At 42.6% G+C, this 71,767-nt stretch overlaps 5 protein-coding genes across 5 annotated transcripts in view; all 5 read left to right on the top strand.

Moving 5' to 3' along the window:
- The first annotated feature begins 695 nt into the window (after positions 1-695).
- On the top strand, positions 696-18,377 carry LOC131193535 (zinc finger protein 84-like). The gene is made up of 3 exons (XM_058173790.1): positions 696-781; positions 13,693-15,416; positions 15,832-18,377. Exons 2-3 carry the CDS (start codon positions 14,933-14,935, stop codon positions 16,833-16,835), a joined length of 1,488 nt encoding a protein of 495 aa, XP_058029773.1. The 5' UTR covers positions 696-781; positions 13,693-14,932; the 3' UTR covers positions 16,836-18,377.
- Positions 18,378-23,956: 5,579 nt separating this feature from the next.
- On the top strand, positions 23,957-33,207 carry LOC131189648 (zinc finger protein OZF-like). The gene is made up of 4 exons (XM_058165895.1): positions 23,957-24,354; positions 28,451-30,289; positions 30,334-30,586; positions 33,179-33,207. Exons 2-4 carry the CDS (start codon positions 29,069-29,071, stop codon positions 33,205-33,207), a joined length of 1,503 nt encoding a protein of 500 aa, XP_058021878.1. The 5' UTR covers positions 23,957-24,354; positions 28,451-29,068.
- An 8,379-nt stretch (positions 33,208-41,586) lies between these two features.
- LOC131189652 (zinc finger protein OZF-like) lies at positions 41,587-42,639 on the top strand. The gene has a single exon (XM_058165920.1). The coding sequence runs from the start codon at positions 41,629-41,631 to the stop codon at positions 42,637-42,639; it is 1,011 nt and encodes a 336-aa protein (XP_058021903.1). The 5' UTR covers positions 41,587-41,628.
- A 9,846-nt stretch (positions 42,640-52,485) lies between these two features.
- The window catches only part of LOC131193534 (zinc finger protein 850-like), a 37,123-nt gene continuing 17,841 nt past the window's right edge, over positions 52,486-71,767 (top strand). Inside the window, exons 1-2 of the mRNA XM_058173789.1 lie at positions 52,486-52,697; positions 60,979-63,905. Of these exons, the coding sequence (XP_058029772.1) occupies positions 61,738-63,905 (2,168 nt within the window). The 5' untranslated portion in view covers positions 52,486-52,697; positions 60,979-61,737. The remainder of the gene's footprint in view (positions 52,698-60,978; positions 63,906-71,767) is intronic.
- LOC131193522 (zinc finger protein 850-like) overlaps positions 52,706-71,767 on the top strand; it is a 71,482-nt gene continuing 52,420 nt past the window's right edge. The window contains exon 1 of the mRNA XM_058173780.1: positions 52,706-54,049. The gene's annotated coding sequence lies outside the window, so the exon portion shown is untranslated. The remainder of the gene's footprint in view (positions 54,050-71,767) is intronic.

Here is a 71,767-nt window from a genome sequence, read left to right on the forward strand (position 1 = left end):
TTGTGTGTCCAATCACACTTGGCCAATAAAATTCTATTCTATTCTATTCTATTCTATTCTATTCTATTCTATTCTATTCTATTCTATTTCACTATTTTGCTTGGATCAGTTGCAAATGTCAGTTGCCAGAAGTCAAACTTAATGTTAACCGCTTCAATCTTGATTGCAGAAAATATGACTTTTGTAGCAGAATTGTTAACGCTTGGAACACACTACCTGACTCTATGGTCTCTTCTTAAACTCCCAAAAGCTTTAACCAAAAACTGTCTACTATTGACCTCACCCCATTCCTAAGAGGACTATAAGGGGCGTGCATAAGAGCACAAAAGTGCCTACCGTTCCTGTCCTATTGTTTCCTTTCATTATATATACGCTTATATGTTGTATAATTGTTTCATGCTTATGCTTATATATACTGTTGTGACAAAATAAAAATAAATAAATAAATAAAATAAGTCAAAAAACGACGATCGCATTTAATCAGTGAAAACATCTTTCAAACGCTTTAGAATAGCTAGAGATTGGACAAGCGTGTTTTTCTGCCTCCTATCTGGAGATGGCGCTCAAACATGCAACACCTGTGCCTAGAAAGCGGACAGTACAGCAGGCGGCGTCTGTGGTTGTGTTTAAGGAGTTAAAATCATCAAGTACTGTATTGCTAGAAAGGATGGGAGGAAAGGAGACATCAGAGGAACTTCCTCTTCCGGATGACTTCATGGGAGGAAGATGGTGTGCAGAGCGGCTTTTGTGCTCTTTCGAGGATCGAAGCAGCAGCTGGCAGGTGAGTTGAGGGCAGCAGGTGGGAGGAGAGTCCGGGAGCAAGTCGGGCTGTTCGGTTCCCTCCACGGCCTGGAAGCAGAGAAGCAACTGGGCTGAAGCAGGTCAGCTGCTGCTGCTGCAGGTTCCTTCCCCCCCCAAATGGAAGCCCACTGGGGCTGCAGGCTGTGAAACTGGTGGCTGGAATTTTCTGCTGGTGGGAAGATTGAAAAAGTCTCTTTTAAATTAAAGTTGATTCTTTGGGAATGTCTTCCCTCCAGAGGTTGTGGCTGCTCCGTCACTGGAGTTTTGTAACAGAGCTGGAAAAAACCTTAATTCTCCTTGATTAGTTTCCATCCATTGCTTCTTGTCTTGCCTTCTTGTGCTTTGGAAAATAAGTTGACCCTTCAAGTATTGGAACACGGCTATCATGTCACCCCTAGTCCTTCCTTTCATTAGACTAGACATACCCAATTGCTGCAACCCACTAATTATCCCTATTGCTCTTCTCTGCGCTTTGGTGATGAAAACTGGTTTCAGTAATCCAAGTGGGATCTTATCCAAAGCATTATAAATTGGTACTAATGCTTCATGTGATCTTGATTCTATATCCCTCTGTTTAGGCAGCCAGAGTTTCTCAGGCTTCTTGAGTTGTTTTCCCCTTTAAGATTTTCATCCAGGGAATCCTTTCCAAGCTGTCTCTTGGTTTGTTAAAATCATTAGGAACCTTTAAGACAGGGGTGTGAAACTGGCGGCCCAGGGGTGTGAAACTGGAGGGCTTAATATCATTTCAGACAAATGGCTTTCCAGTCTCTGTTTAAAAGCCAGCAGCGATGGAGCACCCACAACCTCTGGAGGGAAGCCATTCCCAAAGAATCAACCTTAACTTGAAAGTTAAATCTTCCAGGCTGCAGAAAATTGCGACCATTCCATTCCATTGGCTAATTGTTCTCACTGTTGGGATTCCTCCTTAATTCCAGGAGAATTCCTTAATTCTCCTTGATTAGTTTCCATCCATTGCTTCTTGTCTTGCCTTCTTGTGCTTTGGAAAATAAGTTGACCCTTCAAGTATTGGAACACGGCTATCATGTCACCCCTAGTCCTTCCTTTCATTAGACTAGACATACCCAATTGCTGCAACCCACTAATTATCCCTATTGCTCTTCTCTGCGCTTTTTATAGAGTCTTAACACTTTTTTTATATTGTGGTGATGAAAACTGGTTTCAGTAATCCAAGTGGGATCTTATCCAAAGCATTATAAATTGGTACTAATGCTTCATGTGATCTTGATTCTATCCCTCTGTTTAGGCAGCCAGAGTTTCTCAGGCTTCTTGAGTTGTTTTCCCCTTTAAGATTTTAAGATTTTTCATCCAGGGAATCCTTCCCAATCTGTCTCTTGGTTTGTTAAAATCAACTGCTTTAAAGTCTTAAGACATTAGTTTGATTTTGTTCTATTGCTTGTATCTGCATTATATTGAATTCCAGCATGACATGGTCACTCCCCCAAATTAGCTGCAACTTCAGACACCTCCCCCCCCATAATTTCCTCTTGCTAGTAAGAATTTAGATCACTATAGGAGACCCTTAGTTCCCTTTTCTACCATTTGGATGACAAGTTGTCGTCTAGATTCATTAGGAACCTTTAAGACAGGGGTGTGAAACTGGCGGCCCATGGGCCAGATGCGACACATGCAGGCCACACCCACTCCAGCTCAGCAAAGGGGTAAAACATCACAAAATATCACTGACGGCAACATGACATGGCAAGTTTGACACCCGTGCTTTAAGACAAGATTGGCCAGCCATTTGTCTGGAATGATATAGGGTCTCCTGCCTGAGAAGGAGCTTGGACTAGAAGACCTCCAAGATTCTTTCCAACTCATAACTTATTCTGTTGCGGACTTTTTAATCTCTTGGCAACCAAATTGCACTGATTCTGCCACTAGTCTTTTTCTGGGATTTTTGTTTTTTAAATTCCATGTCTTGCTAATAAGCACAGTATTTCCTATTGGTGCCGCATCCGGGTATTAACCAGGTTCAACTGTACTTCAACTGACACACCTAAATTTAAAAGAGGAAAACAACAAAATAAAGTTTTTGGGCTACCTTTTTTTTCCGGGTCTTTCCAGTCTTTTTTTCAGTCTGTTTCTGGGGCTTTTTTCAGCCCATTTTTGAGGCTTTTTTGGACTGTTTGTGGGGCTTTTATGGCCCATTTTTTGAGGCTTTTATGGCCTATTTTTGAGGCATTTTAAGCCCATTTTTATGAAAAAAACAAGCCAAAAAAGCCTCAAAAACAGGCCAAAATAGCCCTGAAAACAGGCTGAGAAAAGCCTCAAAAACGGGCCCCAAAAACCAAAAAAACGGGCCAAAAAAGCCTCAAAAATGGGCTGAAAAAAGGCCCGAAAACGGCATGCAGAGGCCAAAAAAAAAATAAATGGCTGGTGGGTGGGCGGGGCATTGGCAGTATTCAGTCTATAAGACACACAGACTCTTTTGGCCCACTTTCAAGGCTTTTTGGGGTCATTTTCAAGGCTTTTTTTGGCCCATTTTTGAAGCTTTTTTGGCCCATTTTTGAGGCTTTTATGGCCTGTTTTTGAGGCTTTTTTTGGCCCATTTTTCTGAAAAAACAAGCCAAAAAAGTCTCAAAAACAGACCAAAAAAAGCCTCAAAAACTGGCCGAAAAGCCAAAAAAACAGGCCAAAAAAGCCTGGAAAATGGGCAAAAAAGGGCCTGAAAATAGGGCATGCAGAGGCCAAAAAATGGCTGGTGGGTGGTTGGGGCATTGGCAGTATTCAGTCTATAAGACACACAGACATTTTGCCTCCTTTTGGGAGACAAAAAAGTGTGTTTTATAGTGTGAAAAATACGGTAATCCAGCACTTTTTTAAAAAATAGCTATTGAGGACCTTTGGGATGTTCAGTTGTATAGGTAGTCCTCACCATTTGTTCCCTGAGCCTTCAAAGTTACAGTGACACTATAAAAGCAGATGGACGCCTGGTCCCAAAATCTGTGTCCATCGTAGCGCTTGTTCAGTGACCTGAACAAGTCAGCAGTTCCTGTGGTTATGAAGGTGCAGGAAAAAGAGAGACACCAACTTGGGTTCTGCCAACCTTTGCACATTTATGATGGCTACAGCATCCCACACTCATTATCCCCGTTTGTGACCTTCTCAGCTAGATTCTGACAAGCAAAATTAGTAGGGATGCTGGCAGGAAATTGCAAGTTGCAGTTTGTGAAATTGCCTTTAACAGCCCACAGGGATTTGCTTAACTGCAGAGGAACAGATGTAAGTTGGCACTGTCATGTGACATCCTGCTTCATGACCGGCTGCTTAATGACACTGAAGCCAGTCCCAATTGCACTCAGTAAGTCAAGACTGCTTGAATTGAGATGTCACCCGAAGGGGTTGTAGACGGTAGCTTCTTTTCTTATTTGCAGCTGAGGACTTTCATGAGCAAAACTGGTGCTTCAAACCTTACAGAGACTTTCGGCATAATTTCCTCAGTTAAAGCCCCCGCATCTCTAAATTTAGCTCAGAAGGTTTGACTGTAACCATTTTGGGACATTTTTCAGGTTGAAAACTCATGGAACTTTCACTTATATTCATTATGGGGTGTTTGTATCTATATTTCTTTCTGTATGCATATATCTGCAATTATATAATCTATCCTCAGTACATCCAGATATATTTGATGATAACCCTTTGCAGTGCTACGAATTTCTGATTGACCCAAGTCAACAACATAATTTCATGGTTGAATAGATATCTTAGTAGTCTTCCATGTCTCAAATGAACCATAATTAATGTAAGAGATTATTCTAGCATTGTGGCATGTTTGCTTTTTCTTTGTAATGTATACCTTTTTCACATCTTCTACAACCATTTTATACACAGTTAAAGTTTCACTTTTCTTTGAAACTTATAGACAAAGAGGATGGCAATAAGGATACTTTGGACACCTGAGAATAACAAGCAACGTTGAAAAAGAAATAAAATTGAGCCAGAAATAAAAATATATTCCATTTCCTTCAGAAAACCACACAATTCTCCTTTTCCAGCAGCTATTAGACAAAAGAGAGAAAATTAACATGAGATTTTGAGCTGGAAAAAGTAGAGGATACGAAACTCAAGGATACATTGCATGAAAGATCAAGAAAAATTATTTTTCATTCAGAAAAAGATGGAAATATCTGGAAGTTAGGGGGAAGGAAAAGTTCTTATTGGGCAGAGCATATAGGACAGACAATGATACAGGCCTTGCTCTGGGAAGAAGGTTCCTCCTTGTTAGTCTTCGATGTCTGGGAGGTGTGAGCAGAACCAAGGGATTGATACTTTTGTGGTTCCCCCCCCCCACCTTGGTAGGGAAATGTGAGAAAAAATGTACAATAGATAATGTTTCATTTCTAAAACAGGATTGCATAAGAATCATGAATAGATTTTGAGATCTATTCATTGAGATCTATTCATTGAGATTTATTTATTTATTTATTTATTCGATTTGTATACCGCCCTTCTGCCGAAGGACTCAGGGCAGTTCACAGCCAATAAAAATGCATATAATACAAGTTAAAAAACAATATAAAAAACTGATTTAATATATGGCCTAAAAATTGAAATAAGATTAAAAACCCTATTTAAAAACTGCATTTAAGCTAACCCTGCGTGACGGAACAAAAGCGTCTTCAGCTTGCAGTGAAAGGTCCAGAGGCCGGGGAGTTGACGAAGCCCCGGAGGCAGCTCATTCCAGAGGGCAGGAGCCCCGACAGAAAAGGCCCTCCCCCTGGTGGTCACCAGCCGACATTTTTTGGCCGACGGCACCCGGAGGAGGCCCTCCCCGTGGGAGTGCACAGGTCGATGGGAGGCTACTAGTGGCAGTAGGCGGTCCCATAAGTAACCCGGTCCTATGCCATGGAGCACTTTAAAGGTGGTGACCAACATCTTGAATTGGACCCGGAAGACCACCGGGAGCCAGTGCAGACCGTGCAGGAGAGGTGTCACATGGGAGCCATGGGGTGCTCCCTCTATCACCCGCGCAGCCGCATTCTGGACCAGTTGGAGCTTCCGGGTGCCCTTCAGGGGGAGCCCCATGTAGAGAGCATTGCAGTAGTCCAGGCGGGATGTAACAAGGGCATGAGTGACCGTGCAGAGGGAAACCCGGTCTAGAAAGGGACGCAACTGACGTATCAGGCGAACCTGATAAAAAGCTTCCCTGGCGACGGGCGTCATATGTTCTTCTAAAGACAGCCGTGCATCCAGGAGGACGCCTAGATTGCGGACCCTCTCCGTGGGGGCCAAACGACTTGCCCCCAACAGTCAGCGATGGAATCAGCTGGTTGTACCGGGCTGCCGGCATCCACAGCCACTCGGTCTTGGAGGGATTGAGCTGGAGCCTGTTTCTCCCCATCCAGTCCCGTACGGCCTCCAGATACTGGGACATCACTTCGATGGCCTCGTTGGGGTGGTTAGGGGTGGAGATGTACAGCTGAGTGTTATCAGCGTACAGATGACAGCTCACCCCAAAACCACGGATGATCTCACCCAGCGGCTTCATATAGATGTTGAACAGAAGAGGCGAGAGAACCGACCCTTGCGGCACCCCACACAAGAGGCGCCTCGGGGCCGATCTCTGCCCTCCTGCCAACACTGTCTGCGATCGGTCAGAGAGGTAGGAGGAGAACCACCGATAAATGGTGCTCCCCATTCCAAGTCCCCCGAGCCACCGCAGCAGGATACCATGGTCGATGGTATCAAAAGCCGCTGAGAGATCTAATAGGACTAGGACAGAGGAGCAACCTCTGTCCCGAGCCCTCCAGAGATCATCTACCAACGCAACCAAGGCCGTTTCCGTGCTGTAACCAGACCGGAAGCCGGACTGGAACGGGTCCAGATAGACAGTTTCATCCAGGTACTGGGGGAACTGTCGTGCAACCACACTCTCAACAACCTTCGCCATAAAACGAAGGTTGGAGACAGGATGATAATTTGCTAAAACAGCTGGATCCAGGGAGGGCTTCTTGAGGAGAGGCCTCACCACCGCCTCTTTCAGGGCGGTAGGGAAGACACCCTCCACCAAGGAAGTGTTGACAATTCCGTGGAGCCAGCCTCATGTAACCTCCCGGGTGGCCAGTACCAGCTAGGAGGGACACGGGTCCAATAAACATGTGGTCGCATTCAGTCTCCCCAGTATTCTGTCCATGTCCTCAGGAGTCACAGTATCAAACTCCTCCCAGGTAGCAACCTCAAGACCTGCCTCTTCCACCCCACCCGGCTCTACCCAATCTGAGTCCAGACCTTCCTGAATCTGAATGATTTTATCGTGCAGATATTGTCCAAACTCCTCAGCACGCCCATGTAAGGGGTCCTCCACTGCTCCCTGATGAAGGAGCGAGCGGGTCACCTCAAACAGGGTGACTGGGCGGTTATTGCCGATGCAATGAGAGTGGAAAAATACTCCCATTTTGCCACTCTCATCGCCACTAGATAGGTCTGAATTTGAGACCTTACTAGTGTCCGGTCAGCTTCGGAACGGTTGGCCCTCCAGTTACTCTCTAGGCGTCTTCTCCGGCGTGTCATCTCTCTCAGCTCCTCGGAGTTCCAAGGCGCTAGTCGAGATCGGCACCGGGTCAGATGCCGCAAAGGCACGACGTGATCTAGAGCCCCAGCAGCCGCCCTATCCCAGGCGACGACTAGATCTCCAGTCGAGCCGTGGGCTGAATCCTCAGGGAATGGCCCAAGCTCCATTTGGAACCTCTCTGGGTCCATCAGGCGCCTGGGACGGAACCAGCGAGTCGGCTCCGTCTCCCTGCTGTGAGGGTTGGCGGTTCGAAAGTCGAGCTGAAGGAGCGAATGGACTGACCATGACAGGGGTCTAATAACTAAATCCCCTAACTCCAGATCATTCAACCACTGTCCAGAGACAAAAATCAAGTCCAGAGTGTTTCCCCCGATGTGCGTGGGACCATTCACTAACTGGGTCAGGTCCAAGGCCGTCATGGAAGCCATGAACTCCCGAGCTGACGCGGATGCCCCGACAACCGACGGCAGGTTGAAGTCCCCCATGACCATAAGTCTGGGGCTTTCAACTGCCGTCCTGGCGATCACATCCAGCAGCTCGGGCAGGGTTTCTGTCACGCAGCAAGGAGCCAGGTATGTGATCAGAAAACCCACCTGCTTCCCCAGGCCCCACTTCATAAGGAGGGACTCACATCCGGCTATCTGTGGCTCAGTGATCTCCCTCGGCTCAAAACTCTCGTTAATAATAACCGCCACCCCTACCCTGGGCCCTCGGCCGATGGAATGCACGGAAACCCGGTGGGCACATTTCTACCAGGGGAACCTGGTAGACCCAACCAGGTCTCCGAGATGCCCATCAGGTCCGCGCCCCCCTCTTGTATAAGATCAAAAATGAGGGGGGCTTTATTTACCACGGACCTGGCATTGCACCACATCAGCTGAAGGCCCAGCCTGTGGGGGAACGGGAAAAATCCAGGGGACTGGAGTGCGTGATCGCTCACAAACAGCAAACACACACTCCCCGAACATGATACGGGCCCCCGCTTCCGCCATATCTGCCTCTTCCAATTACCCTGCAGATGGAACAGCCCTCATGGTATCGAGCTCTAGCCTCCTCTTCTACCTCCGAACCAATAGTGTCCATTCCGCGAGCCTTCACAGGGTCTAGCAACGGCCTTGATAGGTTTTCCCCAAGACCCATCTTAGCCTTCCCACCCCTCCCTATACTTAAATTATTTAAAAGATTCTTATAAGACAAATTTAAAAAGCCCTTAAGCCTCTTCTTGGACGCATGCCATCTCTCGGGATTCCAAAATCCGTCATCGAGGTAGGCCCTCGATAGAGTGGAGGGCCATATCTGCGAGAGGGGGGAATCTCGCAGATCAAGGAGTTGCGTTAGCGAGTACATCACGGAGTTTATGAAGAATGGCGAAAGACCTTAACCCAGCCAGTCAAGATGGTAATCATAATATTGTGGCAGGACTCCGGCCAGAAAGCAGGGGTTTAACTGCCCAGGTGGAAAATGATGACACCGGATGACAGTGATGACGCAGGATGGCAGGTCATCACCACCGTCGCCATTGTCCTAGACAACGCCAACACCGTTGGGAAACACCACCACCATCATCAGTGTTAACATTTCTGTAACCATTGGGACAATGTAATGCAAAGCTTTCTTCCCAACACATGGGAGACTTTCCCTGTTCTTTCACCTCTCTCCCAGGACTCCTTAATTTGTTTCAAAAATTCCTTCAGTTAAAGAGGAACATTATTTGTAGCAGCAAAAGTTTTTTAGCTATGCAGATGGATTTTGCTGGGATTGGAAGACACCAAAGAATTCCAAGATTGTTTATTTCATCAACAAGATCCAAAAAGACAGGTTACAATGTTTTTTAGTAGGTCACATTGCATCTGATCCCTTTGAAGGATACTCAGTGACCAGGAGAAGATCAGACCCGTGTGGAGAAACCAAGATGTAACTCAGTGGTCTGTCTGGATAATCACTGGGGATTTTCCATGACTGAGAATAGAATAGAATAGAATAGAATAGAATAGAATAGAATAGAATAGAATAGAATAGAATAGAATAGAATAGAATCCAATCCAAATCCAAATCCAAATCCAAATCCAAATCCAAATCCAAATCCAAATCCAAATCCAAATCCAAATCCAAATCCAAATCCAAATCCAAATCCAATCCAATCCACCATACCATTTCTATGGTTTTGAGCGTGTTCAGTTCCAGATTGTTCCGGTCGCACCACGAGGCTAGTTGTTCAACTTCCCATCTGTATTGGATTCATCGTTGTCTCGAATAGGACCAGTCGCTGTTGTATCATCTGCAAACTTCAGTAGTTTAACAGATGGATGGTTTGAGATGCAGTCATTGGTATAGAGAGAGAAGAGAAGTGGAGAGAGCCCACATCCTTGGGGGGGTCCCTGTGCTAATTGTACAGGTATCTGATGTGATTCTGCTTAGCTTCACCCGCTGCTTCCTATCTGTTAGGATGCTTATGATCCACTAACACGTGTGTTCAGGTACTGCTAGCTGGTTGTCGTGTCCCACTCCCCCTCCGACAACCGGGTCAAGGAAGTCCGTATCAAACGTGGTAACGAAGCCTCTGCAGCTTTGCCAAATTCCTTCGAGGTTTCTCAGGGCAGGCAGGAGTCCAAGTTGTGACTTTATTTTTATTTTATTTATTTTTATTTTATTAAATTTCTATACCGCCCTTCTCCCGAAGGACTCAGGGCGGTGTACAGCCAAAATAAAACTCAGAATATATACAATTAAAAGAATTTAAAATGAACTATTACTATGCGGCCGATAATTAAAACATTTAAAAATTTAAAATATTATTAAAACCCCAATTTAAAAACAACTATTTATGCCAGTCCTGCTTGAATGAATAAATATTAAGCTCACGACGAAAGGTCCGAAGATCAGACACTTGACGTAAGCCAGGGGGGAGTTCGTTCCAGAGTGTTGGTGCTCCCACAGAGAAGGCCCTACTCCTGGGGGCCACCAGCCGACATTGTTTGGTGGACGGCACCCTGAGAAGGCCCTCTCTGTGAGAGCGTACGGGTCGGTGGGAGGCATAAGGTAGCAGCAGGCGGTCTCGTAAGTACCCGGGTCCTAAGCCATGGAGCGCTTTAAAGGTGGTAACCAGAATCTTGAAGCGCACCCGAAAGACTACAGGAAGCCAGTGCAGACTACAGAGCAGTGGTGTTACGTGGGAGCCACGAACGGCTCCCGTTACCACTCGCGCAGCTGCATTCTGGACTAACTGCAGCCTCCGGGTGCACCTCAAGGGCAGCCCCATGTAGAGAGCATTGCAATAATCCAGCTGAGACGTAACCAGAGCGTGAGTGACCATGCATAAGGCATCCCGGTCAAGGAAGGGACGCAACTGGCGAACCAAGCGAACTTGGTAAAAGGCCCTCCTGGTGACGGCCGCCAGAAGTTCATCAAAGGACAGCCGACCATCCAGGAGGACGCCCAAGTTGCGAACCACCTCCTTTGGGGCCACTAACTCGCCCCCAACCGGGGTGCCGGCATCCACAGCCACTCCGTCTTGGAGGGATTGAGCTTGAGTCTGTTTCTCCCCATCCAGACCCGTACGGCTTCCAGGCACCGGGACAGCACTTTGACCGCTTCGTTGGGGTGGTCCGGGGTGGAAAAGTACAGCTGAGTATCATCAGCGTACAGATGATAACTCACCCCGAAACCACTTCAGCAACCTAGATGAGACTTTGCTTGACTCAAGGTTGGAATGCCAAAAGCAGGTCCTTTATATAGGCTGTGGGGTGTGGCTCCATGACTCAGCATTTATCCAGGCGTGCCCCACCCTTCCTTCTGCTGGCGTCGCCTCTCAAACCTCCAGAAGCGAGGATCCTCCCACTCTGAATTGTCTTCAGCTGTCTCTACTGTCAGCATTTGGGAAAGGGAGGGGTCAGAGGGAGCAGGTCCGGGTAATTGCACCACTTGGCTGACTTCCTGCTCTGACGGCTGCGTCGAAGGAACACACACAGTATAATTCTTGGGCCGCTGGCAACTTCAAGGGCTCTGGATTCACTGGGATTCTGAGGCTTCTCCCCGAGCCATTTCCCCACTGCTGAAGTCCCTGGGTGGACGGCCAGGGCACATACTCCTTGGGCTGGGCACCCAGTTGGCGCTCAATCTCTGCTGTTGCGGCTTCCACTTGCTTCACCACAGTAGGGTATCCAAGGCTTCCGGAGCTGTCCCCGCAGTCTTCTCCAGTCCCCGCAGCTCTGCTGGTACCGGTGGACTTCTCCATCTTCCCTGAGTCTTCCCACTGCTAAGTTTCCTGGGTAAGCGTCCAGAGCTTAGGACCCCGGAGAGCTGCCCTGCAAGTGCAGAGAGCTTCTTTATTGTTTTTATTTGGAGAGTCGGGTTAGTGTCAGGATTACAAATAACACACCCAACAAAATCAAAACTCTGAGGCCTGAAGTTTCCTCCAAGTAAAAATTTATTAGGCATGCCATATTGACACAGCTGGTAAAAAACCGACTCTGAAGGACCCGAGGTTTTTGCCACCCAAATCAAATCCCAAAATTCTTGCCACTGGGTCACACACCCATCGCATGGTCCAATCAGGTCACAGTCCTCCTTCGGTTGTCTTTGGTCCACACCTTCCAAATACCTGGTGGGGACATCCTTGGCTCCCATGGGAAAGAATGTTATTTTGGCTACAATTCCCACAGTTATCACTACCTCCCCCCTCATGTTCCCACAGCAGCAACTGGCCTTGCTGTGGCAGCCCTGAAGATTTTCCAAATGGTTTCAGGGCTGACAGTATGTTTTAGTTACCCTAGAGGAGAAATGTGCATTCACCCAGAATTAAATAAGCTTGTGTGAAACTGAGGGAAGACCAAGGGAAAGAGGGGGAGGGTGAAAAGTGTAGGCAGCACGTGCATACGCGTGTGCCACCTGTCTCTCTGGAGCAGTGGCTCTTGTGAGCGACATTTAAAGAAAAGGATGTTTTTGGTGCACAGAGGTGCAACCCCATGAGATGCGAGAGGCAGGCGACCCCGGCCTCCAAATAAAGTTCCTTTTAAATTGAAGTCCCTTTTCCTCAACCGTTGCTTCCCATGTGTTTTGCCTCGCCTGCCCTCCTCTCCTCAGCCGGACCCCTCCCATCTCCTGCTATCTGAGCCAGAGACTGATAGTGAAGAAGAATGGCCTGGCATGCCTCCAGCCCCCAGCCCTGGCACCATGCCCGGACAGACTGAGCAAACAAACCTCCCTACAGCGTGTGAGCACGAAGCCAGCCACGAGCTAGAATTGCCGGCAGCTGAGCAGGAGGACGAAAAGTGGACAGATCCCTGCTTCTGGAGAATGGAGAGGCGACATCAGCAAAAGGAAGGGAGGGGCAGGCCTGGATAAGTGCTGAGTCATGGAGCCACACCCCATGGCCTATATAAAGGATCTGCTTTTTGGCATTTCTTGAGTCAGACAAAGTTTCGTGGTTGCTGAAGTCACACCTTGGATTCCTGCCTGCCCTGAGAACTCTGACAGGAATTTGGCAAAGCTGCAGAGGCTTCGTGGCCACGCTTGATACAGACTTCCCAGACCCGGCCGTCAGAGGAGGAGTGGGACACGACACCATGCTTGTCCTTCCTACAACCCGGCCCACCTCTCAGGTTCACTCACATTCAAGTGCCCATTGCTCCCAGTACTGCTATCAGAGGTTCCTGCTTCTTGGTCTCCGGTGGCATGCTCCATGGTGCTCCAAAGTCTACCGCCATTGCCTCATCCCTCGCAGAGAGGCTGAGATGCAGTGAGCAGAGGGCTGAGGGGGACATTGTGCGCCTTTTCTCACCACTGCCATGGGTAGACCCTGAAGTCGTTGAAGCCAGAGTTGGTAGGGATGTGTGGTGGTCATTCTGCTCACTGTGACTGCCTTCAAAAATAAGACTGTCAGCGGGAGAAGGAGACCCACCGTGAACCCGCCATGCTCGGCTGAAAGGTGCAGGCTGCCTCAAGGGAGAGGGGAAGGCTTGACCACCTTTCAGGCCCAGCTTTTGCCTTCCGCGGGACCTCTGGGTAGCTGCCGCCCACTAGCCCCCCCCTCTGCCTCGGGTCTCTTAACCAGCCCACAACGGGGTTGCACTGCTTCCAGCCCAGCCTAGCCAGCGGGTAGGGAAGCAGGTGGAAGCGCTGGGGCTAAGTCCGCTGCAGTGCGGTGAGGTACGCATGTGCAGCCCTGAGACATTCGCCTGCCTGCCAGGAGCGCTGACGCCAGGCACTGTTGGGATCTGAAGGTCAGGGTGCTCAGCCTGACAGAAGCTGATATTTATATATTGTAATATTTATATTATGTAATATACTTTTTATTTTTTCACATCATCTCTAACCACTTCATAAACAATTAAAGTTCCACTTTTCATTGAATCTTACAGACAAAGAAGATGGCAATAAGAGCACTCGGAACAACTGAGCATAACAAGCAATGTTGAAAAGGGAAGAAAATCAAGCCAGAAATCAAAATATTTTCCATTTCCTTCAGAAAACCACACAATTCTCCTCCTCCTCCTTTTGTTAAATGAAAGAGAGAAAACCAAGAAAGAATAAGCAGATTATGCAGAACTCAATGATATATTACATGAAAAGTGAAGGGAGATTATTTTTCAAACAGCAAAAACGAGAAGTATCTAGAAGTCAGTGGGGAGGAAAAGGTCAATAAGGAAAGTCACTTAGAGCAGACAATAATTCAAGCCTCTCCCTGTGAGGAAGAAAACGGCTTGAATGAAAGCACCACTAAACAAAGCATTGTCCATATTTTTGACCTCAAGAATATCAGCTATGGAAAAGCTCCATAGATTTGCTTATTGTAGGAAAAGCACAAATAGCAAATCACATCTGATTATGCACAAGAGGAGCCAGAAAGGAGAAATGTCATACAAATTACCTGAATTTGGCAAAAGCTTCAGTCAGAATAGCTGCCTTGTGGTTCATTGAAACAATGAACACACAAGAGAGAAGCCATAAAAATGCTCCCAATGCGGTAAACATTTTAGTGAGCATGGCATGTGGTTATATAGCAGAGGTCTCACAGCAGGGAAAAATCGTATGACTGTACACAGCAGGGAGAAAACGTACATATGACTGTGAAAGTTTCATTAGAAATTCCCAGGTCATGAGACATTAAAGGCCTCATACACAGGAAAATACCATTTGAATATCCTTTCTGTGAGAAAAGTTTCAGTGAGAATTCCAGTTTGGTTAACCACCCGAGGACTCACACAGAAGTGAAACCCTTTGAATGTCCTGACTCTGGAAAAACATTCAGTCACAATTCCATTCTGGTGATACATCAGAAGATTGACTCCAGGGAGAAACTATATAAGTGTCTAGATTGTGGGAAAAGCTTCCTTATTCATCTCATGAGACACCAGAGAACTCACATAGAACAGAAACCCTTTGAATGTCCTATCTGTGGGAAAAGTTTCAGTCACAATTCCAGCCTGGTAATACACCAGAGGACTCACACAGGAGAAAAGTGCTTTGAATAAGTGTCCTGATTGTGGGAAAACTTTCCGTTGTAATTTCAACTTGGTGACACACTAGAGGAACCACAAAGGAGAAAACCCATTTCAATGTGTTGACTGTAAGAGATATTCCAGTCATAATTCCATCCTGATGATAATACATCAGAGGAATCACTCCATGGAGAAACCCTATGAGTGTCGAGAATGTGGGAAAGGTTTCATTAGAAATTCCCACTTCATGATACACCAGAGGATTCACAAAGGAGAGAAACCATTTGAATGTCCTATCTGTGGGAAAAGTTATAGTGATAATTCCAGCCTAGTGAGACACCAGAGGACTCACACAGGAGAAAAACCTTTTGAATGTCCTGACTGTGGGAAAAGATTCAGTCAGAATTCCTACCTGGTAATACACCAGAGGAGTCACACAGGAGAGAAACCCTTTGTATGTCCTGACTGCGGGAAAAGATTCAGTCAGAATTCCTCCCTTGTAGTACATCAAAGGATTCACACAGGAGAAAAACCCTTTGAATGCCCTATTTGTGGGAAAAGTTTCAGTCACAATACCAGCCTGATGAATCACCAGAGTACTCATACAGGAGAGAAACCTTTTGAATGTCCTGACTGTGGAAAAGGTTTTAGTCAAAATTCCCACCTGATGAGACACCAGAGGACTCATCCAGGGAGAAACTATATAAGTGTCTAGATTGTGGGAAAAGCTTCCTTATTCATCTCATGAGACACCAGAGAACTCACATAGAACAGAAACCCTTTGAATGTCTAATTATGGGGAAACTTTCAGTCAGAATTCCAGCCTGGTAATACACCAGAGGACTCACACAGGAGAAAAGTGCTTTGAATGTCCTGATTGTGGGAAAACTTTCCGTTGTAATTTCAACTTGGTGACACACTAGAGGAACCACAAAGGAGAAAACCCATTTCAATGTGTTGACTGTAAGAGATATTCCAGTCATAATTCCATCCTGATAATAATACATCAGAGGAATCATTCCATGGAGAAACCCTATGAGTGTCGAGAATGTGGGAAAGGTTTCATTAGAAATTCCCACTTCATGATACACCAGAGGATTCACAAAGGAGAGAAACCATTTGAATGTCCTATCTGTGGGAAAAGTTATAGTGATAATTCCAGCCTAGTGAGACACCAGAGGACTCACACAGGAGAAAAACCTTTTGAATGTCCTGACTGTGGGAAAAGATTCAGTCAGAATTCTTACCTGGTAATACACCAGAGGAGTCACACAGGAGAGAAACCCTTTGTATGTCCTGACTGTGGGAAAAGATTCAGTCAGAATTCCTCCCTTGTAGTACATCAAAGGATTCACACGGGAGAGAAACCCTTTGAATGCCCTATTTGTGGGAAAAGTTTCAGTCACAATACCAGCTTGATGAATCACCAGAGTACTCACACAGGAGAGAAACCTTTTGAATGTCCTGACTGTGGAAAAGGTTTTAGTCAAAATTCCCACCTCATGAGACACCAGAGGACTCATCCAGGAGAAAAACCCTTTGACTGTTCAGTATGTGGGAAAAGTTTCAGTCGAAATTCGTACCTCATGAACCACCAGAGGACTCACACAGGAGAGAAATCCTTTGAATGTCCAGATTGTGGGGAAAGTTTCATTAGACATTTTCACCTCATGAGACACCAGAGTACTCACACAGGAGACAAACCCTTTGAATGTCCTGACTGTGGAAAAAACTTCAGTCAGAATTCGCACCTCATGAGACACCAGAGGACTCACACAGGAGACAAACCCTTTGAATGTCCTGACTGTGGAAAAAACTTCAGTCAGAATTCCCACCTCATGAGACACCAGAGGACTCACACAGGAGAGAAACCCTTTGAATGTCCCGACTGTGGGAAAAGTTTTAGTCGGACTTTCCACCTCGTGAGACACCAAAGGACTCACACCATAGAGAAACCTTTCAAATGTCCAGTCTGTGTACTTTACTTCAAGCATAAACCATCCCTTATTGCACACAAGGAAATCCACATGAGGCAAAAGTTGAAGAGTTTAGAGAAGGCTTGAATTTCATTTGTGATTTCCCATTCACAAAGTATAGGTGAGAAACTGACTGCTTGAATTCTGGCCTGATTCTTTTTACTCAAACTTTTCTCAGGATTAAACTTTTAGGTGGAGAGAAAAGGAAAGTGGAAGTACTAAGTACCATTTTCTGGTTATTGGCAGAATCTTCTGGATACATCCTTTTGCAGAAGTAGTGGAATTCCTCAAAAAGAAACTTTTTAGTCAGTGTAAAAACAAACTTTATTCAAATAGCTGAGAATTACTTCATTTTCAGTGTAGTTCAACTAAATTAAAGCAAATTCCTCCCGACACAAATTCATCAGTCCTATCACCAACCTTGGTCCAATTAGGCAAACTGCCAGAGGCCTTTCTTGGCACAAGTTCAGAAAACACAGATACAAAATAAATGCAAGAAGATGAAGCTATCAATATTATTTTCCGGCAAAGCCCAAATGCTGTTGCTGGTCTTTTAAGCCTTATGGGAGGGGCCAATAGTCTCTTGGCCCTACTCCCGAGTCCTCCTCTTTGCTTGAGCTTCTCTTGCCTTCTGGCAGCTCTTCTCATGCATGCATTAGGAACAGGGCCCTCCTGTTCCTCTGCCTCACTACTGTCCGTCTCTGGAGGCTCTGGAGTCCGCACCTCACTCTAGGATGACCCTGGCCCCACCTCAGCCTTCGACACAGAGCCCTCATCCAGACCTTCCCCAGCCTCCAGGACTGGCCCACACTGGCCCACACTCTTTCTCAGCCTCATCACTGTCCAACTCCGTTGCCAGCTCCGCAGGCTGCTGGCGGACCACAACAGTCCCCTTTCACCTGACTCTCATCCCATCAGATCTCCCATCCTCCTCTTTGATCTCATTTGGGAAGGGAGGGAAGGCCACACATCCTTGGGCCTCATGACTGTGTCCTGGAAGCCACCACCATTTTCAGTGAGCCCTGAATTTGTCCCTGGGCCATGCGGTGGATTTGTGGAAGTCGTTGCCATTTTGCCACACTGTCTACGCTGTTATGCAGAAGAGGGACAAACCTCTCTATTTTGCTGCGTTAACATGAGAAAAAAATGTACAATAGAAAACATCTCATTTTAAAAAATGTATTATGTTAGAATGATCAGAAGCGTTTGACATGTAAAAAATGGGTATTGTCAGTGTTGCTATGAACATTAGGGCAAGGCAGGATGCTCAGATTTGCCTCATACTGTGAGATAAGCACTGATAAAATTTAATAATAAATGAATTTAACAATAAAAAGACAATGCAAAGCTCATTTCCCAACTCTTGCTCAGTGATGAGGACTCCACACATACAGTGGGTTTTTAATGCACTACTATTATTAACTTGTAATCTCTCTCTTGTGTATTCTGCATCACTGTCTTTCTCAGCTTCCCTTCCTTCCTCATTATAAATTTAGAATTTGAGTTTCAGATTCACACAGGAGAGAAACCTTATAATTGTCCAGATTGTGGGAAATGTTTGATTGGAATTTTGAACTGGTGATACACCAGAGGACTCACACAGAAGAGAAACTGTACGAATCTTAAATTTATGGGGAAAGTTTCAGTCAGAATTCCAATCTGGTGATACACCAGACAGATACACCTTTGAATGTCCTATCTGTGGGAAAGGTTTTAGTGATAATTCCAGCCTGGTGAAACACGAGAGGACTCACACAGGAGAGAAACCCTTTGAATGTCCTGATTGTTGGAAAGATTTTAGTCAGAATTCCCACCTCGTAAGACACCAGAGGGCTCACACCATGGAGACACCTTTCAAATGTCCAGTCTTTTTTTAATTTTTTATTTGCATTCATATCCCGCCCTTCTCCGAAGACTCAGGGCGGCTTACACTATGTCAAGCAATAGTCTTCATCCATTTGTATATTATATACAAAGTCAACTTATTGCCCCCAACAATCTGGGTCCTCATTTTACCTACCTTATAAAGGATGGAAGGCTGAGTCAACCTTGGGCCTGGTGGGACTTGAACCTGCAGTAATTGCAAGCAGCTGCTGTTAATAACAGACTGTCTTAGCAGTCTGAGCCACCAGAGGCCCTGTCTGTAAAGTCTGTGGACTTTACTTCAAGCATAAACCATCCCTTATTGCACACAAGGAAAGCCACATGAGGCAAAAGTTGAAGAGTTTAGAGAAGTCTTGAATTTCATTTGTGATCTCCCATTGAAAGTGTAGGTGAGAAATTGACAGTTTGAATTCTGGCCTGATTCTTTTTACTCAAACTTTTTTCAGGATTCAACTTGTCCCCTCGGCCCAAATTCATCAGTCCTATCACCAACCTTGGTCCAATTAGGCAAACTGCCAGAGGCCTTTCTTGGCACAAGTTCAGAAAACACTGATACAAAATAAATGCAAGAAGATGAAGCTATCAATATTATTTTCCGGCAAAGCCCAAATGCTGTTGCTGGTCTTTTAAGCCTTATGGGAGGGGCCAATCGTCTCTTGGCCCTACTCCCGAGTCCTCCTCTTTGCTTGAGCTTCTCTTGCCTTCTGGCAGCTCTTCTCATGCATGCATTAGGAACAGGGCCCTCCTGTTCCTCTGCCTCACTACTGTCCGTCTCTGGAGGCTCTGGAGTCCGCACTCACTCTAGGATGACCCTGGCCCCACCTCAGCCTTCGACACAGAGCCCTCATCCAGACCTTCCCCAGCCTCCAGGACTGGCCCACACTGGCCCACACTCTTTCTCAGCCTCATCACTGTCCAACTCCGTTGCCAGCTCCGCAGGCTGCTGGCGGACCACAACAGTCCCCTTTCACCTGACTCTCATCCCATCAGATCTCCCATCCTCCTCTTTGATCTCATTTGGGAAGGGAGGGAAGGCCACACATCCTTGGGCCTCATGACTGTGTCCTGGAAGCCACCACCATTTTCAGTGAGCCCTGAATTTGTCCCTGGGCCATGCGGTGGACTTGTGGAAGTCGTTGCCATTTTGCCACACTGTCTACGCTGTTATGCAGAAGAGGGACAAACCTCTCTATTTTGCTGCGTTAACATGAGAAAAAAATGTACAATAGAAAACATCTCATTTTAAAAAATGTATTATGTTAGAATGATCAGAAGCGTTTGACATGTAAAAAATGGGTATTGTCAGTGTTGCTATGAACATTAGGGCAAGGCAGGATGCTCAGATTTGCCTCATACTGTGAGATAAGCACTGATAAAATTTAATAATAAATGAATTTAACAATAAAAAGACAATGCAAAGCTCATTTCCCAACTCTTGCTCAGTGATGAGGACTCCACACATACAGTGGGTTTTTAATGCACTACTATTATTAACTTGTAATCTCTCTCTTGTGTATTCTGCATCACTGTCTTTCTCAGCTTCCCTTCCTTCCTCATTATAAATTTAGAATTTGAGTTTCAGATTCACACAGGAGAGAAACCTTATAATTGTCCAGATTGTGGGAAATGTTTGATTGGAATTTTGAACTGGTGATACACCAGAGGACTCACACAGAAGAGAAACTGTACGAATCTTAAATTTATGGGGAAAGTTTCAGTCAGAATTCCAATCTGGTGATACACCAGACAGATACACCTTTGAATGTCCTATCTGTGGGAAAGGTTTTAGTGATAATTCCAGCCTGGTGAAACACGAGAGGACTCACACAGGAGAAAAACCCTTTGAATGTCCTGATTGTGGGAAAGATTTTAGTCAGAATTCCCACCTCGTAAGACACCAGAGGGCTCACACCATGGAGACACCTTTCAAATGTCCAGTCTTTTTTTAATTTTTAATTTGCATTCATATCCCGCCCTTCTCCGAAGACTCAGGGCGGCTTACACTATGTCAAGCAATAGTCTTCATCCATTTGTATATTATATACAAAGTCAACTTATTGCCCCCAACAATCTGGGTCCTCATTTTACCTACCTTATAAAGGATGGAAGGCTGAGTCAACCTTGGGCCTGGTGGGACTTGAACCTGCAGTAATTGCAAGCAGCTGCTGTTAATAACAGACTGTCTTAGCAGTCTGAGCCACCAGAGGCCCTGTCTGTAAAGTCTGTGGACTTTACTTCAAGCATAAACCATCCCTTATTGCACACAAGGAAAGCCACATGAGGCAAAAGTTGAAGAGTTTAGAGAAGTCTTGAATTTCATTTGCGATCTCCCATTGAAAGTGTAGGTGAGAAATTGACAGTTTGAATTCTGGCCTGATTCTTTTTACTCAAACTTTTTTCAGGATTCAACTTGTCCCCTCGGCCCTTCATTCCTCCACATGGTCCCCCCGGTCCTTTCCCTCCCCCCCCCCCAGGGTCCCCAGAGGCCTCTCCTTCCCCCAGAGATCTCATCAGTGTGTTTACAGTGTGACTATTATTTTGAGACAACCCAGGAGCAAAATACAGGACGCAGAGGTTTGTCTTACAGAACAGCGGTTTCTATACAAAACAAGTGGTTTATATCCTCACACCCCACCAGGCCTCACACCCTCCACCTCCTTACCTTTTGAGTATCTCCGATCCTCAAGCCTTGAATTTCATTTGTGATCTCCCGTTCAAAGTGTAGGTGAGAAAGTGACGGTTTGAATTCTGGCCTGATTCTTTTTACTCAAACTCTTCTCAGGATTAAACTTGTAGGTGGAGATTAAAAGGAGAGTGGAAAATGGCTAACTGCCATTTTCTGGTTATCGGCAGAATCTTCTGGATACATCCTTTTGCAGAAGCAGTGGAATTCCTTAAAAAAGAAATTTTGGATGGTGCTTTTGTATGTTGATGATGGACCCAAATGTGGAGTTTCAGTCTTCTAGTTTGGTTTCGCCCAGATTTTAACCGCAGAAGTCCCCAGCCAGCATAAAAGTAGTCCTCAAGATACAACTATTATGGGACTTCCATTATGGTTCCATGTTGCAACGGCCGTTAAGTGAGAATCCTTTTCTTAACTACCCAGATCCACCTGGTCTTCCTGAAACAGCCATTAATTGAATGTGCAAGTTGGAAAACTCTTGGGAGCGTTAGGATTAAACTTGTAGGTGGAGAGAAAAGGAAAGTGGAAAATGGCCTAATTCCCATCTACTAGGCCTCACATCCTCCTCCTCCTCACCTTTTGAAGATTTCTGATCCTCATTTTGGGAAGAGAGGGAAGGACACACATCCTTGGGCCTCATGACTGTATCCTGGAATCAACCACCATATTCAGTGATCCCTCGGTTTGTCCCTGGGCCAGGCGGTAGACTTTTGGAAGTAGCTGCCATTTTGCCACACTGTCACGTAGAAGAGGGACAAACTTTTCTGTTTGGCTACCTTAACATGAGGGAAAAAAATTGTACAATAGAAAATGCCTCATTCTTAAAAATCCATTATGTTAGAATGGTCAGAAGCATTTGACATGTAAAAAATGGGTATTGTCAGTGTTGCTATGAACATTAGGGCAAGACAAGATGCTCAGATTTGCCTCAATCTCTGAGATAGGCAGCGATAAAGTTTAGTAATAAATGAATGTAATAAAAAGGTAATGCAAAGCTCATTTCCCAACTCTTGCTCAGTGATGAGGACTACACACATACAGTGGATTTCTAAGGCATTACAATTATTAATTTGTAATCTGTCTCTTCTGCATTTTGCATCTCTATGATCAATCTGTCTTCCTCAGTTTCCCTTCCCCTCATAATTTCAATTTCAGTCATACATGGAGCCATGCACTCTGTGATGATATGAGCTGCAGTTGGGTTTCTGGCTCTTAAATTTATTTGTTGCATCGCTATCTGCTCCAGTCCTACATTCTATGAAAGAATGACCTTTCATTAGGCACAGGTAAAAATTGTGCCTTCTAAAAAATTAGAATGGCTGAATTGGATCTGTTTTGATGGGCATTCTTCTCAGATACAGGGATGTCCATCACTGCCAGTCTAGGAGAAGGATATTAGGACATTTGAAACTGGACAGTTAAGCTACAGTTCCCCTTGTAACTTTACAACCTCTAAAGCAGCCATTGGTTATGCCAGTGGATTTGTAGCTTTAGAAAACCACCATTACAGAGGATCTGTCTGACTTCCCTGATGATTCTCCGAATTCTGTATTGGATTCAATAGACATCGTGAAAGTTGAGGTCCCCATGATGGAGACAGACACTTCTTGGGAAGAGCTTAGACTCAAAACCTTCCGTTTGGGAGAGAGCCATCCATTTGTGTGTGCTCATAATCCCAAATGCCTCCATCAGTCCCAGAGGAAGGGGAGCTCCCAGAGCAGAAATATCTCACCACAATCCTTCACATCCTTCTGGTTCACCCACCAGCTGGATAGGAGAACAATTATTTCCTCCCCATGATGCTTCCAGCAAATGACATCCAGTGCAAATGGCTTTTTTCTGAGTATAATACAGATAGTCCTCACTTACCATTTGCATCGTTTAGGAACCATTCAAGATTATGATGGTATATAAAAAACAGTTTGGCAAACAATCTTTGCGTTGACCACCATGACATTGTCCCCCGATATTGTGATAGCCATTAACATGCTTAAGACAAAATTCATGTAGGAGAAATAAAATCAAAGATAGCAGTCATTTGATGTCTCACTTAATGTCCATGTTGATTTGCTTAATGACCAGAAGGGAATTTGTTTTTTTACAAATCTTTTTTGGAAAAATTTCTACCAAATATAATATCACTCCCTCTTTCTTAGACCCCATTTTCTAAACCTGCATATTTCTCTCTGTGGTAGGTGGAGGGGTGTTTGCAGTTTAGTTTCGTAGCATTCTGGGTGGGACCCCATTTTCTAAACCCTGCTGCATATTTTTCCTCTCTGTGATCTAATGGAGACTTCCATGCAGGCCAATTTACAAAGCCTTGGAGTGTCTGGGCTGATGGTGATCCCATGTAATCAATCCTTGGGAGCCACAGAAAATAGTCATGAATTGTTGGGATGTAAGAAAGGCTTTGATCTCCACTGAGAGACATCCCCAAGAAAGCTTATTCTGTAATTTTTTAAAACCTTCATGAACATTTAGTCTCAGCACATAGCTAATCTTTGTAAATTAAGTAGTATCACATTTCACTATTTCACTTGGCTCAGTTGCAAAGTTCAGTTGCTAGAAGTGAAAAACAATTTGATAGCATTTAATCAGTAAAAACATCTTCCACACACCTTAGGTAGAGACAGAACAAGCGTTTCCTATCCAGAGATGGAAGTCAAGGGGACAACATCAGTGCCTACAAAGCTGACAATACAGTAGGCAGGCTCTGTCGTTGAATTTAAAGAGTTAAAACCATCAAGTATACAATTGCTAGAAAGGATGTGAGAAGAGGAGAAGCACAGAGGAACTTCCTCTTTTGAATCGCTCATGGGAAAAAGGTGGTGTGCAGGGAGGCTTTTGTCATCTTCCACAGCTGGAAGCAGCAGCTGGAAGGTGAATTGAAGGCAGGTGGGAGAAGAGTCCAGGAGCAAGTCGGGTGGTTTGGTTTCCTCCATGATGTGGCAGCGGAGAAGCAACTGGGCCGAAGCTTGTCAGGTGCTGCTGCTGCTGCAGTTCCTTCCCTCCCCAACAGATGGCTGAAATGTTCTGCTGGTGGGAAACTTTAAAAAGTCTTTTTCTACTTAAGGTTGATTTTTTGGGAATGGCTTCCCTCCAAATGTTGTGGGTGCTCCCATCACTGGAATGAGCTGAAACTTCTGCCCCAGTCCTTTGCTCATTTCAGACAAATGGCTGTGCAGGCTCTTTCTAAAAGCCACCAGTGATGGAGCACCTACATTTCCTGAAGGTAAGCTGTTCCACTGGTTAATTGTTCCTACTGTTAGGAAGTTTCTCCTAACAGGAAGTTCTAGAATCTAGGTTGCTTCTCTCCTTGATTTGTTGTTGTTCTTGTTAGTTGTGAAGTCGTGTCTGACCCATCGCGATCCCATGGACAAAGTTCCTCCAGGCTTTCCTGTCCTTTACCATCCTCTGGAGTCCATTTAAACTCATGCCTACTGCTTCAGTGACTCCATCCAGCCACCTCATTTTGTGTCGTCCCCTTCTTCTTTTGCCCTCAATCTTTCCCAGCATTAGGCTCTTCTCCAGTGAGTCCTTCTTTCTCATTAGGTGGCCAAAGTATTTCAGTTTCATCTTCAGGATCTGGCTTCTAAAGAGCAGTCAGGGTTGATCTCCTCTAGGACTGACTTGTTTGTTCGCCTTGCAGTCCAAGGGACTCGCAGGAGTCTTCTCCAGCACCAGAGTTCAAAGGCCTCAATTCTTTGGTGCTCAGCCTTTCTTATGGTCCAACCTTCACAGCCATACATTGCAACTGGGAAAACTATAGCCTTGACTATATGCACTTTTGTTGGCAGGGTGATGTCTCTGCTTTTTAGTACGCTGTCTAGATTTGCCATAGCTTTCCTCCCCAGGAGCAAGTGTCTTTTAATTTCTTGGCTGCAGTCCCCATCTGTGGTGATCTTGGAGCCCAGGAAAATAAAATCTGTCACTACCTCCATTTCTTCACCATCTATCTGCCAGGAATTGAGAGGGCCAGATGCCATGATTTTAGTTTTCTTAATGTTGAGTTTCAAGCCAACTTTTGCACTCTCCTCCTTCACCCGCATCAAGAGACTCTTTAGTTCCTCTTCACTTGCTGCCCTTAGAGTGGTATCATCTGCATATCTGAGGTTGTTGATATTTCTTCCGGCAATCTTAATTTTTGATTCATCTAGCCCCGCCTTTCTCATGATGTGTTCTGCATATAAGTTAAATAGGCAGGGTGATAGTATACAGCCTTGCTGGACTCCTTTCCCAATTTTGAACCAATCAATGGTTCCGTGTCCAGTTCTCACTGTTGCTTCTTGACCCGCATACAGGTTTCTCAAGAGACAAATAAAATGGTCTGGTACTCCCATCTCTTTAAGAACTTGCCACAATTTGTTGTGATCCACACAATCAAAGGCTTTAGTATAGTCAATGAAGCAGAAGTAGATGTTTTTCTGGAACTCCTTAGCTTTCTCCATGATCCAGCGTATGTTGGCAATTTGATCTCTAGTTCCTCTGCCTCTATGAAATCCTGCCTGTACTTCTGGTAGTTCTCGATCCACATACTGCTGGAGCCTAGCTTGTAGGATTTTAAGCATAACCTTACTAGCATGTGAAGTGAGTGCAATGGTGCGATAGTCTGAACAGTCTTTGGCATTGCCTTTCTTTGGAATTGGAATGTAAACGGACTTTTTTCAATCCTGTGGCCACTGTTGAGTTTTCCAAATTTGCTGGCAAATTGAGTGTAGCACTTTTACTGCATCGTCTTTTAAGATTTTGAATAGCTCAGCTGGAATACTGTTTCCTCCACTAGCTTTGTTGTTGCTCAGATTTCCTAAGGCCCATTTGACTTCACATTCTAGGATGTCTGGCTCAAGGTCAGTGACCACCCCATCGTGGTTATCAGGGATGTTAAGCTCATTCTTGTATAGTTCTTCTGTGTAATTTTGCCACCTCTTCTTAATCTCTTCTGCCTCTGTTAGGTCCCTGCCATTTTGGTCCTTTATCATGCCCATCTTTGCATATCTCCAATTTTCTTGAAGAGATCTCTGTTCCTCCTTATTCTATTGTTTTCTTCTATTTCTTTCATTTGTTCTTCTATTTCTTCTATTTGTTCATTTAATAATGCATTCTTATCTCTTCTAGCTATTCTCTGGAATTCTGCATTCAACTGGGTGTATCTTTCTCTTTCTCCCTTGCCTTTCGCTTCCCTTCTTTCCTCAGCTATTTGCAGAGCTTCCTCAGACAGCCATTTTGCTTTCTTGCATTTCTTTTTCTTTGGAATGGTTTTAGTTGCTACCTCTTGTACAATGTTGCGAACCTCCATCCATAGTTCATCAGGCACTCTGTCTATCAGATCTAATTCTTTAAATCTATTTGTCACCTCTACTGTATATTCATCAGGGATATGATTTAGTTCATACCTGAGTGGCCTGGTGCTTTTCCCTACTTTCTTTAGTTTAAGCCTAAATTTTGCAAGAAGAAGTTCTTGATCTGAGCCACAATCAGCTCCTGTACTTGTTTTTACTGACTATATAACTCCTTGATTAGTTCCATCCAATAGTTGCATATTTATGATGATCTCCATTTTTGACCTTCCCAGCTAGCTTCTAATAAGCAAAATCAGTGGGTATACAGGCAGGAAAAGTGGTGCTTCAAATCATGCAGAGGCTTTCAGCATCACTTCATCATTTAAAGCCCCCAAATCTATAAATTTAGTTCAGAACGTTTGACTGTAATCATTTAGGGACATTTTGTCAGGCTTGAAAGACATAGATTTTCTCCATGTATACATCTATAGGTGGCTGTATCTGTATTTCTCTCTGTAGAGATATGTCTGCAATTATATAATCTATCCCCAGCATTTCAAGCTATATTTCAAGATAGGCTTTTGCATTGCTAAGAATTTGTGATTGACCCAACTAAACAACTGAATTTGACTGAATGTTGAACATGGATCTTAGTAGTCTTCCACATGTCAAATGAATCATAAATAAGAAAAGAGACTATTCTATTGCTTGAAAATAAGAACTCAGGCATATTTTTGGGGATGTCTTACTTTTTTTTAAGCACTACTGCTGTCCCTGCCCTCTCCGTCGCACTGTCTGCTTGCCCACTGCTGCAACGGGCCAAGCTCCCAGCATCCCTCGGCCTTCTTGGCACAGTGCAAATATCATTAATTCCATATGTGGAGTGATAGGCGGAGTGGAAAAGACAGGCGATCTGGACATGCTGCACGGCTGCCTGGGTCACAGGAGGCTCACGGGAGGCTTGCGTGGCGGCAAAGTTATGGGATAGGTAGGTGATCCATACATCCTGTGCTGGTGCTTGTTTGGTGCAGCCACAGGCAATCCGAGAGATGGTGGGATGGTGTGGGCAGTGCGTTGGGATCACCTCTGCCTCCCCCATGCTTCTGCCTCCGCCTGCTGCTGGTGCCACCGTGCAAGCCTCCCAAGCAGAAGCACTGCACCCAGCAAGAGACGGATGAAAGTCATGCTGCCAGCTGCCCATGGTTTGCTCTATAATGACCCAGCTGTGGAACCCAGTGAGGAAGGCAGAGGGCAGAGTTGTGTACGGCGCTCGTGAAAACTTTCCCTCCTCCTGTCGGATTAATGCGTAGCTCCTCGTCTTTGTTCCCACTCCCCCCCACTCACACAGCCCTTGCCACCACTACCTGACCCTCCGCTACACAAACAAACACACAAATACACACATTTACACTTTGTGAAAAGTGAAAAGACATGCAGAGGAATCAAGAGGCTCTCTTCTCCCACCAGCCCGTACCATGCTGCAACACAGTGATTGGAACAGGCCTTACCCCCCCACCTCACTTCTAGAAAGGAGTCAACACATGCCTCCACCCTCAGAATTAGTAGTTGTTGCGCTGCCCCAAGGGGCTGGCAGGCTTCAGCTGCAGCTGGACACCGTCACTCTCCCCCTCCCCCCGTGTGCTCGCGGGCTTTTTTTCAGGGTAGGGCTTCTATTAGGCCCACTCAAAAAAATCAGGCTCGGGCTTATTTTCAGTGTGGGTCTTATTTTCAGGAAAACAGGGCAGTATTGGGGAACGTTTGTTTTTTCATGTGTAATATATACTTTTTTCTTTTTTTACATGAAATATAACCATTTTCTAAACAATTAAAGTTCTACTTTTCTTCAAATCTTACAGACAAAGAAGATGGCAATAAGAGCACTCGGGGCAACTGTAAATAACAAGCAACGTTGAAAAGAGAAGAAAATCGAGCCAGAAATCAAAATATTATTTATCATTCAGCAAAAGAGGGAAATATCTGAGGAAACTGTCAATAGTAAAGCCACCTAGAGCAGACAGGAATGCAGGCCTGTCCCTGTAAGGAAGAAAACGGCCTGAATCAAAGTACCACTAAACAAAGCATTGTCCATATTTTTGACCTCCTCAAGAATATTAGCTGTGGAAAATCTTCATAGATTTGCCTATTATGGGAAAAGCACAGATTGCAAATAACAGCTGATTACGCAACAAGGAGCTTAACAGGAGAAAATAATCATACACATGATCTCAATGTAGCAAAACCTGGTCAGAACATCTCCCTTGTGGTTGTGTCTAGATTGTGGGAAAAGCTTCATTAGAAATTTCCATCTCAGACAGCATAGAATTGACACAAAAAACACCATTTGAATGTCCTTTCTGTGGGAAAAGTTTCAGTCAGAATTCTAGCCTCATGATACACCAGAGGAGTATCACATAGGAGAAAAATTCTTTGAATGTCCCGACTGTGGTAAAACTTTCAGTTGTAATTCCAATTTGATGATACACCAGAGGAATCTCAAAGGAGAAAAACCCTTTCAATGTCCTGATTGTGGGAGAAGTTCCAGTCATAATTCCAGCCTGGTAATACATCAGAGAATTCACTCCATGGAGAAACACTATGAATGTCAAGATTGTGGGAAAGGTTTCATTAGAAGTTTCCACCTCTTGAGACACCAGAGTACTCACACAGGAGAGAAAGCCTTTTATTGTCTTATCTGTGGAAAAGGTTTTACTCAGAATTCCCACCTCATGAGACACCAGAGGATTCACACAGGAGAGAAACCCTTTGAATGTTGTGATTGTGGGAAATGTTTCAATAGAAATTCCCATCTCATAATACACCAGAGGACTCACACAGGAGAGAAACCCTTTGAATGTCCTATCTGTGGGAAATGTTTTGGTGATAATTCCAGCCTGGTGAAACACCAGAGGACTCACACAGGAGAGAAACCCTTTGAATGTCCTGACTGTGGAAAATGTTTTAGTCAGAATTACCACCTCATAAAACACCAGAGGACTCACACAGGAGAGAAACCCTTTGAATGTCCTATCTGTGGGAAAGGTTTTAGTGATAATTCCAGCCTGGTGACACATCAGAGGATTCACACAGGAGAGAAACCCTTTGAATGTCCTATCTGTGGGAAAGGTTTTAGTGATAATTCCAGCCTGGTGACACATCAGAGGACTCACACAGGAGAGAAACCCTTTGAATGTCCTATCTGTGGGAAATGTTTTAGAGATAATTCCAGCCTGGTGAAACACCAGAGGACTCACACAGGAGAGAAACCCTTTCATTGTCCTATCTGTGGGAAACATTTTAGTCAGAATTCCCACCTCATAAGACACCAGAGGACTCACACAGGAGAGAAACCCTTTCAATGTCCTATCTGTGGGAAATGCTTTAGTGATAATTCCAGCCTGGTGACACATCACAGGATTCACACAGGAGAGAAACCCTTTCAATGTCCTATCTGTGGGAAAAGTTTTATTGATAATTCCACGCTAGCAAGACACCAGAGGACTCACACAGAAAGGAAACCTTTTCAGTGTCCTGATTGTGGGAAACATTTCATTAGAAATTCCCATCTCATGAGATACCAGAGGACTCACACAGGAGAGAAACCCTTTGAATGTCCTGATTGTGGGAAATGTTTCATTAGAATTTCCATCTCAGACAGCATAGAATTGACACAAAAACACCATTTGAATGTCCTTTCTGTGGGAAAAGTTTCAGTCAGAATTCTAGCCTCATGATACACCAGAGGATTCACACAGGAGAAAAATTCTTTGAATGTCCCGACTGTGGTAAAACTTTCAGTTGTAATTCCAATTTGATGATACACCAGAGGAATCTCAAAGGAGAAAAACCCTTTCAATGTCCTGATTGTGGGAGAAGTTCCAGTCATAATTCCAGCCTGGTAATACATCAGAGAATTCACTCCATGGAGAAACACTATGAATGTCAAGATTGTGGGAAAGGTTTCATTAGAAGTTTCCACCTCTTGAGACACCAGAGTACTCACACAGGAGAGAAAGCCTTTTATTGTCTTATCTGTGGAAAAGGTTTTACTCAGAATTCCCACCTCATGAGACACCAGAGGATTCACACAGGAGAGAAACCCTTTGAATGTTGTGATTGTGGGAAATGTTTCAATAGAAATTCCCATCTCATAATACACCAGAGGACTCACACAGGAGAGAAACCCTTTGAATGTCCTATCTGTGGGAAATGTTTTGGTGATAATTCCAGCCTGGTGAAACACCAGAGGACTCACACAGGAGAGAAACCCTTTGAATGTCCTATCTGTGGGAAATGTTTTAGTCAGAATTACCACCTCATAAAACACCAGAGGACTCACAGGAGAGAAACCCTTTGAATGTCCTATCTGTGGGAAAGGTTTTAGTGATAATTCCAGCCTGGTGACACATCAGAGGACTCACACAGGAGAGAAACCCTTGAATGTCCTATCTGTGGGAAAGGTTTTAGTGATAATTCCAGCCTGGTGACACCAGAGGACTCACACAGGAGAGAAACCCTTTGAATGTCCTATCTGTGGAAAATGTTTTAGTGATAATTCCAGCCTGGTGAAACACCAGAGGACTCACACAGGAGAGAAACCCTTTCATTGTCCTATCTGTGGGAAACATTTTAGTCAGAATTCCCACCTCATAAGACACCAGAGGACTCACACAGGAGAGAAACCCTTTCAATGTCCTATCTGTGGGAAATGCTTTAGTGATAATTCCAGCCTGGTGACACATCACAGGATTCACACAGGAGAGAAACCCTTTCAATGTCCTATCTGTGGGAAAAGTTTTATTGATAATTCCACGCTAGCAAGACACCAGAGGACTCACACAGGAGAGAAACCTTTGAATGTCCTGATTGTGGGAAACATTTCATTAGAAATTCCCATCTCATGAGATACCAGAGGACTCACACAGGAGAGAAACCCTTTGAATGTCCTGATTGTGGGAAATGTTTCAGTCAAAATTCCAACCTCATGATTTACCAGAGTGCTCACACAGGAGAAAAACCATTTTAATGTCCTGACTGTGGAAAATATTTTAGTTAGAATTTCCACCTCATGAGACACCAGAGGACTCACACCATGGAGAAACTTTTCAAATGTCCAGTCTATGGACTTTACTTCAAGCATAAACCATCCCTTATTGCACACAAGGGAATCCACATGAGGCAAAAGTTGAAGAGTTTAGAGGAGGCTTGAATTTCATTTGAGATCTCCCATTCAAAGTGTAGATGAGAAATTGATGCTTTGAATTCTGGCCTGATTCTTTTTACTCAAACTTTTCTCAGGATTAAATTTGTAGGTGGAGAGAAAAGGAAAATGAGAAAATGGCTAACTGCCATTTTTTGGTTATGAGCAGAATCTTCTGGATACATCCTTTTGCAGAAGTAGTGGAATTCCTCAAAAAGAAATTTTGGATTGTGTTTTTCTATGTTGATTATGGAGCCACATGTTGAGTTTCAGTTTTAGCTTGGTTTCGCCCAGATTGTAACCGCAGAAGTCCCGAGTCAGCATAAAAGTAGTCCTCCAGTTACAATTACGGGACTTGCAATTATGGTTGCATGTTGCAATGACTGTTAAGTGAGACTGCTTTCCTTAACTACCCGAATCTTCCTGCTCTCCCTGAATAAAAATGTACAATAAAAAATGTCTCATTTTAAAAAATACATTATTTTAGAGTAATCAGAAGCATTTAACATGTAAAAAATGGGTATTGCAGGGTTGCTATGAACATTAGGGCCAGGCAAGATGTTCAGAGTTGCCTCAAATTGTGAGATGAGCAGCGATAAAGTTTAATAATAAATAAATCTATAAAAGTGTAAACCACTCATGCTTTAATCATGAAAACTCCAGAACCATAAAGCCTACAAACTTGAAATTTGCCACGTATGAATAGAATAGAATTCTTTATTGATTAAGTGATTGGACACACAAGGAATTTGTCTTGGTGCATACGCTGTTGGTGTACATAAAAGAAAAGATACGTTCATCAAGAATCATAAATGCAACACTTAATGATAGTCATATGGAAGCAATATAAATCTTAAGGATACCAGCAGCAAGATTACAGTCATACAGTCATAAGTGGAAGGAGATGGGTGATGGAATGATGAGAAAATTAATAGTAATGCAGACTTAGTAACTAGTTTGACAGTGTTGAGGGAATTATTTGTTTAGCATAGTGATGGCGTTCGGAGAAAAACTGTTCTTGTGTCTAGTTCTGGTATGCAGTGCTCCATAGCATCATTTTGAGGGTAGGAGTTGAAACAGTTTATGTCCAGGATGTGAGGAGTCTAAATATTTTCACAGCCCTCTTTTTGACTCTTTTTGACTCGTGCAGTATACAGGTCCTCAGTGGAAGGCAGGTTGGTAGCAATTGTTTTTTCTGCAGTTCTAATTATCCTCTGAAGTCTGTGTCTGTCTCGTTGGGTTGCAGAACCAAACCAGACAGTTATAGAGGTGCAGATGACAGACTCAGTAATTCCTCTGTAGAACTGAATCAGCAGTTTGAGCTTTCTTAGTTGGCGCAGAAAGGAAATTCTTTGTTGTGCTTTTTTGATGATGTTTTTGATATTAGCTGTCCCCATGATGGAGACAGGGAGCTGACACAAATGTTTTGAAAAGACCAAATGGGCATGAATTTCTTTAACATAAGAAGAACTCGGCTGATCAGTTTGAAAGTTGGTCCTGAGTGTGGTACTTGGGGTATCTGGAGATGCCTGTGACCCCCCTCTTGGTTTTTCTGGGCTCCATGCCGCCTGATTTTATGCCTTCTTTTAAAAGTTTGGGGATTTCACAACTTATTTAATTAAAGCAAACTTCTGTTTCTTTTTCCACTAATGCTTCTGGAGAAATAGAAATGATAGACAACTGTAACTAAAGCCAGAATGGGTTTAGTAAAAATATATGAAATCCAGACAAACATTATTGCCATTTTTGATAAAGTAACTAAATTAGTGGATCTGCAAGTTGTTGTGGCGATAGTATACTTGGATTTCAGCAAGACATTTGACAAGGTGAACCACAAGTTGCTTCTAGGTAAGATAGAACAACATGGGATAGACAGAGCCAGCACCAGGTGGATTGTCAGTTGACTGACAAACTGCACTCTTTCAATAGTCCTCAATGAAGTAGATCTACATGGAGAGAAGGGGTACCTTTGGGGTACCTCAGGGTTCGGTCTTGGGCCCAGTACTCTTCAACCTCTTCATAAATCATCTAGATGAGGCTTTGATCTCCACTGAGAGACATCCCCAAGAAAGCTTATTCTGTAATTCTTTTAGGGCTCAGCACATAGCTTTGTAAGTTAAGTAGTATCACATTTCACTATTTCACTTGGCTCAGTTGCAAAGATCAGTTGCTATAAGTGAAAAACGACTTAATAGCATTTAATCAGTAAAAACATCTTCCACATGCCTTAGGTAGAGACCGAACAAGCTTTTCCTATCCGGAGATGGAGGTCAAAGGGACAACATCTGTGCCTAGAAAGCTGACCATACAGTAAACAGGCTCTGTAGTTGGGTTTAAAGAGTTAAAACTATCAAGTACTTAATTTCTAGAGAGGATGGGAGAAGAGGAGAATCACAGAGGAACTTCCTCTTTTGAATTGCTCATGGGAAAAAGGTGGTGTGCAGGGAGGCTGCAGGCAAGTTGTTCCACTGAATAATTGTTCTAACTGTCAGGAAATTTCTCCTTAGTTCTAAGTTGCTTTTCTCCTTGATTAGTTTCCACCCATTGCTTCTTGTTCTATCCTCAGGTGCTTTGGAGAATAGTTTGACTCCCTCTTCTTTGTGGCAACACCTGAGATATTGGAACACTGCTATCATGTCTCCCCTAGTTCTTCTTTTCATTAAACTAGCCATGCCCAGTTCCTGCAAAAGGCTCTTTCTAGTTAAGGTTGATTCTTTGGGAATGGCTTCCCTCCAGATGTTGTGGGTGCTCCCATCACTGGAATGAGCTGAAACTTCTGTCCCAATCCCCTGCTTATTTCAGGCAAATGGCTGTGCAATCTCTTTCTAAAAGCCATCAGATGGAGCACCTACAACTCCTGAAGGTAAGCTGTTCCACTGGTTAATTGTTCCCACTGTTAGGAAGTTTCTCCTAACAGGAAGTTCTAGAATCTAGGTTGCTTCTCTCCTTGATTAGTTCCATCCAATAGTTGCACATTTATGATGATCCCCATTTGTGACCTTCCCAGCTAGCTTCTTTTCTTTTTTTCTTTTTTCTTTTATTTTTAATACAAACAAATATAAAAACATCTTCCATCCAAATACAGTGTGTCGGTAGGATGATTACAAATTTTTTGTGCAATTTCAACATACGCTTATCATTAATTTGTCTAATCTTATCTTTTGTCAATCTGATATATATCCAAATGCTTTAATCAGTTGATCCTGTAATTGACTATAGTATTTTATTCTCCCATTTCATATAAATTATTCTAAATCAATATTTTATCTTATTACATCATTTATTCCATCATCTTAAGTCAATTATATCATTCAATAATTCTTCCCTTGTAAAAAAAAAAACTCCAATCTTTCTTAAACATATTTTCCCTTCTAGCCATTGGTAAAATAAATCCCATATCTTATTATATTGCTTATCTTCCTGTTCTCTAATGTCAGTTTACTCATTTCTGCACATTCCATTATTTTCTTAATAATTTCATCTTGCAATAGTAGTTTCTCACTTTTCCAGTTCTTTCCAAATACAATCCTAGCTGCTGTTACTACATTCACAATCAAGTATCTCAATTCTCTATTATAAATTTCAGGTATAATATCCCCAATAGAAAAACTTCTGGCTTAAAGTCTATATGCTTTTTTATCATTTTTTCCAACCATGTGTGAATTTTAGTCCAATCTCTTTTGGCTTCCGCGCATGTGCACCACATAATGGTAGTAAGAACCAGGTATCTGATGAAATTTCCAACATTTTTTGGATTTATTCTTGAACATTCTGGCTATTCTTATTGGGGGTAAGTGACACCTGTAAAACATCTTATACAAATTCTCTTTATATGCAGTAGACATTGTCATCTTATAGTTTTGCATCCACAATTTTTGCCATATCTCTAAATCAATCCCATGCCCAAAGTTTTCCCCCCAAGCAATCATTGTCTCTTTAACTGGTTCTTCTTTAGTTTAACGTCTAGTAAATATCTAAATTTTCTAATTAAATTATCATCCGTACCTGTTAAAATTTTATCTAGATTGGTCAATTTATTATAAAAACCTTCTGTTTTGGAGTCTTTATCATATAATATAATATAACAACAGAGTTGGAAGGGACCTTGGAGGCCTTCTAGTCCAACCCCCTGCGCAGGCAGGAAACCCTACACCATCTCAGTCAGATGGTTATCCAACATTTTCTTAAAAATTTCCAGTGTTGGAGCATTCACAACTTCTGCAGGCAAGTCGTTACACTTATTAATTGTTTTAACTGTCAGGAAATTTCTCCTTAGTTCTAAGTTGCTTCTTTCCTTGATCAGTTTCCACCCATTGCTTCTTGTTCTATCCTCAGGTGCTTTGGAGAACAGCCCGACTCCCTTTTCTTTGTGGCAACCCCTGAGATATTGGAACACTATCTGGAGTGTATTTGCAAATATGAAAACCCGTTCATTTTTATATCTTGTGCTTCTAATTCTTGCATAGTTTTTAGTTCACCCTTTTCATTCAACAATTCATTATATCTAACAATTTGTTCCTTTCTAAATATTATTGAATATGAGAATGCCTCAATAGTTGATATCCAGACTGGAATTTTTAAATAATGGTTTTTCTTAATCCTTTCCCAGTTTAATACCAAAGCCTCTCTTATGAAATGTCTTCTGAAGTACCCCTGTGTTTTAGCTTCCCCATACCATAAAAAGGGATGCCATCCCAATAGTAAATCATGTCCTTCCAAAGTCAATATTCTAGTGTTTCTTAAAGTTATCCATTCTTTGATCCACATTAAATTTGCAGCTTGATAATATAATTCCCAATTTGGCAAACCAAAGCCACCTCTTGTTCTCATATCTTGCAGTAATTTTAATTTTATCCTCGCTTTTTTACCCTGCCAAATATATTTGAGCATTATCTTATTCAAATCTTCAAAATATCCTTTCCCCAATTTAATTGAGATTGTCTGGAACAAATATAGAATTCTAGGCAGTATTTTCATCTTAATCGTTGATATTCTTCCAATCAGTTATAGTTGTAGATTCTCCCATTTTGCCAAATCTAACACAATCTGCCAGCTAGCTTCTAATAAGCAAAATCAGCGGGTATACAGGCAGGAAAAGTGGTGCTTCCAATCTTGCAGAGGCTTTCGGCATCATTTCATCATTTAAAGCCCCAAATCTATAAATTTAGCTCAGAACGTTTGACTGTAGCCATTTTGGGACATTTTGTCAGGCTTGAAAGACATAGATTTTCTCCATGTATACACTTATAGGTGGCTGTATCTGTATTTCTCTCTGTAGAGATATGTCTGCAATTATATAATCTATCCCCAGCATTTCAAGCTATATTTCAAGATAGGCTTTTGCATTGCTAAGAATTTGTGATTGACCCAACTAAACAACTGAATTTGATTGAATGTTGAACATGGATCTCAGTAGTCTTCCATGTGTCAAGTGAATCATAAATAAGAAAAGAGACTATTCTATCGCTTGAAAATAAGAACTCAGGCATATCTTGGGGGAGATCTTACTTTTTTTTTAAGCACTACTGCTGTCCCCACCCTCTCTGCTTGCCCACGGCTGCAACGGGCCACACTCTCAGCATCCCTCGGCCTTCTTGGCACAGTGCAAATATCATTAATTCCAAACGTGGAGTGACAGGCAGGGTTATTATTATTTTATTATTATTTATTTGATTTTTATACCGCCCTTCTCCCAAAGGACTCAGGGCGGTGTACAGGCAAAGTAAAAACAAGCGATACAATATACAATTTAAAATGCAAATTAAAAAACTTATTTTATAATTGGCCTAAAAATTTAAAATATATAATAGCCTAAAACCCCATTTAAAATTATTAATAGTTTAAAATCTGCCAGCTAGCTTCTAATAAGCAAAATCAGCAGGTATACAGGCAGGAAAAGTGGTGCTTCCAATCTTGCAGAGGCTTTCGGCATCATTTCATCATTTAAAGCCCCAAATCTATAAATTTAGCTCAGAACGTTTGACTGTAGCCATTTTGGGACATTTTGTCAGGCTTGAAAGACATAGATTTTCTCCATGTATACACTTATAGGTGGCTGTATCTGTATTTCTCTCTGTAGAGATATGTCTGCAATTATATAATCTATCCCCAGCATTTCAAGCTATATTTCAAGATAGGCTTTTGCATTGCTAAGAATTTGTGATTGACCCAACTAAACAACTGAATTTGATTGAATGTTGAACATGGATCTCAGTAGTCTTCCATGTGTCAAGTGAATCATAAATAAGAAAAGAGACTATTCTATCGCTTGAAAATAAGAACTCAGGCATATCTTGGGGGAGATCTTACTTTTTTTTTAAGCACTACTGCTGTCCCCACCCTCTCTGCTTGCCCACGGCTGCAACGGGCCACACTCTCAGCATCCCTCGGCCTTCTTGGCACAGTGCAAATATCATTAATTCCAACGTGGAGTGACAGGCGGGGTTTTTATTATTTTATTATTTTTTATTTGTTTTTTATCCCGCCCTTCTCCCAAAGGACTCAGGGCGGTGTACAGGCAAAGTAAAAACAAGCGATACAATATACAATTTAAAATGCAAATTAAAAAACTTATTTTATAATTGGCCTAAAAATTTAAAATATATAATAGCCTAAAACCCCATTTAAAATTATTAATAGTTTAAAATCTGCCAGCTAGCTTCTAATAAGCAAAATCAGCAGGTATACAGGCAGGAAAAGTGGTGCTTCCAATCTTGCAGAGGCTTTCGGCATCATTTCATCATTTAAAGCCCCAAATCTATAAATTTAGCTCAGAACGTTTGACTGTAGCCATTTTGGGACATTTTGTCAGGCTTGAAAGACATAGATTTTCTCCATGTATACACTTATAGGTGGCTGTATCTGTATTTCTCTCTGTAGAGATATGTCTGCAATTATATAATCTATCCCCAGCATTTCAAGCTATATTTCAAGATAGGCTTTTGCATTGCTAAGAATTTGTGATTGACCCAACTAAACAACTGAATTTGATTGAATGTTGAACATGGATCTCAGTAGTCTTCCATGTGTCAAGTGAATCATAAATAAGAAAAGAGACTATTCTATCGCTTGAAAATAAGAACTCAGGCATATCTTGGGGGAGATCTTACTTTTTTTTTAAGCACTACTGCTGTCCCCACCCTCTCTGCTTGCCCACGGCTGCAACGGGCCACACTCTCAGCATCCCTCGGCCTTCTTGGCACAGTGCAAATATCATTAATTCCAAACGTGGAGTGACAGGCAGGGTTATTATTATTTTATTATTATTTATTTGATTTTTATACCGCCCTTCTCCCAAAGGACTCAGGGCGGTGTACAGGCAAAGTAAAAACAAGTGATACAATATACAATTTAAAATGCAAATTAAAAAACTTATTTTATAATTGGCCTAAAAATTTAAAATATATAATAGCCTAAAACCCCATTTAAAATTATTAATAGAAAATTTAAAATCAATAAAATTTAAGCCAGCCCCGCGCGAATGAAAAGATGTGTCTTCAGTTCGCGACGGAAGGTCCGAAGGTCAGGTATTTGTCGTAAACCTGGGGGAAGCTCGTTCCAGAGTGTGGGAGCCCCCACAGAGAAGGACCTTCCCCTGGGGGCCGCCAGCCGACATTGCTTGGCGGACGGCACCCTGAGAAGTCCCTCTGTAAGCGTCTGGTCGGTACATGTGGTAACAGCAGGCGGTCCCGTAAGTACCCAGGCCCTAAGCCATGGAGCGCTTTAAAGGTCGTAACCAAAACCTTAAAGTGCACTCGAAAGGCCACAGGTAGCCAGTGCAGTCTGCGCAGGAGCGGTGTTACGTGGGAGCTACGTGTAGCTCCCTCTATCACCCGCCCAGCTGCCTTCTGGACCAACTGGAGCCTCCGAGTGCACCTCAAGAGCCCCATGTAGAGAGCATTACAATAATCCAAGCGAGAGGTAACGAGCGCATGAGTGACTGTGCACAAGGCATCCCGATCAAGGAAGGGGCGCAACTGCCGAACCAGGCGAACCTGGTGGAAGGCCCTCCTGGAGACGGCCATCAAATGATCTTCAAACGACAGCCGTTCATCCAGGAGGACACCTAAGTTGCGCACCCTATCCTTTGGGGCCAGTAACTCGCCTCCAACAGTCAGCCGCGGCTGCAGCTGACTGAATCGGGGTGGAGAAGACAGGCAATGTGGGCATGCTTCATGGCTGCCTGGGTCACAGGAGTCTCATGGGAGGCTTGCGTGGCGGCAGAGTTATGGAGTAGGCAGACGATCCATACATTCTGTGCTGGTGCTTGTTTGGTGCAGCCACAGGCAATCCGAGAGATGGTGGGATGGTGTGGGCAGTGCGTTGGGATCGCCTCTGCCTCCCCCATGCTTCTGCCTCCGCCTGCTGCTGGTGCCACCGTGCAAGCCTCCCAAGCAGAAGCACTGCACCCAGCAAGAGACGGGCGAAAGTCATGCTGCCAGCTGCCCATGGTTTGCTCTATCACGCCCCAGCTGTGGAACCCAGTGAGGAAGGCAGAGGGCAGAGTTGTGTACGGCGCTCATGAAAACTTTCCCTCCTCCGTCGGATTAATGCGTAGCTCCTCGTATTTGCTCCCACTCCCCCCCACTCGCACAGCCCTTGCCACCACTACCTGACCCTCCGCTACACAAACACACACACACACACATTTACACTTCGTGAAAAGTGAAAAGACATGCAGAGGAATCGAGGCTTTCTCTCTTCTCCAACCAGATGCTGCAACACAGGGATTGGAACAGGCCTTACCCCCCATCTCACTTCTAGAAAGGAGTCACAACACATGCCTCCACCCTCAGAATTAGTAGTTGTTGCACTGCCCCAAGGGGCCGGCAGGCTTTCAGCTGCAGCTGGACACCGTCGCTCCCCCCCGCCCCGTGTGCTCGCGGGCTTATTTTCAGGGTAGGGCTTCTATTAGGCCCACTCAAAAAAATCAGGCTCAGGCTTATTTTCAGTGTGGGTCTTATTTTCAAGAAAACAGGGCAGTATTGGGGAACGTTTGCTTTTTCATGTGTAATATATACTTTTTTCTTTTTTCACATCAAATCTAACCATTTTCTAAACAATTAAAGTTCCACTTTTCTTTGAATCTTACAGACAAAGAGGATGGCAATAAGAGCACTCGTGACAACTGTAAATAACAAGCAATGTTGAAAAGAGAAGAAAATCGAGCCAGAAATCAAAATATTTAACATTTCCTTCAGAAAACCAAAAAATTCTCCAGCAGCTGTTAGACAAAAAAGAGAAAATCAAAGAATAAGCAGGTTATGCAGAACTGAAGGATACATTATATGAAAAGTCAAGGGAGATTATTTTTCATTCAGCAAAAGAGGGAAATATCTGGAACTCAGTGGGGAGGAAACTGTCAATAGTAAAACCACATAGAGCAGACAGGAATGCAGGCTTTTCCCTGTGAGGAAGAAAATGGCTTGAATCAAAGTACCACTAAACAAAGCATTGTCCATATTTTTGATCTCCTCAAGAATATTAGCTGTGGAAAAGTTCCATAGATTTGCCTATTGTGGGAAAAGCACAGATTGCAAATAACAGCTGATTATGCAACAAGGAGCTAGACAGGAGAAAAGCCATACATTATTTCAATGAAGCAAAACTGGTCAGAACATCTCCGTTGTGGTTGTGTCTAGATTGTGGGAAAAGCTTCATTAGAAATTTCCATCTCAGACAGCATAGAATTGACACAAAAAACACCATTTGAATGTCCTTTCTGTGGGAAAAGTTTCAGTCAGAATTCTAGCCTCATGATACACCAGAGGACTCACAGGAGTAAAATTCTTTGAATGTCCCGACTGTGGTAAAACTTTCAGTTGTAATTCCAATTTGATGATACACCAGAGGAATCTCAAAGGAGAAAAACCCTTTCAATGTCCTGATTGTGGGAGAAGTTCCAGTCATAATTCCAGCCTGGTAATACATCAGAGGATTCACTCCATGGAGAAACACTATGAATGTCGAGAATGTGGGAAAGGTTTCATTAGCAATTCCCACCTCATGAGACACCAGAGGACTCACACAGGAGAGAAAGCCTTTTATTGTCTTATCTGTGGAAAAGGTTTTACTCAGAATTCCCACCTCATGAGACACCAGAGGATTCACACAGGAGAGAAACCCTTTGAATGTCGTGATTGTGAGAAATGTTTTAGTGATAATTCCAGCCTAGTGAAACACCAGAGGACTCACACGGGAGAGAAACCCTTTGAATGTCCTATCTGTGGGAAATGTTTTAGTGATAATTCCAGCCTGGTGAAACACCAGAGGACTCACACAGGAGAGAAACCCTTTGAATGTCCTGGCTGTGGAAAATGTTTTAGTCAGAATTGCCACCTCATAAAACACCAGAGGACTCACACAGGAGAGAAACCCTTTGAATGCCCTATCTGTGGGAAAAGTTTTAGTGATAAATCCAGCCTAGTGACACATCAGAGGACTCACACAGGAGAGAAACCCTTTGAATGTCCTATCTGTGGGAAAGGTTTTTGTGATAATTCCAGCGTTGTAATACATCAGAGGACTCACACAGGAGAAAAACCCTTTGAATGTCCATATTGTGGGAAAGGTTTCATTGAAAATTCCAGCCTGGTGAAACACCAGAGGACTCACACAGGAGAGAAACCCTTTCAATGTCCTATCTGTGGGAAACGTTTTAGTCAGAATTCCCACCTCATAAGACACCAGAGGACTCACACAGGAGAGAAACCCTTTGAATGTCCTATCTGTGGGAAATGCTTTAGTGATAATTCCAGCCTGGTTACACATCACAGGACTCACACAGGAGAGAAACCCTTTCAATGTTCTATCTGTAGGAAAAGTTTTAGTGATAATTCCACCTCATAAGACACCAGAGGACTCACACAGAGAGAAACCCTTTGAATGTCCTGATTGTGGGAAAAGTTTCATTAGAAATTCCACCTCATGAGACACCAGAGTACTCACACAGGAGAAACGCTTTAAATGTCCTGACTGTGGGAAAACTTCAGTCAGAATTCACCTCATGAGACACCAGAAGACTCACACAGGAGAGAAACGCTTTAAATGTCCTGACTGTGGGAAAGTTTTCAGTTACAATTCCCATCTCATGAGACACCAAAGAACTCACACAGGAGAGAAACCCTTTGAATGTCCTATCTGTGGGAAAAGTTTCAGTCAAATTCCCACCTCATCAGAGGACTCACACAGGAGAGAAACCTTTTGAATGTCCTGACTGTGGGAAAAGTTTTAGTCGGAATTCCTACCTAGTGATACACCAGAGGACTCACACCATAGAGAAATCTTTCTAATGTCCAGTCTGTGGACATTACTTCAAGCATAAACCATCCCTTATTGCACACAAGAAAATTCACATGAGGCAAAAGTTGAAGAGTTTAGAGAAGACTTGAATTTCATTTGTGATCTCCCATTCACAAAATATAGGTGAGAAACTGACTGTTTGAATTCTGGCCTGATTCTTTTTACTCAAACTTTTCTCAGGATTAAACTTTTAGGTGGAGAGAAAAGGAAAGTGGAAGTACTAAGTACCATTTTCTGGTTATTGGCAGAATCTTCTGGATACATCCTTTTGCAGAAGTAGTGGAATCCCTCAAAAAGAAATTTTGGATAGTGCTTTTTTATGTTGATTATGGACCCACATGTGGAGTTTCAGTCTTCTAGCTTGGTTTCAGCCAGATTTTAACCCCAAAAGTTCCCAGCCAGCATAAAAATAGTCCTCTAGATAGAACTGTTATGTGCCTTGTAATTATGGTTGCATGTTGCCATGACTGTTAAGTGAGACTGCTTTCCTTAACTACCTAAATCCCCCTGCTTCCCTGAAACAGCCATTAATTGGATGTGCAAGTTGCTAAGTAGAATAATGGCTACCTCAGCACTGGGGAAAACTCTTGGAAGCCTAGCGCAGGGCCAGGCTTGCCTGATGTAGGCATTCCTAGGCCTCCCCCAACCTACAAGACACCCTGTGCTCTGCTTTCTAACCCTTGTTTCCACTCAACCCTTCACTCCACCCCAGGGTCCCTGTTGTGACCCAGGCCCCAGTTAGGTAGTAGGAAACTCAGTCAGTATAAAAACAAACAAACTTTATTCGAACCGCTGAGAATTACTTCATTTTCATCGTAGTTCAACTAAATTAAAGCAAATTCCTTCCGACACAAATTCATCAGTCCTATCACCAACCTTGGTCCAATTAGGCAAACTGCCAAAGGCCTTTCTTGGCAGAAGTTCAGAAGACACAGATACAAAATAAATGCAAGAAGATGAAGCGATCAACATTGTTTCCAGCAAAGCCCAAATGCTGTTGCTGGTCTTTTAAGCTTTATGGGAGGGGCCAATCATCTCTTGGCCCTAATCCCGAGTCGTCCTCTTTGCTTGAGCTGCTCTTGCCTTCTGGCAGCTCTTCTCATGCAAGCATTAGGAACAGGCTCCTCCTGTTCCTCTGCCTCACTACTGTCCGTCTCTGGAGGCTCTGGAGTCTGCACCTCACTCTAGGATGACCCTGGCCCCACCTCAGCCTTCGACACAGAGCCCTCATCCAGACCTTCCCCAGCCTCCAGGACTGGCCCACACTGGCCCACACTCTTTCTCAGCCTCATCACTGTCCAACTCCGTTGCCAGCTCCGCAGGCTGTTGGCAGAACACAACAGTCCCCTTACACCTGACTCTCATCCCACCAGTTCTCCCATACTCCTTTCTGATCTCATGTTGGGGAGGGAGGGAAGGCCACACATCCTTGGGCCTCATGACTGTGTCCTGGAAGCCACCACCATTTTCAGTGAGTCCTGAATTTTTCCCTGGGCCATGCGGTGGATTTATGGAAGTCGTTGCCATTTTGCCACACTGTCTACGCTGTTATGCAGAAGAGGGACAAACCTCTCTATTTTGCTGTGTTAACATGAGAAAAAAATGTACAATAGAAAACATCTCATTTTAAAAAATGTATTATGTTAGAATGATCAGAAGCGTTTGACATGTAAAAAATGGGTATTGTCAGTGTTGCTATGAACATTAGGGCAAGGCAGGATGCTCAGATTTGCCTCATACTGTGAGATAAGCACTGATAAAATTTAATAATAAATGAATTTAACAATAAAAAGACAATGCAAAGCTCATTTCCCAACTCTTGCTCAGTGATGAGGACTCCACACATACAGTGGGTTTTTAATGCACTACTATTATTAACTTGTAATCTCTCTCTTGTGTATTCTGCATCACTGTCTTTCTCAGCTTCCCTTCCTTCCTCATTATAAATTTAGAATTTCAGTTTCAGATTCACACAGGAGAGAAACCTTATAATTGTCCAGATTGTGGGAAATGTTTGCTTGGAATTTTGAACTGGTGATACACCAGAGGACTCACACAGAAGAGAAACTGTACGAATCTTCAGTTTATGGGGAAAGTTTCAGTCAGAATTCCAATCTGGTGATACACCAGACAGATACACCTTTGAATGTCCTATCTGTGGGAAAGGTTTTAGTGATAATTCCAGCCTGGTGAAACACCTGAGGACTCACACAGGAGAAAAACCCTTTGAATGTCCTGATTGTGGGAAAGGTTTTAGTCAGAATCCCCACCTCGTAAGATACCAGAGGGCTCACACCGTGGAGAAACGTTTCAAATGTCCAGTCTTTTTTTTATTTTTTATTTCCATTCATATCCCGCCCTTCTCCGAAGACTCAGGGCGGCTTACACTATGTCAAGCAATAGTCTTCATCCATTTGTATATTATATACAAAGTCAACTTATTGCCCCCAACAATCTGAGTCCTCATTTTACCTACCTTATAAAGGATGGAAGGCTGAGTCAACCTTGGGCCTGGTGGGACTTGAACCTGCAGTAATTGCAAGCAGCTGCTGTTACTAACAGACTGTCTTAGCAAAGTCTGTGGACTTTATTTCAAGCATAAACCATCCCTTATTGCACACAAGGAAAGCCACATGAGGCAAAAGTTGAAGAGTTTAGAGAAGTCTTGAATTTCATTTGCGATCTCCCATTGAAAGTGTAGGTGAGAAATTGACAGTTTGAATTCTGGCCTGATTCTTTTTACTCAAACTTTTTTCAGGATTCAACTTGTCCCCTCGGCCCTTCATTCCTCCACATGGTCCCCCCAGTCCTTTCCCTCCCCCCCCCCCAGGGTCCCCAGAGGCCTCTCCTTCCCCCAGAGATCTCATCAGTGTGTTTACAGTGTGACTATTATTTTGAGACAACCCAGGAGCAAAATACAGGACGCAGAGGTTTCTTACAAAACAGTGGTTTCTATACAAAACAAGTGGTTTATATCCTTACGACTGACTCACACCCCACCAGACCTCACAGCCTCCACCTCCTTATCTTTTGAATATCTCCGATCCTCAAGCCTTGAATTTCATTTGTGATCTCCCGTTCAAAGTGTAGGTGAGAAAGTGATGGTTTGAATTCTGGCCTGATTCTTTTTACTCAAACTCTTCTCAGGATTAAACTTGTAGGTGGAGATTAAAAAGAGAGTGGAAAATGGCTAACTGCCATTTTCTGGTTATTGGCAGAATCTTCTGGATACATCCTTTTGCAGAAGCAGTGGAATTCCTTAAAAAAGAAATTTTGGATGGTGCTTTTGTATGTTGATGATGGACCCAAATGTGGAGTTTCAGTCTTCTAGTTTGGTTTCGTCCAGATTTTAACCGCAGAAGTCCCCAGCCAGCATAAAAGTAGTCCTCAAAATACAACTATTATGGGACTTCCATTATGGTTGCATGTTGCAACGGCCGTTAAGTGAGAATCCTTTTCTTAACTACCCAGATCCACCTGGTCTTCCTGAAACAGCCATTAATTGAATGTGCAAGTTGCTAAACAGAACCTCAACGCAGTGGAAAACTCTTGGGAGCGTTAGGATTAAACTTGTAGGTGGAGAGAAAAGGAAAGTGGAAAATGGCCTAATTCCCATCTACTAGGCCTCACATCCTCCTCCTCCTCACCTTTTGAAGATTTCTGATCCTCATTTTGGGAAGAGAGGGAAGGACACACATCCTTGGGCCTCATGACTGTATCCTGGAATCAACCACCATATTCAGTGATCCCTCGGTTTGTCCCTGGGCCAGGCGGTAGACTTTTGGAAGTAGCTGCCATTTTGCCACACTGTCACGTAGAAGAGGGACAAACTTTTCTGTTTGGCTACCTTAACATGAGGGAAAAAAATTGTACAATAGAAAATGCCTCATTCTTAAAAATCCATTATGTTAGAATGGTCAGAAGCATTTGACATGTAAAAAATGGGTATTGTCAGTGTTGCTATGAACATTAGGGCAAGACAAGATGCTCAGATTTGCCTCAATCTCTGAGATAGGCAGCGATAAAGTTTAGTAATAAATGAATGTAATAAAAAGGTAATGCAAAGCTCATTTCCCAACTCTTGCTCAGTGATGAGGACTACACACATACAGTGGATTTCTAAGGCATTACATTGGCTCAGTTTTTGTTAACTCCGATAACACATATCCAACATTCCACAAACGAACCAGCAATGACTATGATGATCTAACTCATATAGATTTCACAGAAGACAACGTTGGTAAAGCTCTTCACAACTTAAAACCATCGCTTTCTATTGGACCTGATGGTCTATGTGCATATTTCTTAAAAATCCATTATGTTAGAATGGTCAGAAGCATTTGACATGTAAAAAATGGGTATTGTCAGTGTTGCTATGAACATTAGGGCAAGACAAGATGCTCAGATTTGCCTCAATCTCTGAGATAGGCAGCGATAAAGTTTAGTAATAAATGAATGTAATAAAAAGGTAATGCAAAGCTCATTTCCCAACTCTTGCTCAGTGATGAGGACTACACACATACAGTGGATTTCTAAGGCATTACATTGGCTCAGTTTTTGTTAACTCCGATAACACATATCCAACATTCCACAAACGAACCAGCAATGACTATGATGATCTAACTCATATAGATTTCACAGAAGACAACGTTGGTAAAGCTCTTCACAACTTAAAACCATCGCTTTCTATTGGACCTGATGGTCTATGTGCATATTTCTTAAAAAAACTTTCCATTAATATAGCTGAACCCCTAAGTATTATCTTTGATAAAGCTTTCACTACCAGTTCTCTTCCCAAACTTTGGTCACTAGCCACAGTCATCCCCATCTTCAAAAAAGGAGACCCCAGCTTAGTCGAAAACTACAGACCGATCTCCCTTTGCTGCGTCACCTGCAAAGTCATGGAATCTATCATCAATCAATCCATTACCTCACACTTAGAAACTAACAACCTACTCTCCAACAAACAATTTGGTTTCAGGAAAAAGTTATCATGTAACTTACAACTTCTCCACTGCAAAACATATGGACTTCAAATCTAGATCAAGGCAAATCAATAGATGCAATCTACATAGACTTCTGCAAAGCTTTTGACTCAGTAGTACGATAAACTTCTCCTTAAACTAACATCCTATGGCATCTCAGGACCCCTCCACAAATGGATATCTGCTTTTCTGTCTAACAGACAACAAGTGGTCAAAATTGGCAATGCTTTATCAAATCCTGTTCCTGTCAAGAGTGGCGTTCCTCAAGGCAGCGTCCTTGGACCAACACTCTTTATTCTATACATTAATGATCTTTGTGACCATATCTCAAGTAATTGTGTTCTCTTTGCTGTCGATGTCAAACTATTTAACACCACAGACAACACTTCTATCATTCAAAACGACCTTGACCATCTAACGCTTGGTCTAAAATTGGCAGCTCACATTTCAACCAGCAAATGCTCAGTCTTACATATAGGAAAAAAGAACTCTAAAACTAAGTACATACTAGATGGACATTACCTTACAGACGACCCCCATCCCGTTAAAGACCTTGGAGTTTTCATGTCAAATGATCTAAGTGCCAAAGCCCACTGCAACTACATAGCAAAAAAAGCTCTAAGAGTTGTAAACCTAATTTTTAGCTTCTTTTCCAAAACACCACACTACTAACCAGAGCATATAAAACATTTGCTAGACCAATTCTAGAATACAGCTCACCTGTTTGGAACCCTCACCACATCTCTGACATCAATACAATTGAACGTGTCCAGAAATATTTTACAAGAAGAGTTCTCCATTCCTCTGAAAACAACAAAATACCTTATCCCACCAGACTTGAAATCCTAGGCTTAGAAAACTTGGAACTCCGTCGCCTTGACAAGACCTAAGTTTAGCTCACAGAATCATCTATTGTAATGTCCTTCCTGTCAAGAGTGGCGTTCCTCAAGGCAGCGTCCTTGGACCAACACTCTTTATTCTATACATTAATGATCTTTGTGACCATATCTCAAGTAATTGTGTTCTCTTTGCTGTGATGTCAAACTATTTAACACCACAGACAACACTTCTATCATTCAAAACGACCTTGACCATCTAACCGCTTGGTCTAAAATTGGCAGCTCAAATTTCAACCAGCAAATGCTCAGTCTTACATATAGGAAAAAGAACTCTAAAACTAAGTACATACTAGATGGACATTACCTTACAGACGACCCCCATCCGTTAAAGACCTTGGAGTTTTCATGTCAAATGATCTAAGTGCCAAAGCCCACTGCAACTACATAGCAAAAAAGCTCTAAGAGTTGTAAACCTAATTTTTAGCTTCTTTTCCAAAACACCACACTACTAACCAGAGCATATAAAACATTTGCTAGACCAATTCTAGAATACAGCTCACCTGTTTGGAAGCCTCACCACATCTCTGACATCAATACAATTGAGCGTGTCCAGAAATATTTTACAAGAAGAGTTCTCCATTCCTCTGAAAACAACAAAATACCTTATCCCACCAGACTTGAAATCCTAGGCTTAGAAAACTTGGAACTCCGTCGACAAGACCTAAGTTTAACTCACAGAATCATCTATTGTAATGTCCTTCCTGTCAAAGACTACTTCAGCTTTAATTGCAATAATACAAGGGCAACCAATAGATTTAAACTTAATGTAAACCGCTTTAATCTAGATTGCAGAAAATATGACTTCTGCAACAGAATCATCAGTGCTTGGAATACTTTACCTGACTCTGTGGTCTCTTCCCATAATCCTAACAGCTTTAACCAAAAACTTTCTACTATTGACCTCACCCCATTCCTAAGAGGACCATAAGGGGCGTGCATAAGCGCACAAACGTGCCTACCGTTCCTGTCCTATTGTTTTTCTTTTCTTCTTCCTATATATGTTTATATGTGTATATACTATATAATCTTTTTGTATGATGTTGTGACAAAATAAATAAATAAATAAATAAATAACAATTATTAATTTGTAATCTGTCTCTTCTGCATTTTGCATCTCTATGATCAATCTGTCTTCCTCAGTTTCCCTTCCCCTCATAATTTCAATTTCAACCATACATAGGTCCATGCACTCTGTGATGATATGAGCTGCAGTTGGGTTTCTGGCTCTTAAATTTATTTGTTGCATCACTATCTGCTCCAGTCCTACATTCTATGAAAGAATGACCTTTCATTAGGCACAGGTAAAAATTGTGCCTTCTAAAAAATTAGAATGGCTGAATTGGATCTGTTTTGATGGGCATTCTTCTCAGATACAGGGATGTCCATCACTGCCAGTCTAGGAGAAGGATATTAGGACAATTGAAACTGGACAGTTAAGCTACAGTTCCCCTTGTAACTTCACAACCTCTAAAGCAGCCATTGGTTATGCCAGTGGATTTGTAGCTTTAGAAAATCACCATTACAGAGGATCTGTCTGACTTCCCTGATGATTCTCTGAATTCTGTATTGGATTCAATAGACATCGTGAAAGTTGAGGTCCCCATGATGGAGACAGACACTTCTTGGGAAGAGCTTAGACTCAAAACCTTCCGTTTGGGAGAGAGCCATCCATTTTTGTGTGCTCATAATCCCAAATGCCTCCATCAGTCCCAGAGGAAGGGGAACTCCCAGAGCAGAAATATCTCACCACGATCCTTCACATCCTTCTGGGTAACCCACCAGCTGGATAGGAGAACGATTATTTCCTCCCCACGATGCTTCCAGCAAATGACATCCAGTGCAAATGGCTTTTTTTCTGGGTGTAATGCAGATAGTCCTCACTTACCATTTGCATCTCTATGATCAATCTGTCTTCCTCAGTTTCCCTTCCCCTCATAATTTCAATTTCAATCATACATGGAGCCATGCACTCTGTGATGATATGAGCTGCAGTTGGGTTTCTGGCTCTTAAATTTATTTGTTGCATCACTATCTGCTCCAGTCCTACATTCTATGAAAGAATGACCTTTCATTAGGCACAGGTAAAAATTGTGCCTTCTAAAAAATTAGAATGGCTGAATTGGATCTGTTTTGATGGGCATTCTTCTCAGATACAGGGATGTCCATCACTGCCAGTCTGAGAGAAGGATATTAGGACAATTGAAACTGGACAGTTAAGCTACAGTTCCCCTTGTAACTTTACAACCTCTAAAGCAGCCATTGGTTATGCCAGTGGATTTGTAGCTTTAGAAAATCACCATTACAGAGGATCTGTCTGACTTCCCTGATGATTCTCTGAATTCTGTATTGGATTCAATAGACATCGTGAAAGTTGAGGTCCCCATGATGGAGACAGACACTTCTTGGGAAGAGCTTAGACTCAAAACCTTCCGTTTGGGAGAGAGCCATCCATTTTTGTGTGCTCATAATCCCAAATGCCTCCATCAGTCCCAGAGGAAGGGGAACTCCCAGAGCAGAAATATCTCACCACGATCCTTCACATCCTTCTGGTTCACCCACCAGCTGGATAGGAGAACAATTATTTCCTCCCCATGATGCTTCCAGCAAATGACATCCAGTGCAAATGGCTTTTTTTCTGAGTGTAATACAGATAGTCCTCACTTACCATTTGCATCATTTTGGAACCATTCAAGATTATGATGGTATATAAAAAACAGTTTGGCAAACAATCTTTGCGTTGACAACCATGACATTGTCCCCCGATATTGTGATAGCCATTAACATGCTTCCCAACAAGCTTAGGACAAAATTCATGTAGGAGGCAGGAATAAAATCAAAGATAGCAGTCATTTAATGTCCATGTTGATTCGCTTAATGACCAGAATGGAATTTGTTTTTTTACAAATCTTTTTTGGAAACATTTCTACCAAATATAATATCACTCCCTCTTTCTTAGACCCCATTTTCTAAACCTGCATATTTTTCCTCTCTCTGTGATCTAATGGAGACTTCCATGCAGGCCAGTTTACAGAGCCTTGGAGTGTCTGGCCTGATGGGGCTCCCATGTAATCAATCCTTGGGAGCCACAGAAAATCAGTCATGAATTGTTGGGATGTAAGAGAGGCTTTGATCTCCACTGAGAGACACCCCAAGAAAGTTTATTCTGTAATTCTTTTAGGGCTCAGCACATAGCTAATCTTTGTAAGTTAAGTAGTATCACATTTCACTATTTCACTTGGCTCAGTTGCAAAGTGAAAAACGACTTGACAGCAGTTAATCAATAAAAACATCTTCCACATGCCTTAGGTGGAGATGGAACAAGCTTTTCCTCTCCGCAGATGGAAGTCAAAGGGACAACATCTGTGCCTACAAAGTTGACAATACAGGAGGCAGGCTCTGTGTTTTTGGGTTTAAGGAGTTAAAACCATCAAGTACTTAATTGCTAGAGTGGATGTGAGAAGAGGAGAAGCACAGAGGAACTTCCTCTTTTGAATCTCTCATGGGAAAAAGGTGGTGTGCAGGGAGGCTTTTGTCATCTTCCACAGCTGGAAGCAGCAGCTGGAAGGTGAATTGAGGGCAGGTGGGAGGAGAGTGCAGGAGCAAGTTGGGCCGTTTGATTTCCTCCATGATGTGGAAGCGGAGAAGCAACTGGGCTGAAACCGGTCAGCTGCTGCTGCTGCAGTTCCTTCCCTCCTCAACAGATGGCTGTAATTTTCTGCTGGTGGGAAACTTTAAAAAGTCTGTTTCTAGTTAAGGTTGATTCTTTGGGAATGGCTTCCCTCCAGATGTTGTGGGTGCTCCCATCACTGGAGTGAGCTGCAACCTCTGTCCCAATCCCCTGCTTATTTCAGACAAATGGCTGTGCAGGCTCTTTGTAAAAGCCACCAATGATGGAGCACCTACAACTCCTGAAGGTAAGCTGTTCCACTGGTTAATTGTTCCCACTGTTAGGAAGTTTCTCCTAACAGGAAGTTCTAGAATCTAGGTTGCTTCTCTCCTTGATTAGTTCCATCCAATAGTTGCACATTTATGATGATCCCCATTTGTGACCTTCCCAGCTATTTTCTGATAAGCAAAATCAGTGGATATACTGACAGGAAATTGCAAGTCACAATCATATGAAATTGCCTTTAACAACCCACAGTAATTTGCTTAACTAGAGAGGAACAGATGTAAGTTGGCACTGTCATGTGACATCATGCTTAATGATTGAGCTGCTTCATGATGCAAATATCCGTTCCAATTGTGGTAGGTTTAGTGAGGACTCCTTGAGTGGGGAGGTCACCAGAGGGGTTGTAGACAGTGTTTTCCGCTCTTATTTGCAGCTGAGGATTTCCATGAACAAAAGTGGTGCTTCAAATCTTGCAGAGGTTTTCAGCACTATTTAATAATAATAATAATAACAACAACAACAGAGTTGGAAGGGACCTTGGAGGCCTTCTAGTCCAACCCCCTTCCCCAGGCAGGAAACCCTACACCATTTCAGACAAATGGTTATCCAACATTTTCTTAAAAATTTCCAGTGTTGGAGCATTCACAACTTCTGCAGGCAAGTTATTCCACTGGTTAATTGTTCTAACTGTCAGGAAATTTCTCCTTAGTTCTAAGTTGCTTCTCTCCTTGATTAGTTTCCACCCATTGCTTCTTGTCCTGCCTTCAGGTGCTTTGGAGAATAGTTTGACTCCCTCTTCTTTGTGGCAACCCCTGAGATATTGGAACATTGCTATCATGTCTCCCCTAGTCCTTCTTTTCATTAAACTAGACATACCGTGTCTCTGCAACCGTTCTTCATATGTTTTAGCCTCCAGTCCCCTAATCATCTTTGTTGCTCTTCTCTGCATTCTTTCTAGAGTCTCAGCATCTTTTTTACATCGTGGCAACCAAAACTGAATGCAATATTCCAAGTGTGGCCTTACCAAGGCATTATAAAGTGGTATTAACACTTCACGTGATCTCGATTCTATCCCTCTGTTTATACAGGCCAGAACTGTGTTGGCTTTTTTGGCAGCTGCTGCACACTGCTGGCTCATATCTAAATGGTTGTCCACTAGGACTCCAGGATCCCTCTCACAGGTACTACTATTGAGCAAGGTACCACATATACGGTACCTGTGCTTTTTATTTTTTTGGCAGGATCACCTTATCACTCTAGTGTGAGGGCTTCCCACACACACTCACATTTGTACTGCAGTTAGACTTTTTGTGTACACTAACATGCACATATGCTTTCTCCCTGCCAACTGATCAGTATAATTATTGCAGGGAGCTTATTTTTTCCACAAGCCAATGAACTCCATTGCCTAAATAACTTTTAATTTTATATTATTATTGTTGTTGTTATTATTATTATTAGTTTATTCATTAAATATGAAACTCAGTCAACTGAACATTAAAAAATGCATCACAAATACCATTGACTGGTGCTAATGATTGATTCGGGTTGCTGCCAGTGTCCTAGGTATCAACCAAGTACCTTTTTAAGATGTACGATATTCCAAGTAGCGCAGTTTTTTGCAGTTCCGCTGGTGTTATTGCAGGAAGCTGCAATTTGTTGATGTATTATTTATAAAATTTTGCCCCTATTTCCACTTTTTACACTCGTCCTTTTTGTCTTTCAATTTGTCAGATAGTTCTTTATGCATTCATGCTACATTTTCACTTCACTGAAGCTACGGGTGGAGCTGCTGGCTGTGAGGGGGCGAAGTGAGGGTGAATATAGAGAAAAAGCGGCCAATCATATAACTATAAACCAAAAATAGTAATAATATATTCAGGGTTAGTCCACTTGAGATTTGTAAAAGAGAAGGCTTTGATTTTATTAGTCATGATGTCTGCAACTGGTCCAATGAAAAACTACAAAGGAGATGGATTGCATCCATCAAAGAAAGGGACTGAGTTACTTAGCAATAAATTCACAGATTTTCTGGATAAACATTTAAACTGAACAGTGGGGACAGAGAATTAATTGATACAGAACATTTCTGTCCCCAGGAATCCAAAATTAATAGGGTTATCATTGCATGTAACATAGATGTCTGTGTGGGTAAGATTATCAGCCCTGCTATCAAGCAAAACCAAGCATTTAATAGTGAGTGCCATACCATGTGCACTAATCAAACAGGTGGCAAGAAAGTAGGGGCAGTCAGGCACAACACAGGTTATGTAGACAGTAAACACAAGGTCAATCAAAATGGACTCAAATGTCTATACACCAATGCACAGAGTATGAGGAATAAATAGGGTGAATTAGAAATTCAAGTAAATGAGGGCAGATATGATATTGTTGCCCTTACGGAAACTTGGTGGGTTGAAACCCACAAATAGAACATACAGCTAGAGGGATATAAATTATTTAAAAGAAATAGACCAAATAAAAGAGGAGGTGGAGTTGCACTATATATAAGAAATAACTACATCTCTACAGAAATAGAGCACAACAATGATGAAAAATATCTTGAATGCATTTGGGTTAATATTAAAGGGGGGGAAATGATATTGCCATAGGTCTATACTATAGGCCACCCAACCAAACAGAGGAAGTAGATGAACTTTTTGCTAGTCAGCTAACTAAGGTATGTAGGAAGCACATCACAGTAGTAATGGGGTTTTTAACTACCCTGACATCAACTGGGAGACAAACTCTGCACCAAGTAGAAGATCCAACAGGTTCTTAAAAAACCTAGCAGACAACTTTGTTTCCCAAAAAGTAGAGAAGACAGCAAGGGGATCAGCCATATTGGACTTAATTCTCACTAACAGAGATGAAATGATAGAAGGTGTTGAAGTTACAGGAACCTTGGGGCAAGTGATCGTGCAATATTGGAATTCGACATTAAGCAAATACAAGTAGTAGAACAAAGTCAAACTAGAGTCTTGGACTTTAAGAGAGCTAATTTCAATAAACTTAGAGCTTGAGAAGGATTCCATGGATGAGAATCCTCAAGGGGAAAACAACTCAAGAAATTTGGGAAATTTTGAAAAGTGAGATTATAAAAGCGTAGTCTAGCACAATACCAATGAAGAAGAAAAATAATAGATCTCAAAAGAAACCAGCATGGATGCATAAAGAACTATCTGACAAATTGAAAGACAAAAAGGACAAGTATAAAAAGTGGAAAGAGGCGCAAATAAGTAAGGCAGAATATCAGCAAATAGCCCGAGCCTGTAAAGATGAAATGAGGAAAGCTAAGGCTCACAATGAAGAAAGGCTAGCGACAAAAGTAAAAAATAACAAAAAAAGCTTCTTCCAACATATTAATAACAAGAAAAATGTCAAGGAAACAATTGGCCCATTGCTGGGAGAAAGTGGCAAGAAGGCGACAAGCAGCAGGGAGAAAGCAGATCTATTTAACTCATTTTTTGCATCTGTCTTTACACAAAAGGAAAAAAACAATCCAACCTATCCAAAACAGCACCACAAAAAACAAATTAGGAACACAAGTTAAAATAGGGGAAAAAATGGTAAGTGAACACCTGTCTACCCTAGACGAGTTCAAATCACCAGGACCGGATGGATTACACCCCAAGAAATTTAAGCAATGGGTAAGCTTTGTAGCAAGAAGGTATAAACAACAGGTATGTCAGCTGCAGACCGACAGTGGTTCAGAATTTATGTCAACAAGTTTTCAACACAGCAGCTGAGAATGGTATTGTTGAGAGACGGAATGGAGTCTACAAACCATGAAGGACTCACTGCTGGTGGATTCTGGTCTGAGCAGGTCATATTGGGGTGAAGCTACGTTGACCGCTAATTATTTAATTAATAGGCTGTGGAGTTCATCCATTAATGATACTCCATATGCCAGTGGTTCTCAACCTTTATAGTGCTGTGACCCCTTTAATACAATTCCCCACAATGTGGTGACCCCATTGATTGATTGATTTCATTGCGGTGATAGGCAGCGAACTCAGCGCACCTCAGCAGCCGCAGAAGGGGAAAAAAAGCGGCAAACTGTTTTTTTGAATTTATCGCACCTGAAGCCGTGTTGGCTAGCGATCTGAAATGCTTGCGAAGACTCCTCCCCTATTAAGTTTATCGCGCCTGAAGCCAGATTAGGCTAGCGATTGGGAGTGATTGCAGCTGGCTTGAGAGGGAGACATCAGAGCAAAGATTTCTCTCTTTTTTAATTCATTGCGCCTGAAGCCGAATTTGGCTAGCGATTTGAACAGCCTGCAGCTGGCTTGTGGAATCAACCATTGGAGCGCGATTCTTCGTCTTAGGTGACCCCTGGCAAATCGTCATTCGACCCCCAACAGGGTCGCAACCCACAGGTTGAGAACCGCTGCCATATGCAGTGCTATATGGGAGAAAACCATCTCTGGCACATTTAACAGTTTTTGGAAGTAATGCGTGGGTACATATTCCAAAAGCAGTTAGAAGAAAGGGAAACCAAAGGCTAGAAAGCTCATGTTTATGGGTTATAAGCCAAGTTCAAAAAGTTATCGTTTTAGCAATGGTAGCAAAAAGAATAGTGATTTCAAGGTCTGCTAGCTTTGCAGAGCAAAATTGAAAAATAATTGATGCAAATTTTTGGAATGATTCACTTAGTGACGGTGATCCACTTAGTGATGGTAACTCACTTAATGACAGTGTCAGCGTTCAGGGAGGAGAAGCTGAAAAAGATATGAAGCAAGAGAGGGTTGAAATACAGGAGCAGTCAATACCATGCAGGTCAGAGCGATGGAACAAGGGATTCCACCCGTCAGGTATTCTGCTAGTAAAGTTAAAATGTGTAATGTATGGTATGAGCCAGGAAACTGTAAGGAAGTATTGGCATTACCTAAAATTGAACAAATAAAGTGGAAAAAAGCCATGGACAAGGAAATGAAATCCATGGGTGAGCATAACGTGTTCACAGCTATGATTTTGACACGGGGGTAGCAAAGCTGTAGGATGCAAGTGGGTATATACAAGAAGAAAGTACTGCCCAATAATGAGGTTACAATATAAAGCAAGGTTAGTGGCACAAGGTTTTTCACAAATGAAAAATGTGCACTATGATGAGGTATTTGCGCCAACTGTAAAGAGTGAAAGCATCAGGTTGACACTAGTGTTGGTAGCGGCACATGGCCATAAAATTTGGCATTTTGACATAACCACACCATTCTTCAATGCAGAATTAGAGGAAAAAATCTACATGGTTCAAGCACCAGGGTATGAAAGTAAAAAGCCTAACACGGTGTATAAATTGAACAAGACCATTTAGGGGCTGAAGCAGTCAGCCAGGAATTGGAATATTTTTAGATACTGCATTGAAGGGTCTTGGGTTCAAGAGTTGCAAGGTTGATGGTTGCATATACACTGGAAAGTTACAAGGTGGAGATTGTCATCTATTAGCATTTGTGGATGATCTTTGCTTTATTACAAAGGATGTGTCACAAGTAAAGAATTTGCTAATAAGTTGGAGAAAAAAATTGAACTAAAGAATTTGGGAGAAATACAAAATTATCCTGGTGTGGAGATACAAAAAACTGAGAAAGGTGGTTATGTTCTCAGTCAAAAAAGAAAAATTGAACTGTTGTTGGAGAGATATAACATGAAAGATTGAAATACTGCTCCAATACTTATGAGCACAGATTTTCAAAGCAGTTTGAGTGAGGACGAAAGTGAAGTTCGTGATCAAGAGATATATCAGTCAGCAATAGGGAGCCTGTTATATATGTCACAGTGGTCCAGACCAGACATAGCTTGATCAATAAGCATTTTGAGTCGTTTTACTGTTGCACCAACACAGTTGCATTGGATGGGTGTAAAAATGATTCTCAGGTATTTGAAGGGAACTGTGAATTTGGGTCTTCAAATACAGGTTTCTAAAGAATTAAAATTGAAGTGCTATGTTGATAGTAATTATGCAGATGATGTAAAAACCAGAAAGTCCAATTCTGGGGTTGTGGTATTGTTTGGAGGGGCTTTAATTGGTTGGAAGTCCAGGAAGTGAACAACTTTCGCCACTTCAACTGCTGAGGCAGAATTTATTGCTTTGTCTAAACTCTGTTCAGAGATAACCATAACCAAGTTATGGTATATACCATAACTTGGTATATACAGCTGTTACAAGATTTAAATGTAAAGGTAAATGAAGCTGTAACGGTGTATGAAGATAATGCTGCCTGCATTAAAATGGCAACAGGTGACAGGGTAAAGAATAGAAGCAAGCATGTGGACATTAAATATTGTAATGTCAGGGAAGCCATAAAATGTAAAATGATTAGCTTGCTTCACTGTTTTTCAGAGGACAATTTGGCAGACATAATGACCAAGCCATTGGGTGGAGTGCACCATGGGAAGAATATTAAGTTAATTGGATTTATGTCTACTCCAGTTATGAAGGGAGGAGTGTCAGAGTATATTCATTAACTGGAATAGGACATGGTAAAGAAGTCAGCCAATTGGGAGCTGAGACAGACTGGAGCCAGGGCGTATCTTAGTCTGCAACTTCTGAGTCTGTGCAGAGAATTGAAAGTGAAACTAATCTCTCTGCTGTACTCTGTGTGTGTGAACATGTCTGCTGATCTGAGCTGAAGAATCAACTGTTGGTATGTGTTGGTATAACATATACTTTATGTGTTATTATGAATATAAAGAAGTTAATGAATCCAGCTGATTCAGTTATCTGTGTGTGCTTCTGGATTTGATTTATGCAAAAACCTCTGATATAAACAATTGAATTTGATTGAATGTTGAACATGGATCTCAATAGTCTTCCATGTGACAAATAAATCATAAATAAGGTAAGGGACTATTCTACTGCTTGAAAATAAGCACTCAAGATTATTTTAGGGGAGGTCTTACTTTTTAAGCACTACTGCTTGCCCCGCCCTCTTCGTTGCACTGTCTGCTTGCCCACGGCTGCAACAGGCCAAGCTCTCAGCATCCCTCGTCCTTCTTGGCACAGTGTAAATATCATTAATTCCAAGCATGGAGTGACAGGCAGGGGGGGAGAAGACATGTGATCTGGACACGCTGCACGGCTGCCTGGGTCATGGAAGGCTGACGGGAGGCTCACCGGAGGCTTGTGTGACGGCACTGGCAGCAGGCAGAGTTATGGGATAGGCAGACGATCCAGACACCCTGTGCTGGTGCTTTTTCGGCGCAACCACAGGCAAGCCAAAAGATGGTGGGATGGAGTGGGCAATGCATTGGGATCACCTCTGCCTCCCCCATGCTTCTGCCTCCACCTGCTGCTGGTGCCACCGCACAAGCCTCCTGTGAGACTCCCATGAGGAAAAAAGAGGGAAACACCAAAGTGGCTGATTGCGGAGCTGCAAGCTTTGGGAAGCAGCCCAACAAGCAGAAGCACCACACCCAGAAAGAGATGGGGGAAAGTCATGCTGCCAGCTGTGCGCGGTTTGCTCTATGCCCCTCAGCTGTGGAACCAGCAAGGAAGGTGGAGGGCAGAGCTGTGTGCAGTGCTGGCAAAACCTTTCCCACCTCCCATCGGGTTAACATGTAGCTCCTCGCCTTCACTTTTGCTCTCCCCAGCTTGCAGAGTCCTCACCACCACCAACACCTGACCCTCTGCTACACGAACACACAGACACACACACACGTTTACACTTAGTGAAAAGTGAAAAGACATGCACCGGAATCAAGAGGCCACCCGCACTATGCTGCAATGCGGTGATTGGAACAGCCCTTTCCCCCCCCCCTTCAACAAAGGAGGTACCACACATGCCTCCACGCTCAGAATTAGTAGTTGTTGCGCTACCCAAGGGTCTGACAGGCTTCATCTGCAGCCGGACACCTTTGCCCCCCACACTTGCGCTTGCTGCCTCTCATGCTAGCCACACCCAAACTCCCAGGCTTATTTTCGTGGTATGGCTTATATTAGGCCCACTCCAAAAAATCAGTCTCAGGCTTATTTTCGGGGTGGGTCTTACTTTCAGGAAAACTGGCTAGTATTGGGGCATGTTTGCTTTTTCATTGTAACATACACTTTTTTCTTTTTTCATATCTCTAACCATTTTACAAACAAAGTTCTACTTTTCTTTGAATCTTACAGACAAAGAGGATGTCAATAAGAGCACTCGGGACAACTGTAAATAACAAGCACCATTGAAAAGAGAAGAAAATTGAGCCAGAAATCAAAATATTTTCCATATCCTTCAGAAAACCACACAATTCTCCTCCTCCAACAGCTGTTAGACAAAAGAGAGAAAATCAAGAAAGAACAAGCAGATTATGCAGTCCTGAAGGATACATTACATGAAAAGTGAAGGGAGATTATTTTTCATTCAGCAAAAGAGGGAAATATCAGGAAGTCAGTAGGTAGGACACTATCAATAGAAAAGCCACATAGAACTGACAGGAATGCAGGCCATACCCTGTGAGAAAGAAAACGGCTTGAATGAAAGCACCACTAAACAAGGCATTGTCTATATTTTTGACTTCCTCAAGAATATCAGCTGTGGAAAATCTCCATAGATTTGCCTATTGTGGGAAAAGCACAGATTGCAAATAACAGTTGATTATGCAACAAGGAACTAGACAGGAGAAAAGCCATACACATGACCTCAATGTAGCAAAACCTGGTCGGAACATCTCTCTTGTGGTTGTGTCTACATTGTGGGAAAAGATTCATTAGAAATTACCATCTCAGACACCAGAGAATTGACACAAAAAACACCATTTGAATGTCCTTTCTGTGGAAAAAGTTTCAGTCAAAATTCTAGCCTCATGATACACCAGAGGAGTATCATATAGGAGAAAAATTCTTTGAATGTTCTGATTGTGGTAAACTTTCAGTTGTAATTCCAATTGGATGATACACCAGAGGACTCTCAAAATAGAAAAACCCTTTCAATGTCCTGACCGTGGGAGACGTTCCAGTCATAATTCCAGCCTGGTAATACATCAGAGGATTCACTCGATGGAGAAACCCTATCAGTGTCGAGATTGTGGGAAAGGTTTCATTAGAAATTCCAACCTCATAGTACACCAGAGGACTCACACAGGAGAGAAACCCTTTGAATGTCCTATCTGTGGAAAAGGTTTTAGTCAGAATTCCCACCTCATGAGACACCAGCGGACTCACACAGGGGAAAAACCCTTTGAATGTCCTATCTGTGGGAAAAGTTTCAGTGAGAATTCCTACCTGGTAACACACCAGAGGACTCACACAGGAGAGAAATCCTTTGAATGTCCTGTCTGTGGGAAAAGTTTCAGTGAGAATTCCAGCCTGGTAATACACCAGAGGACTCATACAGGAGAGAAACCCTTTGAATGTCTAGATTGTGGGAAATGTTTCATTGGAAATTCCAACCTCATGAGACACCAGAGGACTCACACAGGAGAGAAATCCTTTGAATGTCCTATCTGTGGGAAGCGTTTCAGTGAGAATTGCTACCTGGTAATACACCAGAGGATTCATACAGGAGAAAAACCCTTTGAATGTCCTGACTGTGGAAAACGTTTTAGTCACAATTCCCACCTCATAACACACCAGAGGACTCACACAGGAGAGAAACCCTTTGAATGTGCTGATTGTGGTAAAACATTCAGTTGTAATTCCCACCTCATAATACACCAGAGGAGACACAAAGGAGAGAAACCCTTTGAATGTCCTATCTGTGGGAAAAGTTTTACTGATAATTCCAGCCTGGTGGCACATCAGAGGACTCACACAGGAGAGAAACCCTTTCAATGTCCTGACTGTAGAAAATGTTTTAGTCAGAATTATCACCTCATGAGACACCAGAGGACTCACACAGGAGAGAAACCCTTTCAATGTCCTGATTGTGGGAAATGTTTCATTAGAAATTCCCACCTCATGAGACACCAGAGGACTCACACTGGAGAGAAACCCTTTGAATGTCCTATCTGTGGGAAAAGTTTTAGTGATCATTCCACGCTGGTGAGACACCAGAGGACTCACACAGAAGGGAAACCTTTTCAATGTCCTGATTGTGGGAAACATTTTATTAGAAATTCCCACCTCATAATACACCAGAGGACACACACAGAAGAGAAACCCTTTGAATGTCCTATCAGTGGGAAAAATTTCAGTGATAATTCCAGCCTGGTGAAACACCAGAAAACTCACACAGGAGAGAAACCCATTGAATGTCCAGATTGTGGGAAATGTTTCATTGGAAATTCCAACCTCATGAGACACCAGAGGATTCACAAAGGAGAGAAACCCTTTGAATGTCCTATCTGTGGGAAATGTTTCAGTGAGAATTGCTACCTGGTAATACACCAGAGGACTCACACAGGAGAAAAACCCTTTGAATGTCCTGACTGTGGAAAATGTTTTAGTCAGAATTCCCACCTCATAACACACCAGAGGACACACACAGGAGAGAAACCCTTTGAATGTCCTATCTGTGGGAAAAGTTTTAGTGATAATTCCAGCTTGGTGAAACACCAGACAACTCACACAGGAGAGAAACCCTTTCAATGTCCTGATTGTGGTAAACGTTTCAGTCGGAATTTCCACCTCGTGAGACACCAGAGGACTCACACAGGAGAGAAACCCTTTGAATGTCCAGATTGTGGGAAAAGTTTCAGTCAAAATTCCAACCTCATAATACACCAGAGGAGACACACAGGAGAAAAACTGTTTGAATGTCCTGACTGTGGAAAAGGTTTTAGTAAGAATTCCCACCTCATGAAACACCAGAGGATTCACACAGGAGAGAAACCCTTTGAATGTCCTGATTGTGGGAAATGTTTCATTAGAAATTCCCACCTCATAATACACCAGAGGAGGCACACAGGAGAGAAACCCTTTGAATGTCCTATCTGTGGGAAAAGTTTTAGTGATAATTCTGGCCTGGTGAAACACCAGACAACTCACACAGGAGAGAAACCCTTTCAATGTCCTGATTGTGGAAAATGTTTCAGTTGGAATTTCCACCTCGTGACCCACCGGAGGACTCACACAGGAGAAAAACCTTTCAAATGTCCTGTCTGTGGACTTTACTTCAAGTATAAACCATCCCTTATTGCACATAAGGAAATCCACATGAGGCAAAAGTTGAGTTTAGAGGAGGCTTGAATTTCATTTGTGATCTCCTGTTCAAAGTGTAGGTGAGAAATTGACTGTTTGAATTCTGGTCTGATTCTTTTTACCCAAAATTTTCTCAGGATTAAACTTGTAGGTGGAGAGAAAAGGAAAATGGAAAATGGCCTGACTCCCATCCCACCCAATCTCACACCCTCCTCCTCCTTACCTTTTGAAGATCTCTGATCCTCATTTTGGGAAGAGAGGGAAGGACACACATCCTTGGGCCTCATGAATGTGTCCTGGAATCAACCACCATTTTCAGTGATCCCTCAGTTTATCCCTGGGCCAGGCGGTAGACTTTTGGAAGTAGCTGCCATTTTGCCACACAGTCACGTAGAAGAGGGACAAACATTTCTGTTTGGCTACCTTAACATGAGAAAAAAAAATGTACAATAGAAAATGCCTCATTTTTTAAAACGCATTATGTTAGAATGATCAGAAGCATTTGACATGTAAAAAATGGGTATTGTCAGTGTTCCTATGAACATTAGGGCAAGACAAGATGCTCAGATTTTTTCTCAATCTCTAAGATGGGCAGCGCTAAACTTTAGTAATAAATGAATTTAATAATAAAAAGGTAATGTAAAGCTGATTTCCCAACTCTTGCTCAGTGATGAGGACGCCGCAGATAAAGTGGATTTCTAAGGCATTACAATGGTTAACTTGTAATCTGTCTTTCTGCATTTTGCATCTCTATGACCAATCTGTCTTCCCCAGCTTCCCTTCCCTTCTCATAATTTCAGTTTCAGTCATACTTCAGTCCATGCACTCTGTGATGATACAAACTGCAATTGGGCTACTGCGTCTTAATTTATTTGTTGCATCGCTATCTGCTCCAGTCCTACATTCTATGAAAGAATGACATTTCATTAGGCACAGGTAAAAATTGTGCCTTCTAAAAAATTAGAATGGCTGAATTGGATCTGTTTTGATGGGCATTCTTCTCAGATACAGGGATGTCCATCACTGCCAGTCTGAGAGAAGGATATTAGGACATTTGAAACTGGACAGTTAAGCTACAGTTCCCCTTGTAACTTTACAACCTCTAAAGCAGCCATTGGTTGTGCCAGTGAGTTTGTAGCTTTAGGAAATCACCATTACAGAGGATCTGTCTGACTTTCCTGATGATTCTCCAAATGCTGAATAGGATTTGTTAGACATCATGAAAGGTGAGGTCCCCATGATGGAGACAGTGAACAGACACAAATGTTTTGAAAAGCCTGGGGATGAATTTCTTTAACATAAGAAGAACTTGGCTGATCAGTCTGTAAGGTGGTCCTGCGAGATGTTGTGGAGATAGAATACTAGGACTTCAGCAAGACATTTGACAAGGTAACCCACAACTTACTTCTAGGTAAGATATAACAACGTGGGATAGACAAAGCCAGAACCAGCTGGATTCTCAGTTGACTGAAAGTTGCACTTTTTCAATAGTTCTCAATGAAGTAGATCTACATGGAGAGAAGCATGCAGTGGGGTACCTCAAGGTTCGGCCTTGGGCCCATTATTCTTCAACATCTTCATAAATCATCTAGTTGAGGGGATGGAAGGGGTACTCATGAAATTTGCAGATGACACCAAATTGGGTGGAAGAGCCAATATTTTAGTAGACTCAAGATCCAGAACTTGAGAGACATGAACATTGGGCCAACAAAATGCAGTTCAATGGTGACAAAAATAAGTCCTACCTTTAGGTAGGAAAAACCAAACACACAGGTAGAGAATAGATAGTACCTGGCTCAACAGTATTAAGGGTGAGAGGAATCTAGGTGTCCTACTGGATAAGTATGAGCCAGTAGTGTGCTGCAGCTGCTAAAAAAAGTCAGTGTAGTCCTAGGTTGCATCACCAAAGGGATTGTGTCAAGACAACAAGAATAGTACTGCTTCACACAATGCTATAAGACCACACTTAGAATACTGCATCCAGTTCTAGTCACCACAATACAGAAATATTAAGACCCTGGAAAGTGCAGAGAAGATCAGTAAAGATGATAAACGGTCTGGATGCTAAATCGTATGACAACCAGTTGAGGGAGCTAGGGTAACTGGGCTATTGAAGAGAAGGATTAAAAGGAAGCATGGTAAGGGGGCTTTTAAGAAGTGGCTGTGCTCCCCATGGCATCTTCTTGGGAAGAGCTTAGACTCAAAACCTTCCATTTGGGAGAGAGCCATCCATTTGTGTGCACTCATAATCCCAAATGCCTCCATCAGTCCCAGAGAAAGGGGAGCTCCCAGAGCAGAAATATCTCACCACAATCCTTCACATCCTGGTTAACCCACCAGCTGGATAGGAGAACGATTATTTCCTCCCCACGATGCTTCCAGCAAATGACATCCAGTGCAAATGGCTTTTTTTCTGAGTGTAATACAGATAGGCTTCACTTACCATTTGCATCGTTTAGGAACCATTTAAGATTATGATGGTATATAAAAAACAGTTTGGCAAGCAATCTTTGCATTGACAACCATGACATTGTCCCCCCAATCCTGTGATAGCCATTAACATGCTTCCCAACAAGCTTAAGACAAAATTCATTTAGAAGACAGAAATAAAATCAAAGGTAGCAGTCATTTGATGTCTCACTTAATGTCCATCTTGATTCCCTTAATGACCAGAAAGGAAGTGAGATCAAAAGCCTGTTGCAATAAAGTGATTTGCCAGAATTGCCAGTCACAGTTGTGGTCTCTAAGTGAGGACTACCCACCTTCATTCATCTCCACCCTCCGTGCTTCTCCTTCCTGCGATTGATCGGGAGGAGACCAATGTGCAGTAGGGAGGCTTTTCTGTTAGAGAGCTAGGGTGCTGCAGAGTGAAAGGTGCTGTTGCTGGAGTAGGAGTGGGGACACCCGAGTTCCAGTCCCTACTCAGCCACGAAAGGCCCCTCCCCTTAGTATAGTATTTTTATTTCATTATACATTATATATATATTTATAATATATAATAGATACATACATATATATATATATGTATGTATTGCTCCCAGAAGCACGAAGCTGAAGCCTGAAGATGACGAATGAGACTTTGTCGAAACGTCGCCAAGACACTTCCAATTTTACACGGGAGAAAATCCGAACAACCAAAGACCTACATATATATATATATATATAATGAATATGTTTCATGTATTGATAATTATGTTTAAACATATCTTTTATCTAATACATGCTTGACAAAATAAATATAAATACATAGTTCTCACTTTTTGCACGGGGAGCTTCTTGCTCTGTTTCTGTTGTGATGAGGGAATACTTGGGAGGCCTGGACAAACATGTTAGGGATAATCAAATTGAAGTCAAACAGAATCAATAAAATAAAACTTGCAGCTGCCTTAGGCAGACATGAAACATAGTTTTCAGCTTTATGTCACTAAATGGCGCACTATAGATGAGCAATGCCCATGCTAAACAACTGTAGAACATTGGTAACTGAGGAATAAGGAGTTTAAACATTTGAACAGTAGATTCCTAGAGAGGATTTGGAAGAGAGAACAGGAGGAGAGCTTCCTCTTCCAGCTCTCGGCTGAGAGGTTGGAGGTGGGGGAGGGAGGGTGGCCCTCCTGGTCTTCCCAGGGTGGAAACAGCAGCTGAAAGGTGAGCTGAGCACAGGTGGAGGAGAGGCCAGAAGCAAGTAGGGCTGTTTGGGTTTCCCCAGGGTGTAAAAACAGAGAAGCAAGGAGGCTGAAACAAGTCAGTTGCTACATATTCCTTCCCTCTCCAGATTGTATTCCACTGGTGGCGCATGCTTTAAAACTGGTGCCTGCACTTTTCTATGTGTTGGGAGATTTTTTTTTAGTCTCCTGCATGTTACGGTTGAGTCCTTGTAATTTTATGGGCATGTTCTTTTCTTGGCAACCATTTGGAACTGTTCTGCCAGTGCTGTCGTCAGGAATTTCGTTGTTACTTCCATATCTAGCAAACAAATACAGGATTTCCTGGTGCTGTGCTGTGCTGTCCATGAATTAACGTGGCACAACTGTGCTTAACCCACAACTTTTTAAAAAGTTATTTTTAAATAACTTTTGGGCGCTATTGAGCCCATATCATTAACATTATCACCATCACCATCCATATCTTCTTAAATCTGCATTAAAAATGGCATAATGGAAGGTTAGCCATGTGGTTTGATGGCCTATTCTATTTTGCCTTTTGTTTTTTACAAATCTTTTTTGGAAACATTTCTACCAAATATAGACTATTACTCCCTCTTTCTTAGAACCCATTTTCTAAACCTGCATATTTTTCCTCTCTCTGTGATCTAATGGACACTTCCATGCAGGCCAATTTACAGAGCCTTGGAGTGTCTGGGCTGATGGTGATCCCATGTAATCAATCCTTGGGAGCCACAGAAAATCAGTCATGAATTGTTGGGATGTAAGAGAGGCTTTGATCTCCACTGAGAATCACCCCAAGAAAGTTTATTCTGTAATTCTGTAAAAAAAATGTCGTTAATTTTTAGGGCTCAGCACATAGCTAATCTTTGTATGGTTAAGTAGTATCACATTTCACTTGGCTCAGTTGTAAAGATCAATTGCTAGAAGTTAAACACAACTTGATTGTATTTAATCAGTGAAAACATCTTCCACATGCCTAACGTAGAGACGGAACAAGAATTTCCTATCCAGAGATGGAGGTTAAAGGGATAACATCTGTGCCTACAAAGTTGACAATACAGTAGGCAGGCTCTGTGGTTGGCTTTAAGGAGTTAAAACCATCAAGTACTTAATTGCTAGAAAGGATGTGAGAAGAGGAGAAGCACAGAGGAACTTCCTCTTTTGAATCGCTCATGGGAAAAAGGTGGTGTGCAGGGAGGCTTTTGTCCTCTTCCACAGTTGGAAGCAGTAGCTGGAAGGTGAATTGAAGGCAGGTGGGAGGAGAGTCCAGGAGCAAGTTGGGCCGTTTGATTTCCTCCATGATGTAGAAGTGGAGAAGCAACTGGGCTGAAGCTTGTCAGGTGCTGCTGCTGCAGGTTCCTTCCCTCCCCAACAGATGGCTGCAATTTTCTGCTGGTGGGAAGCTTTGATTAACAACAACAACAACAGAGTTGGAAGGGACCTTGGAGGTCTTCCAACCCCCTGCCCAGGCAGGAAACTCTACACTTATTCAGACAAATGGTTATCCAACATCTTCTTAAAAATTTCCAGTGTCGGAGCATTCACAACTTCTGCAGGCAAGTTATTCCACTTATTAATTGTTCTAACTGTCAGGAAATTTCTTCTTATTCTAAGTTGCTTTTCTCCTTGATCAGTTTCCACCCATTGCTTCTTGTTCTATCCTCAGGTGCTTTGGAGAATAGCTTCACTTCTCTTTGTGGCAACCCCTGAGATATTGGAACACTGCTATCATGTCTCCCCTAGTCCTTCTTTTCATTAAACTAGATATGCCCAGTTCCTGCAAAAGTCTCTTTCTAGTTAAGGCTGGTTCTTTGGGAATGGCTTTCCTCCAGATGTTGTGGGTGCTCCCATCACTGGAATGAGCTGCAACCTCTGTCCCAATCCCCTGCTCATTTCAGACAAATGGCTGTGCAGACTCTTTGTAAAAGCCAACAGTGATGGGGCACCTACAACTCCTGAAGGTAAGCTCTTCCACTTGTTAATTGTTCTCACTGTTAGGAAGTTTCTCCTAACAGGATGTTCTAGAATCTAGGTTGTTTTTCTCCTTGATTAGTTCCATCCAATAGTTGCACATTTATGATGGCCACAGCATCCCACACTGATGATCCCCATTTGTGATCTTTGCAGCTAGCTTCTGATGAGCAAGATCAGTGGGTATACTGGCACGAAATTGCAAATTACAATCATATGAAATTCCCTTTAACAACCCACAGTAATTTGCTTAACAACTACAGAGGGACAGATGTAAGTTGGCACTATCATGTGACATTATGCTTAATAATTGGGCTGCTTAGTGACGCAGATATCCGTTCCAATTGCTGTAGGTTAAGTTTTTTGTTTGTTTGTTTGTTTGTTTACATTTATACCCCGCCCTTCTCCGAAGACTCAGGGCGGCTTACAATGTATAAGGCAATAGTCTCATTCTATTTGTATATTTTTTTACAAAGTCAACTTATTGCCCCCCCAACAATCTGGGTCCTCATTTTACCTACTTTATAAAGGGTGGAAGGCTGAGTCAACCTTGGGCCTGGTGGGACTAGAACCTGCAGTAATTGCAGGCTCTGTGTAGTCAAGTGAGGACTACTTGAACAGGGATGTCACCAGAGGGGTTGTAGACAATATTTTCTGCTCTTATTTGAGGCTGAGGAGTTCCATGAACAAAAGTGGTGCTTCAAACTTGCAGAGGCTTTTAGCATCATTTAAAGCCTCCACATCTCTAAATTTAGCTCAGAAGGTTTGACTATAACCATTTTGGGACATTTTGTCAGGCTTGAAAGACATATATTTTCTCCATGTATACATGTGTAGGTGGCTGTATCTCTATTTCTCTCTGTAGGGATATGTTTGCAATTATATAATCTATCCCAACAGTTCAAGATATAATTGATGATAACACTTTGCATTTCTAAGAATTTATTATGGACCCGACTAAACAAGTGAATTTGATTGAATGTTGAACATGGATCTCACTGGTCTTTCAAATGAATTATAAATAAGAAAAGAGACTATTCTACTGTGTTTCCCTGAAAATAAGACCCGGTCTTATTTTTTGGGCTTGAAAATAAGCACTCGGTCTTATTTTTGGGGAGGTCTTAGTATTTTTAAGCAATACTGCTGTTCCTGCCCTCTCCGTCGCAATGTCTGCTTGCCTACACCTGCAACGGGCCAAGCTCTCAGCATGCCTCGTCCTTCTTCATACAGTGCAAATATCATTAATTCTGAGCATGGAGTGACAGGCAGGGGCGGGGAGAAGACAGGTGTGAGATTTAAAAAAACAAACCTCGTAGAAAGTAATGAGAAGACCATGAACAATTAAAGAGCAGATTTATTAGAGATATATTTTGCAAAAGGGTTCTCCCATGAAAGAGAACATCTTACAAGTCCGAATAGATGGTTTAAATACATTTTCGAACAAAGAGCAAAACAATTAAAACACCCCAAACGCCCCCTCCTATCATTGTTTATAGGACGTTACATAAAGTTTTGGCTTCAGCATCATATTCCCGGATTAGAAAGCCCCAATGGAAATACCCTTCCCACATGTCCTTAACAAAACAATTAATTGGAACATGGTAGCTTTTTTCCTACTATTAAAATAAGCTTCAGTCAGCCTGACCCAACTCAGAATGTACTAACCTCATTTATGGCTTTGTTTTGTCATAAAAGGCATCATACATAATTCCTTTTTTAATTCCTTACACAGCTAATTAGTTTAGGGTTAGCTTAGGTCAAGAGAAGCGTAAATATGGAGTTACTTAGGCTATGTTCTTTACAGGAATAATTCTATTTCTCACAATCCAGCCTTTCCTTTTTGATCCGTCCTTATTCCTGTAAACCATCATGTATATTTTGTAACATAATACATACTTTCTGTCTACTTAATTTTTCCCCTTTTCTTCTTTCTTCTTTGGTTTAGTTACAAATAACAGTACTTACAACAATTACATCATCTAGATGCATATTTGATACAAATACAAGATATAAGGCATATAACTATAATAACAATGATACCTACAAACGGGTCCTTTAATTAAAGAGACTAGGCATCCAAGAGGTTAACAAATCTCATATTCCTTTAAAGGCTGTACTTTCAGTTACGTGTGTTAAATGTGTAGTGGTATTATGTACAGCTTATACCACCTCATCACTACATCCTGTACCATACGCCTCAC

The sequence above is a fragment of the Ahaetulla prasina genome, chromosome 2 (genome assembly GCF_028640845.1).
Source record: "Ahaetulla prasina isolate Xishuangbanna chromosome 2, ASM2864084v1, whole genome shotgun sequence".
NCBI lineage: Eukaryota > Metazoa > Chordata > Lepidosauria > Squamata > Colubridae > Ahaetulla > Ahaetulla prasina.

What these genes read in the sequence shown, in the direction of transcription:
- LOC131193535 (XM_058173790.1), top strand. Translation starts at nt 14,933, where the DNA reads ATGATAATACATCAGAGGAATCACTCCATGGAGAAACCCTATGAGTGT. An exon ending in ATGTCCTGACTGTGGAAAAG is followed by an intron (nt 15,417 to 15,831) that starts GTTTTAGTCAAA and finishes AATGTGGGAAAG; the next exon opens with GTTTCATTAGAAATTCCCAC.
- LOC131189648 (XM_058165895.1), top strand. Translation starts at nt 29,069, where the DNA reads ATGATACACCAGAGGAATCTCAAAGGAGAAAAACCCTTTCAATGTCCT. An exon ending in ACCATTTGAATGTCCTTTCT is followed by an intron (nt 30,290 to 30,333) that starts GTGGGAAAAGTT and finishes ATGATACACCAG; the next exon opens with AGGATTCACACAGGAGAAAA. An exon ending in CCACCTCTTGAGACACCAGA is followed by an intron (nt 30,587 to 33,178) that starts GTACTCACACAG and finishes TTTTGATATTAG; the next exon opens with CTGTCCCCATGATGGAGACA.
- LOC131189652 (XM_058165920.1), top strand. Translation starts at nt 41,629, where the DNA reads ATGATACACCAGAGGAATCTCAAAGGAGAAAAACCCTTTCAATGTCCT.